Consider the following 69136-nt stretch of genomic DNA (forward strand, 5'->3'; position numbering starts at 1 on the left):
ACAACAGAAGCACGAGGAGTTGCTGGCCAAAGAAATGGGGCGCTTGCAAATGGAATTCGACCAAAAGGACTGGAGCTGGGACCCAAGACAGAAAAAGGAGGACTGGGTGGCATCTGACCTGCCGTCTGAAGATGGGACCTGGGAAGGGTGGCCCTATGTGGGCCTAGTCATCCTGGTGATCTTTGGGTGCTGCAGGCACACCATGGAGAAGGAGCCCCACTACGACTCCAGCACGGACAGCTCCAGCGCCTCCACCACGGACGAGTACGACGACACCGACGTGGAGCCCGAAGCGTACGAACCCAGCCAGATGACGCTGGAGGCCTTCTACGACAGCCACGTCGAGCTGGAAACCAGCGACCTGAGCAGCATGTGCCATTTCGTAGAATCCTTCGTGAATGACTTGCTGGAGGAGTGCCGGAAAGCCCTTCCGTACCAGAACACCCTGCCTCTGATGGAGAACTGCATTGGGGTGGACAGCGCCTTCGAAGGATGGCACACGCAGAAACTTTCCAAGCCCTTTGCCGTCATCATCCCTCTCCTGCCGCCCAAGGGCCACTCTTTCCACATCGAAAGCAGCGACTTCGAGGGTGGCCCCAATAAACATGGCCACATCTTGGTGGAGATGGAGTGCATGTGTAAGAGACAGCGGCTGCTGGGAGATGTAGTGTGCTTCCTGCACCACCCTGAACAAGAGCTGAAGGAAGAGAAGCAAGGGGCTTTCCTCCTCCACGTCTTGTGCACCAGCTCCCACCTGGATGCAGAGAAAACCGTCCAGTGGTTCCAGAGTATGGTGGGCAAGGCCTGGGGCAATCTCCATCACAAGTACAACCTTGAACTCACGCCCCAGATGTCCAGCACAACATGTCGGCTGAAACTGGCCTTTCCGTCTGGGCGGTCCATTTTGGTCGACATCATCCTTGGGGTCCAGCAAGGAGACTCTTTGGTCTTTCTGGTCAGCCACTGCGGTGAGAGCGACGACGCAAAGGGCACGATTTGGCTGAAGGCCTTTGCGATCCAGGAGCTGCTCTTCTTCAAATGGGTCAGCCAGCGGGCCCCTGAGAGGAGCTGCCACCTGAAATGCCTCCAAATCCTCATTTATTTCAAGGAGTCCAGCCCATCCAGTAAGAACCCCGTCCTCACGAACTACCATTACAAGACTTGCCTGATGCACCTCTTGCTCCTTCGGCCCCTTTCTGACTGGGGACCCGAGAACATTGCGACGAGGCTCCAGGACATCCTCTTGTACCTGCACACCGCCCTGCGCAAGAAATACCTTGCACACTTCTTGATCGGCAACATCTCCTTGCCGATCCAGATCCCCATGCCCCAAGTCCTCCGGAGCGCCGAGCCCCTCAATCTTTTCGAACACTTGGCGGTGGACCCCAAACTTCATGCTGAGGCCGTGAAGGAGTCCGTGGAAGTCGTGGAATTAGCGAGGGCTCTGTTTTCGGACCACAAAAAGTAGCGCAGGTCGACACTTTCCCGAGTGTTTCATCCAAGAACCGCACATCCAAATGGGCTGGGAAGGTGGCAGGCACTGGTGCCAGCAATGAAACGAAACTGGGTTAGATGGTTTCATTGAAAATGGAACAGTGATCCAGGTTTGGGTGTTTTTGTAGGTCTCCCACACTTCAGAACGATCTGGGGAAAGGCAGACAAGGGGCTTCAGACCAAAATCGGTGTGCATTCCTTGCACCAGTGATGCTTCTGTATTTTTATACTCTCCGGTTACAAACAAATTTGCTCTATTAGACTTGAAATAAAGGCTCCAGCAAGCTGTGTTTTGACATTCTTCTCAATGTGGTTTTATGCACGAAGCTGCCAGGGACGTCTAACTTTTCCATTTGCTTCCATAGGACTTGAAATTCTAGAAAAACCCATAACCTGACCGCAGGGATTTCATGGCTATAAGATATGCTTGAAGTTTGTGCTGGTGTCGTTTCAGTGTAGTTTCAATGGTTGAATCAGTAGGAATCTAGGAAGCTGATCTAGAATGAGTCAGGCTCCTTATCCGTCTAGTTTAAAACATAGTGGGTTTCAGGCAGAACTCTTTCCTAGCCATATCTGGAGACACTGAGGACCGAACCTGGGCCTTTCACATAAGAGGCTGCCATGTATAGAGTCAGATCGCTCATCCATTTACACTCATCCCTCCATATTTGATATTTGCACCTTTGATTATTCATGGATTTGATTAATATGTCCTCTCTAGGAATATCTAGGTCCTCCGGTGCAACTCTATGGTCAACTTCAACTAAAAGTTGAACTGAAGGACCTAGAGATTCCTAGAGAGAATACGCTGCTAGGCCTTTGTAGCTCCTTCAATGCATTTCTATGGTCAGTGTCTGTCGGACGTTGGCCACAAAGTTGCCCTAGAGCACCTAGAGATCCCTAGAGAGAATACCCTACTAGGCCTTTGTAGCTTCTCCAGCGCAGTTCAATGATCAATGTCTGTCGGACGTTGACCATAGAGTTGCCCTGGAGGACCTAGAGATTCCTAGAGAGGTCTCCTCTCAGGTAAAAACACAGTGTTTTTCCACATTCACTGTGGGGGCCTTGTGCCTCTAACCCTAGCCAATATGGAGGGACAACAAGCGTATTGTCAACTATAGTCCAAAACAACTGCAGAAATCATCCAGTCTGAGGCCGCCTTAACTGCCCTGGGAACTGTAGTTTTGTGAGGCATTTAGCCTTCTCTCTCTGAGAGCTCTCTAGTGCCATCATAAAACTACAAACCCCAGGATTCCACAGTACGCAACCATGGCAGTTAAAGCGGTGCCAGACCATGTAAAGCACTGTGCAAATCCTACAGTGCTCTATAAATAAATGTTAATAATAATAATAATAATAATAATAATAATAATAATAATAAGTGCATTCTATATTTTTGTAGATGCAGCAGCCATAGATATCTATGGTCCTCTCTACTCTTTTCATAGCTCTATATTTCCAGACTCTATTTAAGCTCTTTTTTCCGGGTGAACAAAAAATGTTCCTCTCTATACTTTTTATAGCTCTATATTCTCAGGTTCTGCTTAAGTCCCTCCCAAAAGGGGCGGGGCGAACGCGCGAGCTTCAGTCTAAGTCCGTTGCCTGCGCGTTGACGTCACGGCGTGCGCGCAACGCGCATGCGCACTGCCAGCGCGGGTCGATTCAAAGTAGAGAGAGGAAATAGCGGCAGTAGGGAGGCCATTAAAGACGGTCGTCGCCAGAGAAGCGTCAGCGTCCGCGACGAATCCGCTTGGTCCCCCGTATGTGGGAGAGGTGAGCTGCGAAGGGAGCGGTCGGCAGGGAAAGAAGGACTAGAGGTCCGAAAGCGCCTTTGTTTCTGCATGAGCCGCGCTTTGACTGACGGGCGGAGGGCGGGAGGTAGCGGAGGAGACTCCTGATTGGTCGAGACGGGGACGGCTCAGCCAATAGAAAGCTTTGAAGGATGCGATCGTGGAACTTTCGCGGATTGGAAGAGGAAGGAAGGTAGCTGGCCGCTGATTGGCCAGGAGTAGCTCCCTCCGCTGTCATTCAAATCTCCGCCCCGCCCTTTCCATGCAAAGCTCTCCATCAGTTATTTCCAATGCATTTTATTTTTAAACACAAGAGATGATCAAACAATAAACAAATAAGAATTATAATAATTGTAACAATAATTTATTATTGTTATTAATTATTAATATACTTTATTATAATATATAATTAATATTATACATTATTATGTAACATATATATATATCAATTATTATAATTATTAATTACTATTATTATACATTAGTGTATATAATAATATTATATTATTATAATATCAATTATTTCCAATTATAAATATTATCCATTATTATCATACATTAGTATATATCATAATATATAATATTATATTTTTACACTCTTTTCAATTTTTATAAAAATTGTCATTTATTATCATTATACATTATTATTTATAATATATATATAATATTATATTATTATAATTTTATCAATATTTTACATTATTTTTATAATAATATTATATAATTATAATATTTAATTATTTTACACTATTATTTATAATATATATAATATTATATTATTATAACATTATCAGTAATTATACATTATTATTTGTAGTATGTATATATATTATAATATTTTCAATGATGATAAATTTTATATATAATGCACAAAGTTATTTAAAAATATAGCCATCAGGGTATGCAAATGAGGTGTATACGAAACATGAATGTGTTTTGTGTTTATAAATTATTATAAATAATAGTATAATATAAATATATAATATCCCTTTTTTTGCTTTGACGAACCTCCTCTGAGTCTAGCTCTTCGCTCTGGCGCCAGTTAATTGCATAGCACTGAGCCGTGGCAGTTTAAAGAGTTGCCAAACCAGATTGCATCTGCAGTGCGGATGCAGCCCTGGGTTGCTTTTTCAACCAGCTGGAATATCGGTCTCACAAGCTGTTTCCCTTTCAGCAGCGATGAGCTCCTCGACGCCGCAGTCCGCTGGCCAGAAAGGAAGCACTTCCTCGGACAACGTCTTTGTGTCCCCTGGCCCCAGGCGGCAGCCTCTGAATGCCTCTGGTACCCCCGTCTTGGAGGGCTGCAATGACGATGAGCGGGAGAGGAAGCAACGGCGGCGCTCCAGGATTGTCGACTTGCAGTATAACGCCGATTCGCCTCTGGCCATACAGTCGCCCTCCAGCAAGTAAGAGCGGCTTTTGCAAAAACCACATTTGTGTATGTGTCTGTTCAATCGTTACCCATGCTACGGTGATGCACAACGTACCATGCTCTGCTCTTGTTAACACAGTGACAACATAGGGCCTGAACAAACAGGCCAAAATAAAGCTGCTTCGGGTCACTTGGGATGTGTGCCGTTTAAATGACACACACCTCTCAAGAGACAAGAAGCTGCACCAAAGCTGCGCTCAGGTCCTTAGGACTGGAGCATGGCTTTGGCGTGGCTTCCATCCTCTTAGGACCCATGCATCATTTAAATAGCATACCTCCAAAGTGACCCAAAGCAGCTTTATTTGGCGTCTGTTTGGGCCCATAGTTTATAAACATGAATGCCTGTGCTTTGGTTGAAAGGCAATCTGTCAAAGAAAGGGGGGGGGAGTCATTTTCTGCTTTCTAATTTTGGTTTCTGTGTGTCTGCCATTCTTCTGTTTGGATTTTCTAGGCAAACGGAGACGTCATTCCCAGCAATCCCACAACTCTCCAATGCTCAGATTGCAGATCATTATTCCACATGCATTAAACTTTCGTCAGAAAATGTAAGTCTGCCTCCTGTTCATTGAGAATTTGTTGTTTAGTGGTGCTGAATCTATGGTTTAAAACACACTGCAGAAACAATCCAGTTTGAGGCTGCTTTAACGGCCCTGGTTCAGGTGTGTTTTGAACCTATGATTATTTTAGTGCTGAATCCAATCTTGACTTTGTACTAGGATTGCATTTGTGAATAGCATTGCTATTCATACATGCATAATTGCTGTTCTCTCTTCCAGAAAATCACCACCAAGAATGCTTTTGGCTTGTACCTCATCGATTACATGACAGAAATACTCAAGCAAAAGGAGTCTGAAGTCACCAACTTTAAAGTTAGCATCCATTCTGATGGTGTTTTCTATGACACATAGAAGATGCTCCACCAGTTAATAAGGACTTTTCCCTCTATTTGTGCTGATTCCCCTTTTAATAGGTTTTTGTGCTAAATTACTCCTCTCTGTCTGGTAAAGTACAGAGTTTCTGAACTGAAAACTACAGGGATAAAAGAATCCTGTAGTCCAAAGTCCCCTCTCTTAGCCAAAGTCTCCCATCCTGGGTCCTACTCTTTAACTGCTTTCTTTCCCTTTCCTCTTACAGGTGGCAGCCGGTACCCTTGATGCCAGTGCAAAGATCTATGCAGTGAGGGTTGATGCTGTCCATGCTGATGTATACAGAGTTCTGGGCAGGTTGGGTAAAGATGATGCGGCAGCAGGGCCTGGAGATGGCCAGGATGCAGGTATGCTTTTTGATGCAGTTAATGGTGTAGGATTTGGAATGGAATGTGTGTGGGTTGCTCACATGTGTAAAGCACATGTGTTGAATGCACAGGGACCCAGATTTATTCCCCAGTCTCTACTTGGATGCATCTACACTATAGAATTCATGCATTTTGGCACCACTTTAAGTGTTGTAACTCCATCCTATGTAATCCTGGGATTTGTAGTTTTACAAAGTCTTTAGCCTTCTCTGCCTGGCTTCAGCGCAAGTCCACGAAAAGTGTGTTTGGCCCAGCTTTGGACTGTGGCTTTTTGTTTAGGTGGAGCGGATGTGAATCCTGAAAATTCCAAGAAGCAGCCAAGTAAAAGGAAGCATCTGTACAAAACCATTGAACAGAATCTGAACAACATCAATGCCTCTGAGGCAGATCGGAGGAGCGAGGTAAGAAAACCTCCTCTGACGGTTATTCTCCATCCTCCTTAGAATAGTTCTTTGACTTAACTGCCTGGTGTAATGGCACCTTCTGACAAAAGTGACATTTGGGCAATGCAGAGACATGAGTCAGACTCTTGTTAGTAACTTGCATGTGTTTAAGCATCACACAAAGGAGGTGCTATTCTGTAGCCCTTTGCGCACTGTCCAGTCCTGTCCGCTGGAGGCTCTGCTGCCAGTTGGGGAGGGAAGACGGAGAAGGCAGTGCAGTGAAGATGCAGCTGGTCTGGGCCACAAAGGGAAGGGATGAGAGAATGCACTTCATCTCTGAATACTCTCCCATTTCCACCCCCCTCCGAGTTGATCCAATCCTCAAATTGCCGCCTCGCCCCTTTCTCTCCCCACAAAAATAGCTGTGTTTCCTTAAAAGACACTGTGGTATATGGCAGGTATGTCTTTCACATTGATGTTTAAACCTGGTCTTTTCTCCTGATTCATGTTCAGATCGATCCCATCTTCCAGCAAACGGTGGCCTCCTTCGATGAGTGCAGTACAGCCGGGGTTTTCCTGGCCACGCTTCATACACAGAGCGATCTCAGTGAAGTCCTGTTTGATTCCATGGTCACGCCTCTGGCTTCATCTGTGACTTCTGAGTTATCAAGTTCACATGTCCAAGTGGCAGGCTTGAAATGTAAGCGCTAAAAACCATTAGCTTTATGTTCTGTTCCCATTGTATTTGACTTGGAGTATTGGGAAGAGTACTCTTTTACGTGTTCTCTCTCACCTTCCTGAGTCCAGATTATTAACCCTCCAACTATTGAGCAAGAAGCAGCTTCTTATTCTTATTATTACCTTTACTTATAGCCTGCCTTTCCCCCAGTTCAGGGCACAAGGCAGCTTATGGCATTTTAAAATATAGGGGAAAAATTCACAATGTATTAAAAATAATTAAATAAAGCCAGTTTAAAACAGTAGAACACAACGACACACCAAAAATAACAAAACTTTGTGATTATATTAATACAAATTAACAGTTTTAAAAATAGCATACGTGAATAAATATTATGTACGTGTATTTCTTAGCGTTTGTTATAGATGTAATTGTAACAAAATATGAAATGTGCATGTAGCAATAACGACATGTGTGTAATATTTGTTCATTTCTTGTGGCTCAAACATCTGAAGTATATCGTAGGCGGCTCTTACATTAAGCAAGTTTGTCCATCCCTCGCGTGTTGCGTTGTTTTTGTTTGTCCACAGGTTTTTAGCTGTATCTGATTTTAACTTTCTTGTAAGCCATCTTGAGACCCATGTCAGGAGAAAGGATATAAGTAAAGTAATGTCTTTTGCAAGGATCAGAAATATTCAGACCATTTGGTAGTCCCTTTGTTGAGGAGCATGGTAGGAGACATGCTTTGTCTTGTATCAGAAACTTTCCTGAGACATTGTCAGAACCTATAGCAGGGTCTGCCGTAATATATGGGTGGTTTGCGAGGGGGGATTGGTTTTACTGGGAAGGATCGATATGAGGTAGTTTAATAAAGAGCTGAGGCATTGTACCATCATGCTTGGTTAATCTGCTTGGTAGTGGAGTCTGCTACTGAAGAATGTTGGAGGAATGCGGAGGAGGACTTTTACTGTCAGGTTGTAGGACTGTGCTGCTTGAGAAAGGCATGTAGGAGGGCAGGAGGGAAATAGAAGAGACCATTAGCATTAGCCGTGGGGATAAAGTTTGCAGGCCAAACAGCAGGAGTGGAGTTTACAGATTTTGTGTTTTTAGTATATTGTAGTGAGTGGGACCTGGTAGGTTTGACCTAAACGCACTACTGATGGCTTCTGTTTCTGATGTCTGCAATAAAAGTATTTTGTTTTCACTTGACTAAGACTGATTGACTGTGCATTGGGATAAGAGTTTGTTGGTTCTGACAGACATCTTCCATTGTCATCCTTTCTAGCTATACTTCTGCAGTGTGCTGAAAAGCGCCCCATTTGCCCTTCGCTGGCTGGCTTTCGGTTTTCTGAGTGGGACAGTACTACCCATAATGAGGTAGGTCGACCTGGCTGTCACTTTGCTTCAAGGGAGTTAAGTAAACCCTATCCCATGGTGAGGATCAGAAGTTCCCACTCATTTAGCCACTCTCTATTGATAGGGCTTTTTTCAATGTTTGTCTACACTCTTAACAACATCTAAGTGTGGACTGAGATGCTGCATTCTGTGTTAAACTGTGCATTGTGTCAATATTTTCTTTTTCCTGAACTTCCAACCAATTGTTATTATTGAGTGACCAAATTCTAATATAATACAGATACAGGAATAAGTAATATAATAGTATAATGACTAGGAAAAGACTTTTTAGCCAGTTTGTTTCCACTACTTACATATGCCTCCTCCCCACACACACAATTTTCCAAATCAGGTATCTGCTGTATAGCTTAGCTTGGAATGCCTTAAAAACTTTTATCTTCACCATGTCATTAGAAATTGCTCTACCCACCTACCTAGAATATACTTGGTTGGACATAATGGAGCTTACTTACTTTCAAGCAGACACATCCAGGCTTGCACATTTAGTCAGCCTGTGTCACCTACAAATGCCAGCTTTATATCCCAGGTAGACTCAGAGCTGCGTGACTTTATATTCTGGCCCCCTTGTTTCTTATCAGATCTTGTTAGTAAGAGAAGTTTACTGAGTCCTTAAGTGTACAGGCAGAGGCAATTACAACCTCACCATTATGTACAAACAGTGTACATCATTGTGTACACATCCTTATGCACTCATTGGGCACACATAACGGTGTGTACAACATCTGTTGCTCCCGGTTTTGAAATCTGTTCTACCGTCTTCTGGATTTGGGTGGGGAGGGTGAGCTTTATGGGGCCATGCGCTTCCCTGACTGGTGTGTTTTTGGTCCCCTTCCCCTTTGCACATTGTAAAGAGTGTCCTTTAACCTTTTGCTCCTTTTTCAGTCAGTCTCCGCTCTGCTGGATAAATTTAAGAAGAGCGACCAGGCGTTTGACATCAACGCAGAGGCTGACAGTGACCCTGGGGACCCTCTGGCGGACGATGATTTTGATGCTGACAACATGGACGCGACAGTTGCAAAGGATCTTGGGGAATTTCCAGAAAAGGTGGAGGCCTGCAGAATAGCACCAGGGAGCTCAAGGTATGTTCAGGTGAAGGTGAAGGAGGGTCCCAAGGGTCAAAGTCTGAGTACCACTGCTCTACCTCTTTTAGGTTTAATGGTCAGTTTCTGGCTCTTCCCCTTCAGTTGTTTATATGCAGACCTTTTGGAATCTTTAGTCGGAATTCACATTTTCTGCTGCAGAAGTAGTCATGAATCAAGTGTGTTGCCCTTGCCCTTGTTCACACATGCGGTTAATTTTAGGAAGGATGATCACACCCATTAATTCTGTCATTCTTGTATGCATTTGTGTTTCTGCCAGAAAAGATGTGGTTCCCCTGGGACAAGGCGATGTTGGCTCCATGTGCCTTCAGCTGTCAATGAACCCCAGCGAATACTCTTATTTCAGCCCTCGGGCAATGTCCATGTGGGCAGGCCCAGAGCACTGGCGCTTCAAGCCTCGCCAGAAAGGTATGGTTTTGGAAAGGGGATGTGAAGTAGTTCCAAAGGCCTTCGCTTGGGCCATGATGCTTTTCTGGTTGTTATCGAAGCATGCCTTTCCATGACAAATACAGGTCCAAGCTTTATCTTGATCATAGAATCAGGTTTGGTAGATCAAAATTAGGGCTAAATGTAGTGCTGTTGTTCATCATCATCATCATCATCATCATCATCATCATCATCATCATCTCCAAAGTATCAGGCCAGAAAAACACCTGTGATAAAATTGTGTGAGAAAAATAAAACATACAAAGGGTGTGAAAACCTGTATTCCTATGAGTAACAACTTCAGTCTTTTCTGTGAATCTGTTAATTCGACTTCACATTTCTTTACCCTGTCCATAGTATGTAAGTTTAATTGCTTATATTATGGCTTATATCTGATCAAACCAGCTTGAGACAGGTCAGATTGCCACCTACAGACAACAGTTTATCTTGTTCATAAGCATTTAACCTGTTCTTCCAAAAACTTGTTTAATATAAATGAAAAGCACAACTTTAGGACGTATCCTATTATTTTCTATAGTTCTTAAAACTTACTGCCAAAGATTACATAGTTCAGAACATAGCAGAAAGGTAACAAATCCACACCAAACATTTGGCGTCTCTAGCATCTGCGCTTTCCTTACTAATAATTCATTTAGAAATCTGAATGTAGTGTTGATTTATAAATGGAGTCATCTGCCCAAAGACATCTGCTCAGTCGTTCTGCCTTGTGATCTTCTGTCCGTTCCGCGCAGGTGATGCCAACTCTGAAAAAGTAAGCAAAAGAAAGCCTCCCAAAAAAACCTTTGAGATCGTTTTTGACGAAGAGGTTAACTTTGAGCCTTACTTCCGCAAAACAAGGGTAGGTATTTAAGTCTTGATAGTGTTATAGTGGCGATTTCTGCAAGATGTCGTGGTGGCTCCCAGTTTGAAAGAGCTTTCTCAAGAGTCTGATAAGGTTTCCTCAACCTGGCATCCTTCTAATATGTTGGGTTGCATCTATACTGAAGAATTAATGCGGTTTGACACCGCTTTAACTGCCATGGCTCAATGCTATGGAATTCCTAGGTTTGCAGTTTTGTGGCAAAACTCCCTTTGAACAAAGCTTGCCAAAGAATCCCAAGATAAGTTTGCCTTAGCTTCGCCATAAGTCAGAATTGACTTGAATGCACACAACAACAAGAATCAACGCAAAGTCAGGCAATGGGATTTATTTGTGGGGTGGCTCACCATTCAGCAATTGAGTCAGTAGACCTATTCCAGGTGAGAATAACCAACACGATTCCAGCCTCTGTGTGTACTTGTCAAACGTGGTCCTGCTGCAGATTACTTGTAACATGAACCTTCAAGATGGAGGCTAGTTGGAAGAGGATTGAAATGCTTGGTTTCTCAATGTGCTGTTGGTTTTCTCTAACAGGCAGCTACGACTCTGTCTAAAGCCACCCTTGAAAACCAAAACAAGAAAAGCAACACCCTCCCTGCAGATTTCCATTACGACCCAGAGAACCTCACTCGCCTCTTCCTCAAACCAAACCACAGGGTGAGCTATGTCTCTTCATTCAGGTGCTCAGCCTGGTTTGCTTTGTTTCTTGTATTGCTTGGTCCGTTCACCAGTTTGCTATTCTGGGCAGAAGACTTCACTGAGAGATACTCTGGGGTTGTTGTTGTTGTTGTTGTTCTTTTCTATCCATAATTAATTTCTCCTATTCTTTTATTTCTATAGCTGTGGAAGATGGCACAGCAGAGTAACTCGCCCAGTCGTGACGATGAGGTGGGAGAGTATGATTACAATAACCCCAATGATACCTCTAATTTCTGTCCCGCATTGCAGGTGAGTTGTAGAGAGTGGTAATAATAATAATAATTTGTTTGTTTATTTATTTATTTTTAGCCTGCCTCTCCCTACGGATTGAGGCGGGTTACAATAAAAAGATAAAACTACATAACACAATGTATGTGTTGCTATGAATGTGCATCCTTCCTTGTCTCTGCTTTATGGTGAGAGCTGTAATAGTTGACTTTGCTGCGATCGCAGTCTTTTCACTGGTTAATCAAAGTTTGGTGGGCTTGACTAGCAATGACATGAGTAGCTATTCTGTCTCACTGTGCTATGATCTGTAGAAATTTAAAGGGCCTTGCTGACTTTCAAGAAACACAAACATGTTTGACTGAATAATCGCATTAATTATATCAGGCCTTTCCCCCACGGTGGCTTGTAGAATAAAAGAAATACAGTCAGCCCTCCATATCCATGGATTCTTTATGCACAGATTCAACTATCTATGGCTTGAAAATGTTTTTTAAAAATACAAATTCCAAAAAGCAAACTTTGATTTTGCCGTTTTACACGAAGGACACCATTTTACTGTGACGTTGTATTTAATAGGCCTTGAGCATCCACGGATCTTGGTATCCACAGGGGGTCCTGGAACCAAACCCCAGCATTTTAAGTGTTTGGTTTTTAAGGAATATTTTTTATTTTGTTCAAAGAAATTATTATCTGTGTATTGTTCTGAATGCTTTAATCCATTCTGCAATTGCCTTGTGGGTCCTGCCAGGCTGAGAGGTGGTATATTGACTGATGTAGCAATTCATGCAGAGCTGAAGTCCTTGAAACTAGATTCTTACGTTCTTTTAGGGGGTAGTTTAAAAGTTTTAAGGAACACAGTCCCATAAACCAAAAGTTCTTGGCTTCTTAAAAAAAACCATGCATTCAATACATCTCCATTACAGCTGTCAAAGCTGCCTTCTTTTGGGGTGGAGACCACCTTCTGATGGCAGGAGACATGAGTCATAAATACTTTAGATCTCTGTCTGTGGAAGACCATGTTTCCCATTTGAATATACCTACTTTTGGCTTTCTTTCCACTTTCTTTCCAGAATGATAACAGTGATGATGATGATCCTGTAGACTTTGTGGGCCAAAGTGGGATGTTTGAAATGACTGCCCATCCTGCAGGAGCAGCAGGCCAAGGTGGAGAACTCAATGGAGACCTCAGTGGGCTCAACATCACTACCTACGGTGAATTAAACCTGGTGGCTGAGCCACAGAAGGCAAGTTGTGGGGAGGAGTTGTTCTTGTTTTGTGCTTTCAAGTGGATTCCTACTTATGGCGACCCTCTCCTAGTTTTTTCTTGGCAAGATTTATTAGAAGAGGCTTCACCATTGCCTTCTTTTGAGGCTGAGGGAGTGTGACTCGGTCAGTGTCACCCAGTGGGTTTCCATGGCTGTACTGGGATTTGAACCCTGGACCTCCAGTGTTCTGGTTCCAACACTCAAACCACTGCACCATGCTGGCTCTGGGTTGAGGTATACACAACTTCGCACTTGTGTTGACAGGTACTTAACTGCAAAGTGGCACCCCTTCTAAAGGTTGTTGTGATTTACATTAGAAGTTGGGGCTGAGCAGAAAATGTAACCCATCATTCCTCCACAAATACTGAAGGTGGCATGGGAACCAGGTCTACAGGATTAAAGCTGTGCTCTTTTTGTTCTGAGAGGGAAATGCCAAGTTAATGTAATTCGCCAGTCATGCAGGCTATTGCTCTGAGTAGCTCATTCCCCCTTCAACCATTGTGCAAAGTAAGTGAGCAAAGTGTTGCCTGTGAATGTGATTGTTGGGCAAATTTTGCCTCCACACCAAGCAGATAGTCTCTGAAATGAGTGAAGACGTGCAAAACTACACCAAGTAGCATGTTCCTTTAGTACTAAGGGATGGGATGCAAGTGCCTGGGTGCCATGAGGGCAGGATTCAAGAGTTTGTTTATCTTTTGTTGCTGTATTGTTGTTCTCCTGCTAAACTGTCCAAGTAATAGTTTGAAATGTTAGCTCTGTTCTTTTAATTCTATGCCTTGATTTTTCCAGGTGAACAAGATCGATATTCAGTATGCAAAGATTGCCAAAAGGATGGACATGAAGAGGCTAAAACAGACCATGTGGGGTCTCCTGACTCATATTGCAAAGGATCAAACCGAAGAAGAGGTATATCCCTACTCCTAGTTATCTTTGAGATCTCTGTTCTGAGAGAATGCAAGTTCTCTTCCACAGTGTCCTATGCCTCAGCTGGTTTTGTAGGAATTTGATTTCGAATAGGGTTTTTTGTGTGTCATCATGTCCACTAAAGGACTTTTAAGCTCTAGTTTAAAAGTAGTTCATTCAAACACCATTCTGTACTTTGGTACTTTCCTATAGTAACTGGTAGGCACCCAACTCTTGGGCACAAGATCTTTACTGGTAGTAATTGCTTATATGTTTAAAATGTGATGGCTTTTAGTGGGTGTAGCCTTTTACGTTTTGTTATGTGTCTAGTTTAATATGTTCTTAATACTGTTTAAATTATTTTATGGTATTAACATCTGGAATAGTTTTAAATTATTTGGTCTGTACATTTCCCTGAAATCCCACAATAGAGTCGGTGGTTAATGAATGAATGCAATGCTTTGGAAATTCAAGGCTCCAAAAGTACTAGTGTTTATTACTTTGAAATCCTTAGCCCAGCCCTGTAAGATAGGTGTTGCTACACTTAAAATCACCAGAAACCAACACACAGCGGGTGCTGCGCCACAGGCTTTCAGGTTGGCAACTAGCTAACTTTAAAAATTTTCCATCTTCCCTACATAGAATGAAGCTCTAAAGAAAGGCACTAACTGTTCGGTGGTATCAGGACAGAAGGTCTTCAGTAGCATCACAAAGGATCTACTTCACAGGTACTTCAGAGTTTCAAGACTCTTCAGTAGGATGCCAGGCTGTAAGGGTGGGATGCCAATGGCAGAATTTCGAATCCTTTTTATTGTTTTGAGCAGAGGATGAATTCAAACAAGGCACAGGCTGGCTTGGGATGTGCCTGTTCCATCCCTTCTGACTCTTTTCCAGATGAAGCATCTATGAGCAGTTCTCTTCCCAATAACTGATTAAAGGTGGTTGTTGTTTTTGTGTGCCTTCAAATCGTTTCTGATTCATGGTAACCCTGTAATCCTATCATGGGGGTTTCTTGGCAAATTTCTTCATTACCAGGTCCATAATTAACACTGGCTTTGTCTTCCACCAGCACACTTGTAGTGTAAAATAATCTTTAAAGGCTGGAATCATGTTGGCGTAAACTGCATTGCAACCTATGAATAAACTGAGTTTATAAACCGAGTTTGTTCAATGCAAGCTATGGATTTTATTTCAGAACAGCAAGGACTACTACTTTGTCTGAGTTGTTCCTCCTTGTCTGTCTCTTGCAGGTTGCCTCCCACAATGGCAAAGAACCTGTCTGTGCCCTTGGCGTTTGCTTCCCTTTTGCACTTGGCTAATGAAAAGGTATGTACAGTAATCCTAAATTCACCAGGAGTTCAGAGGACAAGTAGGACGAGTGCGTTCTTCTCAGTCTATCTATTCCTGTCATAAAGATCTTGACTTTGGTAAACTACCTGGTGATGTCTTCTACGTACACACACTTTTATGTTGAGACCAAACTTGTATATAAACAGTTTTGAAGATGGCTATGTTTTGCTGATTTCCCGCCGCCTCCTTTGTTTCCAGAACTTGAAGCTGGAGGGATTGGAAGACTTGTCTGACGTTTTAGTGATGCAAGGAGTTTAATGTGTCCCAGCTGGGCAAAAAATCTGGGACCCTCGAGGAGGAAATTGATGCACCCCAAAAGAGATGCATAGATGGATGGCCTTCTTCACATCGTACGCCCATCTGTAACTCTCTCTGCTTAAAGATGCCTGCAGCATCAGTTCCTGGGACTGTCAAAACAGTGCATGATTCATTGATGATAAAGAACTGTGGACAATTAGGAGCAGTGTGCCTGTTTCATTGTGCCTTTAACTGTCTTCTGAATCCTTCAGCTTTCCTCTCCTGACGTGACTATCCAGCTGCTGTGCAAGTCCTCTAAAATGTGTTTGTCTTCTTGACAGCAAAAGACTGCAATGTATATTCAACCTAGATGAACTTCCTGTACATAAAAGACCTGTTTCTCTCATGCTTTGCTTTTACAGTCTTTTCTCACACCACACTGAAATTGTCTTCAATGATTTTATATATTTGTACAAACCTCTTTTTTAAAAGAAATAAATGACCACAGTATGGGATCTGCACTCTACCTTGCTTTGGACTTCTCTTCCCCTTCCTCCTCCCCCTAAAAGCCTCTGATGGAACAACCAGGTCCCCCAAACATTTCAGAGGGGCTGGTTTTGTTCAATAACTGCTGCATGTAAAACGTGTTGGATTTGCAAAGGAGTGAGTTGTTTGCCAGATGAGGCGGGAAGGCTTTCCTGCATTGGGAAGTGGAGCTGGGATGTTTCCCAATTGTTTAACACAAACTCAGTCTCCTGTAGTCTTTTGCTGATTAAAAATAGCCAGCTTTATTGAGTGCCAAAAATCTCTGTTAACAAGTGAATGGGACTAATATTAGTGTGTGAAGTTTATCTCATTAGGATCTTAACTGAAGTTGTATTTTTGTCCCTTGTAGTTTGCCACCACTCTGATCAGCTTCCTTGAAATGTTACAAGGAGAGCATTTCCTCCTCTGTTTCATGATGCTTATCTCATCTAATGTTGCCCCGCTGAGCCTTTTGGCCAAAGAACTCCATTGATAGAGGGGCTTTCCCTGCTTTTATCTCATCTGCGCTTGTCTGTTTAAATCAACGTTTCCTGTTGTACCTCTTGACCTCAGAGAGTCCTCCTCCGACAGAATGAACAATGTGAGCTATTGTGACTATAGTTATGTCTCCAATAATTGCCCGAATGAGAACGTGCTTCAAGATACCGTCATTGCTTTTTGTGCTTTGTAATCCTTCATCTCTGCATCTGATGTTCCAGGCGAGGTCTGTGTTAACCTTGATCTATGTTGAAACAGGAAAAGGAATACAAATAAACCAAAAGGGAGGACAGTTCGGTTAAGGAAATTTTCCATTTGTCCCGGCACCTGCCTGCATTTTAGTACAATAGTCAGGAGGACGGAGGGTGTGAGTATGATGTAAGGCTCATGTGAGCATCCTGCCCCAAGGAAAAAATTCCATGCTTCTTTGAGCTTTCTTTTTTAATGGTTTGCTCATCATTGCTGTCTGTTGAACTTGGCACTCCAGCGGCTGAACTTTCTTAAGGCCCCGAGTGACTCATCCTGCTCCAGTTTAATCGGTTTTATTCCACTGACTTCTAAGAATACTCATCTATTGCAAATGCTGAATTATCCAAGGAAGGAACATTTGAACAAACACACAAAATCAAGCCTTCACAGTTGGAGGAGGAATTGTATAGACCTCTAGATGTGGCTGAACATTTTCTTTTGGACTAAAATTGGCTGAGTTTTATCTATATGGCACCTAAGGTTTTTTTTCCAGTGTAGCAGAACAGAAATGTCTTGAGATTTTCAATATTCTCTGGCTACGAAAGACGGAGGCATCCTGGATCCCACCAGAAGTTACTTGACTGCTGCTAACGGAGTTTAATTTTACTGTTTCGGTCCCTATATGTTGAAGAGGGGAGCAGCCTCTGCCTGCATTGAGATCCTTCCAAACCAGTGGAATAGTGACAGAAACACAGTGTGGGGTAGTGGTTTGAGTGTTGGACTCTGGAGACAAGGATTCAATTCCCAGCTCAGCCATGAAACCCATGCTCTCAGCCTCACGGGAAGGCAATGGCAAGCCTCCTCTGAACAAATCTTGCCAAGAAAACCCCAGGATAGGCTTGCCTTAGAGTCACCATAAATTGGAAACAACATGAAGGCACACAACAACATAACCAACATGGATATGGGGTGTGTTTTGTTTTTTTGGCTTGTGACTCCCAGAATCTTCCATTGCCCCGGCTTTTCAGATCTGGCTCCAAGATCTTTTGTTAGTTCTGTCCAGACCTATGTGGTGAATGTGTGTAGTTACTAAAGAGACCTTAGTTGATTTCATTTGGGTTTTATTTTGCCATCCTATAGCCCACGCTTTCTCTACTCGAGTGTTATCTAGGTGTCATAAAATGTTAACTGCCTTCTGCTCTACAGGTGCAGTCATCTGTAAAGATTACAAAAGTTTATGACAATATACACACCCTCTTGCTCAACTGTTTTGCTGCCAAAAAAAGTGTGCCCCTTCAAAGTCTAACTGGGTATGAGATCAATGGGCATACAATTGTGGCACCTGCATTATGGAATGACATCTCTTTGTAGACGCTATTGCTATTACCACAGGTGTCATTTCAACTCTCATCACCCAGATGAAAGGAAAGCGAGGAGATCCTTCCCAGTCACAGTCAACTCATCCATTTCCCAGCAAAGGAGACCCCTTTGTTTTCCCTTTCTCCTCCTTCAAACCAACCTTTTCTCCACCTTTTCAGTTCCTCCGCACTCCCGTCAAGAGTGCAAATATTTCCAAGTGTTTTTGCAGGGTCAGTTTTGTCACCGAAGAGGTTGGATGTCCTTTGCATTGTCCGACTGATCTTCCATTCCCTCTCTTTCGGCCGACCCAGAGACGTGAAGGATTTTCTTTACCTTTGTCCGACACAACGGGCAACAGCCGCTGGTTTTCAAGATCTTCAAGGAGCAGCAGGCGCAGAAGTTGGCATGGGAGCAAGGCAGCATCATGGTGTTGGCCTTGTGCCCAAAGCACACGGCGCATTCATCACCGGTTGGGCCTTCAAGGAGGCTGTGGGAGTCATGCCGGTTTGACTCTGGAAAAGAAAGAGCGTTTTGTGTAGAAGGTGCAGGAGCGAGACACATCCAACACAGTCGGCCCTCCGTATCCGCTTGAAAATATTCCAAAAATTTAAAAATTCTAATAAGCAAACCTTGATTTGCCCATTTTATATGAGAGACATCATTCTACTATGCCGTTGCATGTAATGTGAAGAGCGTGCAAGGATTTGGGTATCCATAAGGGTTCCTGGAAGCAAACCCCAGCAAATACCAAGGACCCATTGTATTTTACATATGAAAACTAGGACACATCTGGACAAGCAGCATCACAGTGTGGTCAAGATGATAAAGGTTATTAATGAGGAAGAACAGACAAGCTAGGAGAGGATGCAGCAGATTGCTTTTGCCTGAGCTGACTGAGAAGGGAAAGATTCATCCTCCAAGCAATTGAAAGAAGCTTAGGATAAAGAGAGAAAGTGGGAGAAGGACAGAGAAACTGGGATGTTTTAAAATCAGTTGGAAACAAAAAGGGACAATAGAGAATTAATTGGACTCTCCCTGCCGAATCTGGACAGTTGGAGGGTATGGAGTACAGAGAGAAAGCAAAAGAGTTCATGCCAGCTTTTTTGCAGGATGGCCTCCTAGGTTAAGAGGAAATTATCGGAGGCAGATAAAAGAAAAGATCTTTGCAGGGACTTACCAATCTGGTCATCGTGGGCCAACAGCAGTGGGCTGTGGACGTTATTATTTGTGGGTAGGTTTGAGGGATCTAAAGTGGAGAGAAAAGAGAGTTCAGGATGCCACACATCAACATTTGTGCTTCTCTATCCACTCCGGTAATGCAAACTCCTATCCCGATGATACTATTTTGCACACTAGCATAGCCTTGTCTGTGGCTGGTTGTATGCAAGTCCCATGTCAATGGGTCTGTTCTATGTTTTAGGCTGCCTCTGCACTGCAGAATTAATGCAGTTTGGCACTGCTTCGATTGCCAGGGCACCATGTTATGGAATTCTGCCTCATTAGCCACTACTGCTTCCTCTGGGAAGGCATTGCTTAGTAGTATTAGTATTAGTATTATTAATTAGTATTATTTTAGAGATATTTTAATCATGCAGTGTTGTTGTTTTAAACTGTACGCCACTTGGCAGGTTTTTATTCTCCCCCCCCCCCCCCCCGTTTTATTTGAACTTTGCTATATAAAGCGCTGTGCAAACTTGACAGCGCTCTATAAATAAATGTTAATAATGATAATAATGGGAATGTCATCCAGTGCCTCTAACAGATTAAACTGTTAGTACACTAACTGATTAACCCATTGGATGCCTGAGTTGCTTACTTACCCAGCAGCTGGACCTCTTTGGTCCTGCCATAAATGTCCATCACGGCCCAAAGCGGAGACGTCACCAAGACACCGTCTAAGAGCAAGATGTCCTCTGGCTCCCCATTGATGCTGCAGAAAACGCAGCCTTGGTTGTCCACCCAATAACTGACGATGGTGCCTTCCTCGCAGTATTCGTCTGGCAAGACGCAGGCTCGAGTCTTTCCTTGGTTGACCAGGTTTGGGCAAGCGAACGGAGGCAGCTCCCTGGGCTCCCAGAGGGAAGGGTCTTCCCAAGTAAAGCCCACCCTCAAGCCGCCGTGCCATTTTCCATCTTCCTTGGAGATCTTCAGGGTCACCTTCTCATAAGGCTCCACGGGTCGGTTGGAAAAGACAAGGCCGTTGCAGAAAGTGGCTACTCGGCTGGCGATAGAGTGCGACTCGTCCATCACAATCTGGGACCCTTTGACATAAGGATGGAAGAAGAGCGGAGCAGAGGTCCGGCGGCCCGAAACATCAGAGTCTGTGAGGGACAGGACTACCATGACCAATGGAAATGGAAAAAGAGGAGGTTTGGTTCCACATATATTCCCCTCCCACATACCCTCAAGTGAGTTCTTCATTGAGATCAGTACTGTTATATCTAGTGCTGGTGTAGTGCATCTACACTACAGAATTAATGCAGTCTGACACCGCTTTAAATGCCATGGCTCAGTGCTGTGGAATATTGAGATTTGTAGTTTTGCAAGAGCCTTACTGTGTGAGAAAAGAAAGCTGAAACGGAGCAGGTTCTCATTCCCAAGGGTCATAAAAGCATGCCTTTTACCAAATGGGTTTTGCCAGCTCAACAAAAGGCACACTTTTATGACCGTCTCTGTTAGGTCTGAGAACAGAAGTGCTATGAGAGGCAAGGAGAAAGCCACTTCTCTCCGCTGTGTCTCGGATTTCTTTTGTCACGCAATGAGGCTTGGTACTACAACAAACAACAAATCCCAGGATTCCTCGCTATGGAGCCATGATGGCTAGTGGTGCCATACTGCATTAACTTTGCAGTGTGGCGGCAGCTTTCGTTCCAACTCTGCTAAGCGACCCAGAGTATCAAACATATTCTGAGGAAAGAGTTCAGTACCTTGCATAGCTCCTTATACCAATAAGCGGTATAGAAATGTACATGCTATTGCTATTGTAAGTTCCAAGAAAAGCCCAGTGCAGATTCACAATTGGTACTGAGAGCTACTAGTTGCCACTGCGAAGAACCCCAAAATAAGGACTAGAACCTTGTTTTATACAGAAAGAAAGCTATAGTTCTCGGCTTGGTCAAGATGAGACTATGGCCCTCTGGTTCCTGCAAAACTCAAGTTTAACACTAGACATAGCTATCTGAAGCATTTTTGCCTTCCGAGTCTATAAGCAGGTATTGGTCAGGTTTGCTTTGTCTGCTTTACGCTTTAGATAACATCTCTTGAATTCCAAGAAGACAAAACCGAAACCAATCAGTTAGCAGCCCTAAACAGTTGCACAATAGAGGAAAGCTAAATGGCTAAGATTTCCCTTCCTTTCTGTTTTTTGAGCCATGGATGTTTGCATTTTCTGCTGCAAGAGTTGGAAAAAGGAAACTCCATGTTCTTCCCACTTTTCCAGCTGTTTTAAAAATGCCCCAATTTCTCTCCCCTCTTCCCACTTTCCTCCTTTGGCCTCAGCATACTTCAATTGCTGCAAACTGGGTTCAAAAGCAACTTGCCCTCCATTTACTCAGCAGAGGAATAGGAGGAGATTTCTTTTTCCAATGGAATAAAATCAGGGCATTTGTGACGCCCTGAAATAGTATTTTCTGCTCCCCCAACTCAGTTACAGGTTGAGTGCAGGATGTATCCAAAATACCTCAGACCAGAAGTGTTTTTGGATTTTGGATTCTGGAATACATGTATTTAGGTATATGTCCATAATGAGATATCTTGGAAATCGGATCCATGTTTAAACACAAAACGCACTGAAGTTTCAGATCCACCTTATACCCTTATGTAGCATTTTAAATATTGTTATGCACGAAACTGGTTATGTACATGAACCATCAGAAAGCAAAGGTGTCACTATCTCAGCCATACATTTACAAAGCGTTGGCTTTTGGAGTGTTTCATAATTCCAGACTCAACCTGAATTGTGTATATTGATCCAAAACGCTTCTGGTCCCAAGTATTTTGGCATAAGAGAGACTCAACCTGCAACTGCATTGGGGGAACAGCAACTACTCTTTTAGAGCTTTATAAATAGCGAAGAGTATGTGCAAAATACAAACAAATCCCCCCTTTAGAGAATTCTATCTGAATGTGGGCTATCAATTCCAATTTGTCTTAGTTCCAAGATGTCTTGTCGGCATGCATGCGAAGAACATGTCTTGAGGTTTTTCAACTCTTTCAAATGATTAAATATTAACTCTGTTTATATATACTCTCATGGAAGTGTTTGTCCTTAGGGATCGGCTGTGTGTCCAAGGCGCCAAAAGGACACATGGCTGAGATGGGAAAGCATCTCCCTTTCACTTTTGTTTTCTTTTTACCAAAGCTTGTCCCTAGAAAGAGACAACCAGAGTTTTGGAAACATGGCTTTGGAATATGAGTTTAATTCTATATGTCTTTTAACTGAGCTACAGTATTAACTTTTATAGGGTTTTGTTATGTACGCTAGATTGCATTTTTAAAAATCTTTGTAAACCACCTCGAATATTGGAAGGAAACGTAGGATAACAATATAGGCTGGAGTGCAGTATGGGTCTTAGTGGGTTTGCATGCGCAGGAAAAATAATAGAGGGGTGGTTTTTGCAATGTCTGTATTCTCTCAGGGCTCCCACGGCATTAAACTGCATGAGTATCCATTGGACAATGGTGGCCAGTGGATTGACTGACGCACAACAGTCCCAACGTGCAATGGAATCGGTGTGCATTGGAGCATTCCTGGTATGCATACAGCCACCAATGAAGAAGAGCTGAATTGCAACAGGGATGCCCAGGGTGCATCAGAAGTGTCCAAGTGCATCCAAAATATCCAGTGTGCATCAAAATCCGGTGTGCAGCAGAAGTGCCCAATGAGTATGACAAATGCCCAGTGTGCATCGCAATGTTGCCCATCATCCCTACACGACACCATTGTAGTGGCACATTCCCCTTTAACCACCCCGGCTGTATCCTATGGGATGCTGGAATTGGCGGCTTGTGGGTGGCATTTAGAAGGAATCTTCAGCCACAGGATTCCAGTGACTCATTGAATTACAAATCCCAGGATTCCACAGGTGGTTACCATGGCGGTTAAAGTGGAATATAGTACAATAATTGTTCACTGTGAATGGGCCCTTGCAGCCAGAAATCCCACATGTTGCTGTGCGCAGGCAAAGAGTGCTGCAGGAAATGCACTCTGTGCATGCTCAGTGCATCCCCTGTGCTGCAGGAAATGCATTCTGTGCATGCCCAGAGGCACACTTATTCTTGGTATTTCACTTCAAGGGAGCCAGTCCCCCCCCCCCCCCCCCGGTCCAAACCCAATCCTTATCTATAGCCTTTTTGGCAAATATTTTGAGGGTGCAGCAACTCCCTGTTTACAAAACAGAAGCAACCATTTGGAGCACCATCTTCTCTGATGGTGGTTCCCAAACTTTGGTACAGCAGATGTCTTGGGCTTCATCTCCCAGAATTCCTGACTCCTGGCCTAGGTGCCTAGGTCTTCTGGGAGATGCAGTTCAAAACATCTGGAGTACCAAAGTTTGAGAACCACTGTCCTGTAAGTTCATCTTAGACTTGATCCTCACCTGATCTTAGCCTTCATAACAAGAGCTGGGAAAGATCACCTCCTTTGGGACTCCAGCTCTCACAATGCCCAGCCTTGACTGTGGATTGTGGGTGTTATAGTCCAAAAGATCCACTCTCCCCAGCTTCCACCCCAATACCTCTGGGCCCTTTGCTCCAGAACCGCTTTGCCTTGGCAATGCCCCCCATCCATGCCTCTTTGCTTACCATCTGCTGGACTAAGGCAAGCCCCCATTGTCTGTTCCCGGCTGATCCTTCTCAAATCTTGGCCCAATATAATTCTGATTCTTCTCAGCCTGGGTTGGGAAGGAGCGCATACCACTCTGTGGCAAGGACCTGTTGCTAAGCCACAGAGGAAGGGAGGGAGGAAGGAAGCTCTTTTTTATATGCCGCCGCTGCAAAGCTTCATGAGTTAAAAATTAATCATCGGCACTACAGCGCAGTGTGCTTTCAGACCATCACGAGATGCCGCTTCTCTTGTGTATTTGGGGGATTTCCATGATATAGTGGAACAGGAGCCAAAGCCACACTCTGCGCCTGGAGCTGGGGCTGAGCCTTGGCTTCCGGCCCAATTTAACTGGACATTTTTTCTCTTTCTCTTTCTGGCTACTCCTTCGCACAGTGTTTTTCCCACCCTCTTCTTCACCCTGTTCTTGGCATCATTGTTGTTGTTGTCGTGAGCTGAAATCCTGCATCAGATACAGAGCACAACATCATGGCTATGTGCGCCAGGGTTTGAATCCCTGCTTGGCTATGGAAAGCCAATGGGTGCCTTTGCGCAAGTCACACTCTCTCAGGCTCAGAGGGAGGCAATGGCACATTCCCCCTTGGAACCGTGTAGGAATGTCTTTCCATAACATCCGAACTGAGGACAACTACAACTTCTTGACCAAATGCTCTATCTATCTATCTATCTATCTATCTATCTATCTATCTATCTATCTATCTATCTTCCTTCCTTCCTTCCTTCCTTCCTTCTTCTTTCTTTCTTTCTTTCTTTCTTTCTTTCTCCTCTATCAGGTTCAACACCTTCGCTTAATAAAGAAGCCAGTGGAGCTTTGAAGGCTTGCAATATGTATATTGCGCACTTTGCATGCAACATGGCCATTTTATACTTATTATTTCTCCTGTACAATTCTTAACCCTTTTGTCTGGAGAAGAAGCCAGTGGGAGCTTTGAAAGCTTGCAATCATGTATTTTCTGTGTTTTGGTTGTTCCAATAAATGTATCCACTGCTTTGTGGATCTTGGATGATCCTGCACAAAGAGATTTTGTGGTTGTCGTTGTGTGCCTTCAAGTTGTTTCCGACTTACAGCAACCCTAAGGTGGACCATAATGGGGTTTTCTTGGCAAGTTTCATCAGAGAGGGTTTGCCATTGCCATCCTCTGAAGCTGAGAGAGTGCGACTCACTCTCCATGGCTGAGTTAGGATTCGAATCCTGGTCTCCAGATCCATGGTCCAAGGCTCCAACTAGTTGGAAATTGGGATGTTATTCAGTCTCTAGTCAGCAGAGGGAGACACAGCCCCAAACAAACCGGCTGTGCCATGTTTTCACTCCAACTTTCCAAAAGGAAGGAGATACATACAATCTGCACTGGAGGAAGAAAAGATGAAGCCAGAACATATTCTGGAGCTGAGTGTATCAGAGGTTGGGAAAGTTACTTTTTTGAATGTCAATCCTCAGCAGACTCTAATTGTTGTTGCCAAATGCTGTTGTTACTGTTGTGTACCTTGAAGTCATTATCTTGGTGGTTTTCTTGGCAAGTTTCTACATAGCGGGGTTGTCATTGCCATCCTCTGACGGTGAGAGAGTGTGACTTTCCCAAGGACTGAGCGAGGATTCGGACCTTGGTCTCTAGAGTCGGAGCCCAATGCTCAAACCACTGCCACATTGGCTCTATTGCTAAATACTCTTGCTTTACTTGACTCTGATGTGCTTACTTTATTCTAATTCTTACAAACTGGGCTTGGAAACAAAACAAAGAGCAAGAGGAAAGGGAAGGAAGAAACAAACCCAAACCCTGACAGAAGATGGCTTTGTTCTTCCTCCGTCTCTGTCTTTATAGAGAAACCAGTGTGTATTATTAGCAGGTTGTGAGTGTGAAATTTCCTGCTTGTGGTCTTGGCCGGCGCAGTGCGAGACCCAAATGTGTTCTCCAGTTTATCACCCGGACTTTCGGGTTTAAAAAGGCTTGCGACCGCTTCCTCCAGAGATAGCAGCGACGGTTACCGAGGTGGGAAAAAGCAAGAATATTGCACACAAAAAGATGAAAATACCTTAATAGGAAAGGAAAGGGGCCATGGTCCACTAGGACTTCGTTCCCACTTACGAACAAATCGGCGTGTGATCCAAATCGATGGATCAATTCAACATCAGAGTGTGGTTCACACTACATTTGCCACATCCGCATTTTCTTGCTGTAAATTAAAACAACCCACTTGTGGATCTCATTGACGAATGAATCGATTCAAAATGGACCCACTCCAGCCGTCCGAAGGTCAAATGTAAATCGATTCCGATCCGCATCTGGTTCACACTTGCGCGGAATCGATTTATCCAAAAAGATGTGGGGGAAAATCAGTGTCAAAAAGATGTGAGGTTAAAGGGGTCGAGCGCATGCCCCCCCTCTCCAAATCGCTTCATCAATTTGGTTCAAGTGGGAACCAGGGTCATTTGAACCAGTTCAAACCATTGTGCGATCTGGTTTAAAAGGTAGTGGGAATCAGGCCTAGGAAGCCCTTTTCCCTCCCATGTAAATTGGCATGGCTGGGATGTCATGCAAGAACGTTAATGCGTTTGTGCAGGGAAGATCTGTTTCCTCCATCATAGAACCACAGAGTCGGAAGGAACGGCAAAGGCCTTTGGTCCAGTGATTCCCAAACTTTGGTTTTCCAGATGTTTTGGACATCAGCTCCCAGCATTCCTCACTCTTGGCCAAGTTTATGGGAACTGAAGTCCAAAACACCTGGAGGACAAAAGTTTGGGGACCGCTGTGTCCAACCTCCTGCTATACAACAACTATACTACTACTACTGCTAATAATAATAACAACAATAATAGTAATAATATACATTTTTACCCACCTCTCCCTAAGGCTCAAGGCAGAGCAAAACACAGATTAAATGTAATATATAACTGGCCATTAAAGTTAATGGTCATCTAAACCCCTGGAATTAAAACTTTCGCAACTTCCCAAAAGTAAAAAGGTGTGGTTTTCATCCCTTTTAATTTCATGTTATTTCAGGTTTGCAGAAAAGTCGCGTGATAATAAACCTCCGGGTTTTTTTTTTACTTTAATAATAATAATAATATTTATTTATATTCCGCTTAATCACTCGGAATCCAAGCCAGTGCGATAAGGTCCATAGAAACATAAGTTAAAGTGAAAGTATATACAGTCAGTCTTCCGTATCCACGGATTCAAGCACCTGCGGTTTGAAAATATTTAAAAACTATATACATTCCAATAAAATAAAATAAAATAAAAACCCGACCATGGAAAACCATTGAGTGACTTTAGGCACATTCTCTCAGCCTCAGAGGAAAAGTAAAGCAAACTTCCTCGGTACAAAACCTGCCAAGAAAACCCTGCGATAGGTTTGCCTTTGGGTTGCCATAAGCTGGAAATGACTTGAAGATGCACAAGAAGAAGAAGAAGCCACTTTGGTGGTCCTATGCTGGCACAAAGGCAGGCTAATATAATATAATATAATATCATATCATATAATATAATATAAAGCCAGGAAATGGGAGGAAGATAGATCCACTTGCTCCATTTCTACCCGTCGCACGGCTCTTAAAAGCCCAGGAAGCGCCAGAAGAGAAGTTGGCAACCTCTGCAGCTTTTCAACAGCCAAATTTGCTCTCCTGTAAATATTTGGTCTCCCTTGCTTGAATTTTGAGTAAGGCTTTGAAATATGTGTGTCTTCACAAAGAAATTTCTCTTTCACTCTGACTAGTGCTCTGTTTGAGTCAAAAAACACTCCTCTCCGGTGAAAGAAAAGCGTGTGTCTTTTTGGTCTCAAAAGAGGCCGGTTCCCCACCGAAACCCTTTGTGAGTCATACGGATGGATGGTCCCATTTCGGTTGCAAACGTCAAGGGGCCCAGGGTTTTACTACAGTTTTACTAAGAAGGTGAAGAAGGGTTGCTGCATGCCTGCTCTACTTCATAGAAGAAAATCTGGTCCTCTAGGGTTGCCAACTTTACATCCAGACTCCGCTCCAGTGCCTTTCAGCAAAGATGTAAGAGGCAAAGCTGCACAATGCATAGGAAGCAAAGCACAAGGGAAGTGTTATGTCAGCTAGATTTCTGGGTTGGACAGATATTAAAAGCAGAGGAACACTTTGGCCGACATAAAATAACTTCATTATCGTCCCATCCTTTGCAGTGGTTTCCTAAACTGCGTTTCTAATAGTTCGACTGTAATGCAAAATAATGCATGACTTTAATGTAAGTAATGTAACGCAAAGAGAGAGTGTGTGGTTTGGGTGTTGCACTAGGACTCTGGAGACCTGGGTTCGAATCCTGGCTCAGCAATGGAAACCCACTGGGTGACATAGGATGGCAATGGCAAACCCACTCTGAAGAAACCTGCCAAGAAAACCCCAGGGCCTTAGGGTTGCCATAAGTCGAAACGATTTGAAGCCACACAACAACAGCAACAACAACAATAAATGCAAAGTTATTGCAATGCTAGAAATTTGGGGATGAAAGGAAAAATTCATCCAGAGAGCAAAATGCCTTTCCGCATAGCTGCCACTTTCCAAGGAAGACTGGAATCTCTTCTTAATGAGTAGCTGGGAGTCAGTTTCATAGTTAGTTAATACTAATACTAATTAGTTAATACATGGCTAGTTAATACTAATAGCAGCGTGAACTGCTAACATTGGTCCCATTCTTCTTTTCTTCTTAACGCTGCAGCTTCCTTGAACTGCCATTTAGGATCACTCATTTCTGGCCCGCTTATGCCAGCTTTCACAGAAGAGAACATTTGCTTGTTTGACGTTTCTGCCGGCTTTATTTGAGTCACAAAAGGGGACTTTTTTGTTCAGCCGTTGCAAAAGCATGAGAATTAAGGGGATTCTTGGGTATCAAAAGAACAGCCGTCTCTTGATATTATAACACAATTCTCAGTTAATACACACACCCAACAGGCCAGACCTCCCTTTTCCTCAGGGTCTATAGCTAGGAACGTAAAAGATATTTGCTAGTTTCCCCATCTTCAATGGGAAAGTCCAATGCTCCAAGATTTCAGATTCTCTTTGCAAAGATTTCACCAAGTTGCACAAAACACAACTCTTTTTTTTTTGTCCCAAATGTTGTTCTTGTGCAAAAATAAATAAATAAACCCCGGTGCATTTTGTGCAAAAATCCCATCATGAAATTTTGCTCCTAGTTGCAAAAGTTTGCCGAAAAGTGTGTAAAATGCTGTTTTGTGTGCTCCATTATCCAAGGTACGTTTGCAATATGATCCCTAGGGCCTCTTCCTTGCATATATTAAAAGTAATTGAATATTATTATTATTATTATTATTATTATTATTATTATTATTATTATTATTATTATTAAAAAGCATGAAGAGGGTCATAGATAATACTAAATGCCCTACATCCGTTAATCTTTCTTCCCTATTTGCTATGAATCACCCAAATAAACCTGTCGATCCCTTCGGGAAAAGGCGAGATATAAATAAATTATTATTAAATTATTATTATTATTAAATTGATTTGTAAAGATAAAATAAAATAAAATGGCTTTTTGGCAATATCCCTGTATAATTTGGGCACATCCGGGCTGCTGCCAAAGTCCCAAAAGGGAGGAATCCCTCCAAATCTGGTTGAGTATATTGCCCAGCATTCCTGTCTAGGGATGATGGGAGAAGCAGTCCATCAATATCATCTGGAAGATGTCAGTTTATTCACTTCTTTCATACTATTCCAACCAGGTCAAACAAATGGCCATTTTAGATGGCTAGCGCAGATACTCAATGGGACTTGTGTAACATGCAAAGAGCTTCGTATCTTTTGGGCTGTGTTTGCATTGTAGAAATAACGCAGTTTGATGCCGCTTTAACTGCCATGGCTCCATGCTATGAAATCCAGGGATTTGAAATCCCAGAATCCTATAGCATGGAACCATGGCTTTTAAAGCGCATCCAAACTGCATCATTTCTGCAGTGCAGACGCAGCCCTTCTTGGACGGTGCAAGATGGAAAGCAGCCCCTAATATTACTGTCAGCCAATTCTGCCCGTTTCAGAACTGGAGTTTTCATTTTGATATTGGAAAGTCCCCCGGAGTCATTTGGTTGGACGCCTCAAAAACCACAGATAGAATCGCTCCAGAAAGTTGAAGCTGTTCTGGAAATGAAAAGTTACCAAAATGAATCACATCCTGACCCCTTTGACTTGGGTTCGAGAAAAAAAAGGCAACTCAACCACAGGCTGCTTTCCACAGAATCTCTTGCAAATCTTAACAGTAAATTTGAACCAAGCTTTCAGGATGCTCCGCTGTAGTTGGGGCAACTTTAATCTGCAATGAAATAGGGCTTTCCTAGCTATTAAAACCCAAACAAGCTGCGGTTTTAACAGCGGCTCAGAAAAATATGCAGGAGATCTTAACAGATGAGGATCTTTATCAATATGCTAGAGAAAAGCATCAGAGGCTGATAAGTGTAGATCGACCTCGGTCGAAGGTACAGGAGCAGCGTGAACTGATTTCCCTGATCAGTTGGCAACGTGATAGAGAGCTTATAAAGCAAATGATGGTGTGCATTGCCATTCATTCTCCTGCTCTCTGAAAACCTGGAAATGACTATGTTGAGGAATGGCAAACTGCGCAGCTTACAAGGTGGATTTCGGGGAGACAGAGCCCATATTCTCCAGCATTTCACATATGAAAAGCAGAAGACGTCTGGCCAAGCAACATCAAAACATGGTCAAGACAGTAAAAGTAAATAATGAGGAACAATGGAAAAGTTAGGAGAAGGTGCAGCAGTTTACTCTTTCCTGAGCCAACTGGGAACAGCAAGATTTCTCCCCTTCTGAGTTAATTGAGCGCAAACTACTTTTGCACTTTGGACGCAGTTTGCAGCAACCAAAGTAAGCTGGGAACAAAGGGAGGAATAGGAGGAGGAGAGAGAAGCCAGGACTTTTTCTAGCAGTTGGAAAACAATTCAGCAACCGAGGATTAATCGGGTCTGTTGCTGCCAAATCTGGACACTTGGAGGATATGCAACTCTGACTGGCGGCAGCAGCTCTTCAGGGTGTTTTGGGCAGGATTTCTTCCTAGCCTTGTTTAGAAATTGCTAGTATTGCTTGGGTGGGTTTTCTGCCCAAACGCTAACCTAGACTAGCTTAGCTTCTGAAACCAGACCAGATCGGGTGGCCAGGTGGGACCACCTGCTTCTGGAGACCCAAGGGATGAGACTGAGACGGTGCAGAATGGCCTCTTCTTTCAAAAAAACAATTCCTGCAAATGTGCCGCAGAGATGAAAGAGAAACCAGGTCAGAAGAAATACAAATGGGGCTTTCCCTAGATCTCATGCATGTCCATGTTAAGAAACAGAAGAGAAGGGTATCATTTGGCTCAGCCGGGAGCGCACCTGGAGAGGGGCAGGAGAGGCCCAGCGCCCATCTTGGCATGTGTCTAACAGACACTTTTGTGGCTGAAATCAGGACTTGTTGTTCCATTTCAGTATGACAGACAGAAATATCTGAATGACTAAGGCTCCGTCTGCACTAAACTCAAATGAAATTGAGGAGGGAGAAAAATCTACTCTTGCTTTAGCCCAGGAGGGGAGCCAATGATGGTATTATTCACCCTTGTTCTCTGAACTTCCAGAGGGATAGCATTCTAGAACCAGTGTGTTAGAAAGAGTCCTTGCCATCACTGCTTCCATCTAGATTTGCAGTGGCCAAATTTATATTCTCCTCTTTGTTGTCGCCCGTCACGTCCCTGTACCTAAACAGGGATAGGAATTGGGTTGTTGTTCTTGTGACATGCCTTCAAGTTGTTTCGAACTGATGGTGACCCTAAGGCAAACCTATCATAGGGTTTCCTTGGAAAGGCCATTGCCATTGCCATCCTCTGGGGCTGAGAGAGTGTCAAAATGCCCAAGGTCACCCAATGAGTTTCCATGGTCCAGCTAGGATTTGAACCCTGGTCTCCCAGTGTCCTAGTCCAACATCCAAACCGTTACACCTTGTAGATTCTCAAATATTGTTGAACTGCAACCCCCAGATTTAAAGAAAGTAAAGGTTTCTCCTTTGCAAGGTTGTCAAGTCGTGTCTGACTGCAGGGAGATTTGCCCAGTTTGCCCAAACATACATTGGGATGCCAGTGTGGTGTAGTGGTCTGAGCATCGGACTATTACTATGGAGGCCAGAGTTCGAATCCTTGGTTGACTGTGGAAATGAGCAAGTCACACTCTCTCAGCCTCAGAGGAAGGCAAAGGCAAACCCCCTCTGAACAAATCTTGCCAAGAAACTTCTATAATAGGATTTCCATAAGTTGGAAACGAAGGCACACTGCAATAGTAGGGATGAAAAACAAGCAGCGTGAAAGATCCCTGATCTCATTTCACCACATAGTTTCATGATTTCAAAAGTATTGTCTCTTCGCTCAGGGGCTAATAGGATGCGGAGGTGGGAGATTTAGGGGGAAACAGCTTGGAAGAAGGTTTTTCACATTCTCTTTCCCCCAGCGTTACTTTCCTGATCTCCAGGCCCCCGGCACATATTTTAAGTATTAACAGAGCTTGGAAAATGTCCTTTTTTGGCTTACGGCTCCTAGATTGCCCCAGCCGGCATGGCCAGCATTCTGGGGGATATAGACCAAAAAAGGAACTTTTTCCTTGGTTTTTAGAAATATGTTGTGAAATTGGGTGCATCAGGAATCTCTCACAACTGCAGCTCTTTTCCTGAACTTGCAGACTTTGAAGAAAGTCAGTGCACCTCAGGTATCGGACATTTTCTGTCCTGAAATAAGATTACCTTCCTCTCCAGGGCATGCAAAAGTTCCTTTTTTCTGGACCAGAATATCCCAGTCAGCCTTTCCACTGGTTTCCATCACATCGTGTGGCAGGGAATCCCACGCAATCCAATGTGAGTTGGTTTTTTTGGGGAGAAACAAGTGGGAGTTTATCACATGGGAACAACTGGAAATAGGTTAATAGATCTGCGTCTTCTTGGATATATTGATTCTGCGCAAGTGTGAACCAGATGCGGATCGGAATTGATTTAAATTTGCCCTTCGGCCGGCTGGAGCGGGTCCGTTTTGAACTGATTCATTTGTGAATGTGAACCAAAGGGGGTTATTTTACAAGGAAAAAATGCGATTGGGGCAAATGTAGTGGGAACTATGCTCCGCTGTCGAATCGACCCATCAATTCGGATCGCAAACCGATTTATTTGTAAGTGGGAAGGAGGCCCAACTTTGGTTAGTTTTATTATTATTATTATTATTATTTCCTCTCCAGAGCATGGAAAAGGAAGCCTTGAGTGATTCTGGGAAGGTTTGCCTCCAAATAAAAAAGAATGCCCAGCTTTCCTTGCTATGCGCTTCACAAAATACTGAGCCCGGCTGGGAGGAATGTGGGAGTTATAGTCCCTAAAAGCGGCTTTCCCATGCTCCCTGTGCCCTCTCTGTGTCCAATTTCTCTTGACAGTGCTCTCCAGGGCCAGCTCTCTCGCTTGGACTGGGCTCAGCATTGCCACCCCCGGCTCCTTTTTCCTTTTGCTCTGGAATCTGTGTCCTGGACAGTCTGTTCGCTTGTCCTCCGGCTCTTACTCATCCTGCTTGCAAGCCGAGCGTAATGCTGCACGGATTTCATCCAGCCCGCGTGAGCCGCATTTGGTGATGTAAGCTGATATTTTAATTCTCTTACAAGGAATGGTGTTTAGAGGAATGACTTAAGTGGATTACTCATCTTCTGTAATAACTTGGCCACGCTCCCGTTTCTATTCCTAGACATGACGCTCAAGGCTTTGATTCTTCTCCCGCTTCTCCCTCCCTCCTTCCCTCCCTTCCTCTCTCCACTTCAGGCCTTCTTCCTTTTTTCCTATTATTGTTTTTTTAACACATGTGTGTTTTTCAATGCTCAAGCCCTCCTTGGCTTGCCGCATCCTGGGAAACGTAGGCTGCGTCTACACTGCAGAGCTAATGCGGTTTGACACTGCTTTAACTGCTATGGAATTCTGCAGTGTGTAGTTTGGAGAGGTATTTCACCTCCTCTGTCAGTGCCGTAACAAACTACAAATCCCAAGTTTCCATTGGATGGGACCATGGTGGTTAAAGCAATGTCAAACTTCATTAATTCTGTTATAGGAAAGAAAGCCAAAGGTGGCCAAATGACACATAGAAAATGGTACCCAAGGATAGGGCTGGTCCTGACCCACAGAGATCAGTGATTCTAAAAGAGAAAGTCCCCATTTCTTTCCTGAAATGCTGAAAAAGACCCCTCTGCCTTTTGGTCTGACAAAAAGCATTTGGTTACCATTACTGGAAAGGAAGAAAGATGCTGCATCGACAGCGCTATCTCACATATTTCGCACGTAGACCTGGCATCCCAGTGATAAGATGTAGATTTATGATAAAAGAAAAGGAGCTTCAAGATGATTCAAAATGCAAAATGCTAAAGCTCACCTCTCGGTTTGAGTTGCCTTTCTGTGACGATCCCGTGTTGTCGCCGTGCGCCTTCGAGTCCTTCCGAAATCTGAAATAATCCAAAATCCAAAAATAGTCCACCTGAGACAGTGGCACCCCTTTTGCTTTTGCAAAGTTGGTTTATTGTGCAGCTTGCAGTATGAAATACAAAGATATATTTTAAAAATAAATAACAATATGATGTCTAAAAATTAATTACCTTCAAAATAAATAAATTAAAATATGATGTCTAAAAATGAATTACCTTCAAACATAAACAAATAAAAACATGATGCCTAAAAATGACCTTCGAGAATAAATAAGTAAAAATAGGTGTCTAAAAAACAACTACCTTCAAAAACAATTAAATAAAAATGTGATGTCTAAAAATTACCTTCAGGCTACAGAGATGTATAGGAAAGATGCATGAATTTGGTGCCGAGACTTGAGTCCCTTCTCCAAGCAAGTGCAAATCTTCCAGAACCTGAGCTCCAAAACTCTTCTTCCCCAAAGCATCCCTGAGAAAAGAGACTCAACCTGGCCAGCTGCAGCTGAAGAACTCCACTTCCCAGCACCCTCCAGGGCCAAGTGGGCGGGGAAAAGAGGCATTCCCTTTGAGTGATGGCTCTTTCAGCCAATCTCCCAAGCGCACCGGGGGCACTGGCCAATCAGCGCCCAGCAGAAGGCAGAGTCTTGCGAAGCAGCTCAGAGCCTGGCTCAGTCGGTGCTTGGCAGGAGTTGGGAGCGCATGGGAGCTGCAGTGGCAGAGGGCAGGATCCGGGATCCGGACGATGGGTGAGCCAACTGGGATGGAATGGGAGGGCATTGGTGGCCATCCGTGAGCTGTGCGCCTTTACGCACAGGAGAAGTTGGGCACTTGGGCTCCATGAGGACTGGCACCTTGGTCTTGGCACAACTTCATGGACTTAGTGGAAGTGTATAAAAGAATGGGGAGGGGAGGGACTTTGGGTTTTATGTTGGATGTCATTTTGGATTTTGTTCCTCCTGTTTGTGGCCAGCCCTGAGCTGTGTGCCCCTTTACGCACAGGAGAAGTTGGCCATCTGGGCTCAATGAGGACTGGCACCTTGGTCTTGGCACAACTTCACGGACTTAGTGGAAGTGGATACAAGGGGGGAGGGAGGGATGTTATTCCGGACTTTATTTTGGATGTCGTTTTGGATTTTGTCCAGGCTGTTTGTGGCCAACCCTGAGCCCTGCGCCTTTACGCACAGGAGGAACTGGGCATCCAGGCTCAATGGGAACTGGCAACTTGGTCTTGGCACAACTTCATATGGAGTTGAGAGTGGTGTAATCCGGATTGAAGAGTATACAAAGCTGTCTAGGGGAGGGAAATGGTTTTGGATTGTGTTCCTGCTGTTTGTGACCATCCTTGAGCCATGTGCCTTTACGCACAGAAGAAGTGGGGCATCCAGGATCAATGAGGACTAGCAGCTTGGTCTTGGCATAGTATTGAGATCTTGGGTGGGGGGGAGTGTATATAAGGAAGTCTTTCCTGTTGTTGTTGTTGTTGTTGTTGTTATGTGCCTTTCAAGTCGTTTCCAACTTATGGAGACCCTAAAGCAAACCTGTCCCAGATTTGTTCAGAAGAGGTTTGCCAGTGGCATCCTCTTAGGCTGAGAGAGTATGACTTGCCCAGGGTCACCCATGGCTGAGAGGGGCTCCAGAGGAGGAATATGATTTTGGCTTTTGTTCCTCCTGTTTGTGGCCAAGATCAGTGAGGACTAGGGACTTGGAGGTGTTTTGGGCACATCTTAATACAGAGCATTGGCTGGAAGTGCATCAAAAGGGTGTGTAGAGGGGAAATGGTTTTGGATTTGTTGTTGTTTTGGCGTTTTGTTTTCCCTGTTCTCTTCCTTCTTTGGGGCAATTTGTTGGCTTTTAACACTGAAACTCTAGCCTAGAGACAATATAGCAGGAGGTGCATTGAGAAAGATACATCCAGCAAGTAACAAAGTCCAATACTGTACAGTATGTTAAAAAAGGAAAAGTGAAGATTGGAAAGGCATTCTCAAAAGTTTCAGGAGTCATATTTGTGTGTGTGTGTGTTTGACATGTTTGTGGGAGACAGGCAAACAGTTACACACACACACACACAAACATACATATATATATACACACACATACTGTATAGTGTACATATATATCCTGGTTGGTGTTTTTAATTTCTTCATTGACTCAAAGCAAGAAGAATTGAAACATCGTGATTTTCTTTTTCCTTTTTTACATGGGAGAAAGGACCAAAAAAAGCCACCAGTGGGTTTTAATGCAAATTTGGTATCTTTGTGTGTGTTTTTTTCCCCTCTCTTTCCTTTTTCCTCTTTGATTCCAGTCCCTTGTTTTTGTGCGTAGCTCAGCAGAAAGTATTATTGTTGACAACAGATGATGAGTGGCTGCCATTGAAGGTGTCCAAGGGTGCGTCTGCACTGTGGAAATGATTGATGCAGTTTAGCACCACTTTAGTGCCGCAGCTCCATCCTTTATGGACTGCTAGGATGTGTAGTTTTTACAAGGTCTGCTCTGCCAAAGAGTGCTGGGGCCTCTCCAAACTACAGATCCCAGGATCCTGGAGGATGAGGCCAAGACAGTTAATATAGCCAAACTATTCTTTCTATGACTTTGTTGTTGTTGTGTGCTACCAATTCAATTTTGACACGTGGCGACCCTAAGGCAAACCTATCCATAGGGTTTCATTGGCAAGGTTTCTTCCCACGTTGCCATCCTCTGAGGCTGAGAGAGTGTGACTTGCCGAATATCACCCAAACAAGTCACTGAGTTTGCATTTCTGAGCAGGTGGAGGAAAGAACGGAGGGCGCCTGTGTGTGCAAGAAAACCAGGGCAACTCATTTAAAAAGCAAAATTTGCCTTGGTTTTATTTCTAAAAGCAAAACAAGACTCCCCCCCCCTTCCACACTTTTGCTGTCCAGAACATTGTGTCTTTTAGTGCCATTCCTGTGATCAGACCTCTTTTGAATGCTGCCAGAAAGTGGCTTTGCCAGAAGTTTTCTCCTGTCTTTGTTTTTTCTTTCCCCCAGGACTTGAAAAAAGAAAGAAAGAAAGAAAGAAAGAAAGAAAGAAATTCCTTCCCACTTTATTTTTAAATTAAAAAGTCTAGTGAGTTTGATTTTCTCCTCCTGTTTCTCCAGTTCTCCTCTCTCTCTTTCTCTCTCTCTCTCTCTCTCTTTAGTGAATTTCAGCACTCTTTTCTGATTTTGTCATCCTCCTTCCTGTTGTGGTTTTTCAAGAAATGAAATAATAATCTCTTTGCTGGCTGTTCTCAGCTAAGCTGTTGTGTCAGCCCTTCGCCAGAACAGCTCTTTCCGAACAACAAACTCCCTCTTACATAGAAGTGTAGCTGGGTTGTGTTTTTTGTTTTTTTTTTTTTTAAAAAAAAAGCATGATCTTCCCCAAGAAATATTTTCCCCCCCCCCCCCCCCAAATTTTCCTTCAACCCCCAAATATCTAGCATTGCAGAGAGCGAGACATGGGACACCTAAAACCCTGGAATTCCCTGCCTTTGTGCCTTCCTTGGTCACTTTGTGTGCATCTTGTGCACTTTGAAGTTGTTTCCGACTTATGGCCACCCTATCATGGGGTTTTCTTGGGAAGATTTGTCCAGAGGAGGTGTGCCATGGCCTTCCCCTGAGGCTGAGAGAGTGTGACTTGCCCAGGGTCACCCAGGGAGTTTCATGGCCCAGCAGGAATCAAACTCTGGTCTCCAGAGTCATAGTCCAATGACAAGCTGGCTCTCTTTTGCCTACCTTCTCCTTAAACTCTTGTTTCCAAATTCTCATCTGAAGTTTTAAGTCACTGCAGTGCTGTAAACCTCTTCTTTGGGGGCAACGTCCCCATGATTTGCCCTATAACCAGATCCCCTCTGGGTCCCAGAAAAGAGTCACTGGTTGTTCCCCTGCACCGTCCCACATGCCTCTTTCTGCTCCCAAATCCCCCAAAGATGTGATGCCGAATAAAATGTGTTTTTGTGGTTGTGTAGCTACACATAGCTCTGCTTCCATTGTAGGCTCTCATTTCCTGAAAGTGGCTTGCTCCACATTCTTTGAAGATGCTAACAGCTTTTTGCTGCTTCCTCATGACTCAAGGAATATTTTAGGAGGCTGTTGACCTTTCTCACTCTTTCTCTTTCCACACACACAGCAAAGAACCATTTTTATGAATAGCTTATCTGCCCGGATAAATGGGCCACGTGGTGTCCGTGTTGTGTTGTTCTCTTGTGCTTTCTTTCTCAGCTCCTATCAGCAGGTGTGGGAAGGAGTATTAAGTGCGGGAAATGCTCAATGGTGTGTATGTGTGTGTATGTGCGCACATGGCTGTGTAATACAACCTCATGCTGTCATTTTTGGCCAAGTTGCAGCTGAGCAGGAGCCAGGGAATTCTGAAAGGCCAGCAGGGCCCTGGTCTTCTCATTGAGAATGGGCTTCGGTGGAGATTGGGAAGCAGAGGCGGATGTTGTTTAAAGGAAATTGTATTGATTTTATTCAACAGTTTCTAATAAATGGGTCCTAGAGAAACCCAAACTCTCCCTAGAAGCCAAGATGACTCAGTTGGTCTCCTAGCACTTTAGTAAAACCATTAGACCACATTGGCTCTCACTGCAAAATAATGTACAGTGTACAACAATGTTGGCTTCTCAAAGGAAGCCATAGGTTCCCATCATATGTTCCCATCATAACTCAATGTATAGTAATGTTGGCTTCTCATAGCAAGCCATAGGTTCCCATAATAGGTTCCCATCATATCCCAATGTATAAAAATGTTGACTTACTCATTGGAAGCCATAAGTTTCCACAATAGGTTCTGAACATATTTCAGTGTATAATAATGTTGGCTTCACATAGGAAGCCATAGGTTCCCATAATAGATTCCCATCATATCCCACTGTTGGCTTCCCATTGGAAGCCATAGGTTCCCACAATAAGTTGCCATCATATCCTAGTGTATAATAATATTGGCTTCCCATTGGAAACCATAGGTTTACACAATAGGTTCCCATCATGTCCTACTGTATAATAATGTTGGATTCCCATAGAAAGCCATAAGTTCCCATTACAGGTTCCCATCATATCTCAGTGTATAATAATGTTGGCTTCCCATAAGAATGGAGGCTTCACAGCTGTGGACACTCAGGACCAAACTATGCCTTTTGTTGTGGATCCATGGTTGGATCTCATGATGTTTGTAAAACAAATATGTGAACTAGAGACTCTGGTTGAAAATTGGGGATGCTGAGGAACAAATAGGCTTCCTAGGAAACTGCCTCCAGAGGTAGATTGGTGCGCCAGTCTCCATAATTTCCCATCTGGCACATGAGCCAACGTTGTGGTACCATTTCCATGGAATATGACGGATTCATTGCTTCACTTCCTTGTAATTAATGCATTCTTTGTAAAACGAAACCTGGTTGAAAAGTTGGTAGGCGGCCAGCTGAAGTGGCTTTGTGTATGTGTGTGTGTTTGTGTGTGTGATGTGAATGTTTTTCTAGAGCATGGCCGATATAAGGAGCATGATGCGCTTGCAGCCCCCTCCGATCCACGTCGCTTAAGTTACAGAACAAACACCATATGACCTCATCCTTTTTTATGCCGCATCTGATTTCTATGATTCACCCAGAAGTTTGGAAACTCATCTGTGGGACTTCTCTTGAACTGTGTGCATGTGTTTTTGTCTCAAAGGGCTTACTGGCACTGATGATTTTATTTCCCCATTTCATGCCCTGACGTGTTTGCAGGCTTCATGGGGCTTTCTTTTATTTTTCACAAATGGCTTTCTGGGGAAGGAGAGTGGCCTTTTTCCCGCTCTAAAGCAGCCCAGATAAAGAGGTCTGAAGTTGCCGTTCTGTGCTGTCCTCTCCGATAGCATAAGAAGTGCCTTGCGGGATCGGATGGATGGGATTTGTTGTTTCGACCAAAGTCAGATATCGGAGCCTTGAAAAGCCAGAATACTCCAGGATGTTGGGAACCTTAGTCCCAAAAGTCTGGCTGCCTCTGAGCCAGAGCTTGACATAGCTAGATTTTGGACTACAGTTCCCAACATCCTGGACGATTCTGGCATGAACAGGAGAGAAATACTGTCTTTCTCATGGCGGAGAGTAATGAAGAAACCTTGCATCCATGGTCACCTTAAGTCAGAAATGACTTGAAGGCACACAACGACAACAACGACAACAACAACAACAACAACAACAACAACAACAATGCTTCCACTGTAGTCCCTAAATCTTAGACTCAGTTTTTTGCTTTTCTAGACTGGGTTTGATAACAGTGTTTTCAGTGTATTCTCTGAAAGCGGGACTCACAATCGCATCTCTAGTGGTGCTTATGGTTGCTTGAATGTGAGACTTTGTTTCCCAGCCTCTAAAATTGTTGTTGTTTTGTGCCGTCAAGTTGTTTCTGACCTATGGCAACCCTACCATGGGATTTTTCTTGGCAGGATTTGTTCAGAGGGGGTTTGTCATTGCTTTCCCCTGAGGCTGAGAGAGTGTGACTTGCCCAAAATCTCCCAGTGGGTTTCATGGCTGAGCTGGGATTCGAACCCTAGTCTCCAGAGTTGCAGTCCCAACACGCAAACCACTGTGGAGTTTATCACACAGGGGCTGATTTCGGCATTAAAGAGAGATTAAAGTGCATTTAAAGCATCCCGCAAATAAAGCCAAAATGGCGAGTCATTGCGCGATTGATTATCACACACAATTGTTCAAATAAAGTGATATCGGAAATCCTGAAAGTAAAAAGATGGGCGTTAATGCTTCTTTGTGACCACCTTAAAGGTGGGTTCTGTGCGACATCGAAGACTCAAATTTCCCAGTTCCCAAAATGGGTTTGCCAGTGATGCTCCCTCTGGTCTGCTTGAACCTGGGACTCTGTTTCCTCATCTCTAAAATGGGTTCGATAGTATTCCCCGAATCTTGGTTTCCTCTTCTCTAAAACAGGCTTGATTGTTGTGTTTTCAGTACACAACTTTTTACAAGGGAGCGAAGGAACAGGGCAGTGGGAAGCAGTAGGTCGACCGCAGGGTTTCTTTGGAAAGGTTTAAAACCCGTTGCAGATGGAAGGACAAATAATTGGGTTGAGGTCAGCACATTCCGCACTCTTTGCTGGAGTTGCAGAAGGAAGAACAAGGCAAAGGGCTCCCCCTCCGCCATCCATGTGTCAGTTCCCCAACTGCGCCTGGAAAACAATTGCTTTCATTGAGGCCAGCAAACTGCCACAGAGAGTCCCACAAGCAGCTGTTTTGAACGATGGGGGCTGCAATGGGGCCGGCGGATGGATTTAAAAACCCTCCTTTGTAAGAACAGGTGCTTCAAGGGCTCTGCTGGAGATCTGACATGATCCCAACTGCATGGGATATAGGGCTGGGGTTTCTGGTTTAAGCCCCTCTATAACAACAGCAGGGAGGTTTGGAAGGCAGGTTGTCTCTTTCTTTTCTCACCCCGAAATGTGGCACTTTGCTAATTCAGATGAAACAGCGCACTCCATAAAACAGATGTTGGCAGTTTTGGGGAGGGAAGTTGGATCCAATTTTCTGCCTCGGGGGGCTGCAAAGAGGACTAAGACAGTCAGAAAATAGGAAAATGCAGCTGGATGTCCACTACTTGTTTGGAAAAGCTTTCTTTTTTAATGTTGTGCAATTGGGGAGGGAAACAGATGCTCAGGGGCCTATTAAAAAGGCAACTTGCTTCTGTTGTAGATTTCCAGAAGATGTGTGTGTTTCTGCGGCCACAAAACAGCTTTGACTGCCACACATGGCCCAGTTGTTGTTGTTGTTGTTGTTGTTGTTGTTGTTGTTGTGTACCTTCATGTCATCTCAGAATTATGGTGAAATGTTTTGGATTTTGGGCAAGCCCCATAGGCCTAATGAGATATTTTAGAGCTGGAGCCCAAATCTAAACACACAATTCATTACGTTTCATATACCCCTTACACACATAGCCTGCAGGTGGTTTTATACACAATATTTTTAATAGGTTTGTGCATGAAACTAAGAAGTTTGTGCACGAAACAAAATTTGTGTATATCAAACCATGAGAATGCATCTCAGCCACCCATGAAAATTGTGTTTTGGGAGCATTTTGGATAAGGGAGACTCAAGCAATACAACCAAATAGTTGGAACGCTATTAATAAATAATCGTTTTGGACCATTGGAAAGAGAGGTAACAGATTGTCCCAGATCTTCTTTATCAATATTATCCAGCACCATTGGGCACTTTCCCCTTCTCCCTTCTGTTGTTGTTGTGTGCCTTCAAGTTGTTTCTGACTTATGGCGACACTAAGGCAAACCTATTACTGGGTTTTCTTGCCAAGGTTTGTCCAGAGGAGGTTTGCCATGGCCATCCCCTGAGGCTGAGAAAGTGTGACTTGCCCAGGGTCAACCTGTGGGTTTCATGGCGGAGCTGGGCATTGAACCTTCTCCCCTGACAAAAGAAAACCAAGCCACCCAGGATACTGGGAGTTGCAGTCCAAGCAATAACTTTCTGGAATGAAGGCAAACGTGGGATGAGTCAGTCTGTGCATCTCTTCTTTCCCACATAACCACTCTCTCTCCAGTTCTGTTTCCAATTTAATACATTTGGGATGTGCAGCTCCCCTTCCTCTCCCCCCCAAATTCTCAAAGCATCACCTATTAAGTGGAAGAAGGGTCTATCTTTCCTCCTTGAATTCTTCCATAAGCCTTGGGAAAAAGGGCAAGGAGTGTCTTTCTCTCCTCTTTTCCTCCTCTCTCCCTCTCCAAACCCTCCTCTTTTGTTTCCCAAAGTTGTCATCATGTCCAGTAATCCTCTCAGAAGCTGGACTTGTTTTGGCTGCCGTGTGAGCCATGATCTCATGCGCGGAGAACATTAAACCGGGAACTTTCCCCCCACCTCCCTGCCTTCCTCGACTTATTATTATTTTTCGAATTCTCTCTCTCCAGCCCGGCTGCCTCTTTTGTACAGTTGTGCGAGCGTTTTGTATAAATCCACTGACCCTGCAGTGTTTATGGGGAGGAGAAAGGGATGACATACATGCTTATGTTAGCGAACATGAGCTGGAAGTAGATGTGGGGGCAGAGATGGCTGGGAACAGTTCAACCCTTGGCTTGCTTGCTTTTTTGCTGGGGAGAGCAAAGAGGCTGACTGTTTTTCCTTCTAGTCATGGAGCAAAAGCCATCCAGCTTTTGGGCCAATCCACCTGGCTTCTCCGTCGCTTTTTTGCCCGGCGTGCATTAAACATAATAAAAAAGTTGATTTAAAGAGTCTGTTGCCCAAGTTGGTGCAAAAATGAAGCTGCATTTGTGAGTGTTTAGTTACCTGTTTTTGCCGTTTTTGCAAACTGTAACAAATGTGGAATTGATCCCATGGAGGCGAAAGAGGTGGCAGGTCGAACGGTGTATGAACTGCATGTTTATCCCACCCTCTCCGTCGTTTCGCAGATGGAAACCAAGCAACGTCGTAGCCAAGCAACATCAGAATGGGGCCAAGATGGTATAATTTATAAAGGATGAAGAACAGACAAACTAGGAGGCGATGCAGCAGTTTGCTTTTGCCTGAGCCTAATGGGAAGGGGAAGATTTTGCCCCCTTTTCTCTTCTCGCCCAGCTGTTATCCAAAAGGATTTTCTAGCACCTTGGAGACTAATCCAGAGAAAGGAGTTGGCAGCCTAAGCTTTTGTAGACTTAAGTCTACTTCTACATCTTCAGTCTACGAACACTCATGCCGCCAACTTCTTTCCTTCTCTCAGATCTACAAAACAGTGATGCCTTTATTGGCACAACCAACCAAATGCACAAAATGCCTTCCGAAGCGCCATTCACCTTTTAACACCTTTGCTTGATGAAGAAGCCAGTGGAGCTTCCAAAGCTTGCATCATGTAATTTGTGCATTTTGGTTGGTCTAATACAGGTATTTCTGTTTTGTGGATTTTGGATATTATTATACTTTGCTATATGGCCAACGCAGCTACCCCGGATATGTTTTAGTCTCAAAGGTGCTCCAAGATCCCTTGTCATACTGATATTGCAGAGTAACTGGGATGCTGTGGAATTCTGGGATTTGTAGTTTTGTGAGATATTTAGAGGTCATAGAGGTCTGGTGCCACAACAAACTACAAATCCCAAGATCCCATTGGATAGAGCCATGGCAGTTTGAGCAGTGTCAAACTGCATTCTTTCTGCAGTGCAGATGCAACCGTAGTGAATCTGCTTCTTTAGATGCAGTTGATGAATATTGCTGAGTATTTGTGCAAGTGGTGCTATTTCAGTTTGATTTGACAACTGGTATTTGATAACCGACATTCAGTGGTGCATTTGGCTGTTGTTGTGCAACAGTATTTGACTAACAGCATTCAGTGAGATTTAGTTCTTGACAGTTGACAGTTATCGGCTGAGACTTTCATATCTGCCACCTGCCAACTAAAATGAAGCTAAAGCAAACTTGTACTTGGGAGGTAAAAACTGACATTCAGTCTAAGTTTCATGTTCATTTCTCTTTCAAAATGGGCCTGGCGCATAAGGAAATTTTGGTGAATTTCAGGTTCCTGGAGCATATTCATTTCAGTAGCCCTGATTCGTTTGCAATGGTGCACCAGGCCCCCCTTTGCTCACCTCTTATGCAAACTCCCTGGGAGCAACGTACAGAGCGATTATACAAAACTACAAATCAAATTACAGAGTTATTAGGACTGCCACTTCAGGATCTAGGAAAGCTTCCAGACCAAAACTTGAAACCTAGAGATGGTCCCAGGTGAGACCTGTAAGAGTTTTGCATTAACCACCAACCACAGTCCCTTGTAGTTTGGGATTCAAGTGCACACACAAAGAAGGAGAGAGAGAGAGAGAGAAATAATTCCTGTGTGGAAATTAAGAAATCTTGCATGACGGGATAATACCAGATTAGGGTGAAATGAGCAGATTATTCCTTTGCATTTACTTAAGGAAATGGAACGAGTAATGTTTATGAAGATAGATGCAAAGAGAGTAGAAGGTGAGCCCTGGCACCCCAACAACTGGGAAGGAAGGCAAAAAACAATTTAGTAAATGCAAAGAAATCCCACCTCCACAATCTTTGAAAGATGCAACAATATATGAATTATTCCTTGCAAACTGTAGCAAGCCGCTGCTTTCTTAGCGGAAGTGGAGATTTGCACCCAGTCCTTTCCTCTCCTGCAGGTAAGCCCCCAAAACTGCAGAATCTGTATCCTTGTCTCCTGTCTGGAAATGACCCATATAAACTGGAGACTTAGGGCCAAACCCAGAAATCTGGCAACCCTAAAGGCCAGGGGTAGTGTCCCAGGTCCAATGGGCGTTATCCCCCAGTTGTGTACCTATAGGTCAAAGCAGGTGGGATATTATTCCTTGGTTTCCAGGATCAAGCTTTCTGAGTGCCATTGCTACTTGCAAGCTGGGCTTCACTCTGGTTTTGACGTTGTCCCAGACCTCTGTCAAGTCCGCAAGAGAGGAGACACACACTTCCAAAGGCAGAAAGGGAACATTTCACCTGGGGACTGTCTTCGGAGGGTTTGATTGAAGGAGCTGGTTGAGCAACGTCTAGGAGGGAAGGATGTGGTTCTGGGGATGAGATTCACACCGTTCAGGAAACCACCTTGAAACCGAAAGGGGAAATGGGGCAGCTTGGCCCATTTTGCCCGTGCAAAAATAACGTCTGCAAACAGGAAACGGTGAGCCGAAGACGTCAATGGAGGAGGCATCTCTTCTAGGAAAGCCAGCCTTGCTGCTGATGTGGTTGCGTTCTCTCCTTCTAAAGGCCTGGCAGAAATGTCTTGCTCTGAATGGTGTGCATTTTTCTCGTCACACTTATGAGCAAAGGAGTAGGGCATGGGCATAGATGAAACATGGCACAGACATCGACTGTACCTCAGGAGGCTGGTCTTGGCAGTGCCAGTGGGTCAGGAGGGTTGAAGAAGAGCATTGGCTATCGTAGCATCAGGACCAGCAGAAATGTTGTTGCATCAAAGGCTAGATCTCAAAGGTACCTTCAGATGGTTTTTTGTGGTTTTTTCAGGCTATGTGATTGTGTTTTGGAATAGTTTATCTCTGACATTTCACCAGGAACTGTGGCTGGCATTGTCAGAGAATGCTGACATGGAAGTGAATGGGGTATATAATCACTTCCATGCCACCATTCTCTGAAGATGCCAGCCACAGATGCTGAGGAAACGTCAGGAATAAACTCTTCTGGAACATGGCCACAGAGTCCGAAAAACCCACAGAAATCTATGGATGCCAGCCATGAAAGCCTTCGACTTCACAATGAGGGCATTGCTTTCCCCATATAAGAATTCTGCCCTCCCCATGGAATATTCCTTCAGTCCTGAGATTGAGAGGATGGAGGACCCATAGCAGTACCACATGTGAAAAGGACCTTCGGGTTATTGTTGCTCATAAGTTGAACATGGGCCAGCAGTGTGGTCCTATCTCCAAGACATAGGATACCTCATTATGTATGTGCATATGTATGAGTGTGTGTGTGTATAATACAGCTATTTCAGAATCAAAAATCAAAATCCAAAAGACCTCATGTCCCAAGCATATCAGATAAAGCAAACTTAACTTGTTGTGTACATTTTGGTACACATTTTCTCCCATTTTGGTACCTTCTTTTCTCCAGGCTAAACATACCCTGGCTTTCCAGTGAATTCAACGCTCAAAGCACTGTGCCACGTTGGCTCTGGTGCCACCCTGTGCCAAGTCTGTATTCCTCAATAACTTTCCTTTCTCTTCCATCCGTCTTAAATGCAGCACCCAGCTTTAAAGGCAAGCGGAAAAAGAGGATTGTTCCCATGGCTGAGGAAGAGCCCCAGCAATCCTTGGAGATGGAATCCGGAGAAGAAGCGGCGGAGGGAAGTCCTGATGCCAAGGAGCAACAGAGTATTCCAGAGAAGCTGGAAGATGTGGTGAGTGAAGGAATGGCCACAGGTGATGGCAAACACATGATGGAAAGAAAGAAAGAGTGGGATCTTAAGCTATAGGTCAGGGGTGTAGGGGGGCATTTTTCGCCCTGGACCACCTCCGGTGGGTCACACCAACACTTCTGGTTTCACCCAAGGTGATGTCAAGCCACTTCTGGTCTCATTTTCAGCCAATTTTGTTGGTCTTTGAGGGTATCTGGGGTTCTTAGGGTGGTTGTAGGGTCTAAACTGTGTATCCATTTTGAGCATTTTGATGATGGGGGAAAGAAATCAAGCAAGAATTTTAAAAATGGGAAGTCTGGGGACTGTTGTTTTTGTGTGCCTTCAAGTCGTTTCCAACTTATGGCGACCCTAAAGCAACCCTATCATGGGGTTTTCTTGGCTAGGTTCATTCAGAGGAGGTTTCCATTGTCCTCCTCTGAGGCTGAGAGAGTGTGACTTGCCCAAAGTCACCCCAATGGGTTTATATGGCCGAGTCGGGATACAGACTCTGGTGACCGGAGTCCTAGTCCGATGTTCAAATCCCCCCAAAATCCAATATCCAAAACACTTCTGTCTCAAGCATAAGGAAGAGTCATTCTGTATTTTTGTTTGGACTTTTAGAAAATAGCAGCAGTGCCACTCGTCTCGAGATACTTGGGGAAACATGGTCAGCCCTAGTGTTATAGATGGGAAAACATTGGCCCAGGAGGTGTTGCGTGGAAGCGGAGAAAGGCTGGCACTAGGACCCCTAGGAGGTCCATCACAAATCTGCCCCACAGGATAATCCCACAAAGCACGCCTGGAATTTGGGTTTTTGGAGTGGCCGGTTTCCTGACTTGCAAAGGATGCATTTTTCTATTTCTGCCCCCACAAACATTATACTCCTCCCTGCCTTTCATCCCAATTCTGCTGCCGTGGAAGAGAATATGGAAATGAATCCAAACAAGAGCCGAAGCCAGGCCATCCCTCATTTGTTGGAGGCCACTGGGGTGGAATATTGGCCCCGTGAATTCATGAAGAGCAGGCTAAAGTTGCCCCAGTAGTCCTGGCTTCATTCAAATTGCAGTTTGCAAATTAAAATTCGGGGAGGCATGTTCCCTTTCCTTGCTTGCTCCTTTTGCTTTCTTGGCATAACCTGGCTCAGTATTAGAGCTGCAGGGATGCAATCTGTGGCTGAACCTAACCAAAAGCTCCTAAACATGATTCATCTTCTGGTTTGTTCTCCTATGATTATCAGCTTGAGAACAATTTGGAAACTTTAATCTGAATATTGGTTGAGGATCCTGGTTTCTTCCAAACCTGTTCACCATGATCTTGTGACTTGTTTAAGACATGGTTCTTGTTTTGAGAAGCTGGAAAACCAACTTTGGAACAAGCCAGGATCTTAAGCAAACCATGGCTTGAGATTCTGGCTTGTTCCAAGGTTGGCAACCATTGTTCTCCTGTTGGAGGCGATGGGAGGTGATGCTTTAATGAGAAAATACCTTGTTTAATGGTGGCTTGCGTGGACGGTGGTATAAAAGGGTGTGCAGGGTTGGTGAAATACTTATCCACTGTTCAGTTTGTTAAGATGAGAGATGACCATCCAAATTGCCAGCTGTGTCGGGAAAACCTTGCACCGTTGGAGGTTTGTGATGTCACTCTTGTTGTAAAACCTGTCTTAGTAGCAAGTAGTGGACTTATTATTATGATTATTATTGTCTATGGGGGAAGAGTGAAGTCAGAAATGGAGGACAACTGTCAAAATTTCCAAAGCAGGGGTATCAGCACCAGAAAAAAGAAACCGAAAATGCAAGCACTGTGTTGTTGAGAAGAAAAAACCTGTCTGAACTTCTGAAATGAGGTCACGGTTGTTGAGAAATCACTCTCACTCCTGAGAAACAGGTTACGGGGGGAAGTCCTTTTTCTCTTTCACCCTGCCCCTATTAACCCCAAGAATTGGCGCTCCCTGAACGGTGCAGAATTTGGATTGCTTTGGAACAAAGCTGAACAGGGCTGAAATGGCTTGAACCCACCTTGAGCCCCAGCCTGGGAGAAAGGGGACATATAGATAAAGTCAATACCGTAAAATCGGTCTGAGATTCTGAACCCTGTCTCTGACATGGAGGCTGTTGTTGCTATTGTGTGCCTTCAAGTGATTTCTCATGGGGTTTTCTTGGAAAGATTTGCTCAAAGATTTGCCATTGCCTTCTCTGAGGCTGAGAGAGTGTGACTTGCCCACTTGTGCAAACCATACGTTTCATAGAATCGTAGAATTGGAAGAGACCACAAGGGCCATTGCTTTAGGTTCGCCATGAGTCAGAAACGACTTGAAGGCACACAACAGTAAAGTCTAGCTGGGTTCGGATTTACATCCAGGTCTGAATTGCCTTACTGTCCATACTTTGGGGAAGAGAAAATGTCACCTTACATCTGTGCGACCCTTCTTGATTTTCCTAACCCCGGCTTCTTATCAGATTTTGGGTTTCCTATGGGTCACCTTCACTGAGCGGAACACATGCCCATCCTCTTGAGAGGCATAATACCTTGAAAGCATGCACGCTCACCAGCTTTGGCCGCCTTTGCCGGTTCGGATTTAGCCGCGTTGTTGCACAAGAGAGGGAAATAAATATATAAACGAACAAATATAACCCAGCCCCAGAAATAGCTCCGCAGCTAATATAACACAGCTATCATAAGTGGAGGGGGGGAAGAAGAAGAACAAGAACAGAAAGGAGCAAGATACGCTGCTGGGAGCAAAACAGCTGCCTTGACCAAAAATAGCAACAAGTTTTATAACGCCGGAAAATTTAGAACAAACAAACGTGAAATGATAGATTTTTTCAAAGAAATGAAAGCCGAGAGGGAACACGAGGGAAAGAGGGAGCGAGGGAGGGAGAGCGAGAATTGGTGCCGCTGTGTTTTCCTGGAAACAGCCTCTTGTGTTCTCACACATCTCCAGCTCTCTGACCAAGTTGGCCTCTCGCCCAGCCCTGAATATAATGCACTCGGCATCTCTCTCCCGCCTCTCTCTCTCTAAGCTGAACAAGCTGGTTACTCTTCGGAGCTAATAAATGGCTTCCAACCACAAAAACAGCGCTTGACGGGGCTGAACAGCCGCTCTTTCGCGGCTTGGATGGGCAAGTGGGGAGGAAGGGGAAAAGGCATGCCCCCCATAGCTCCAGATCCAGGCAGAGGGGCATCCTTTCTGTGCAAAGGACCATTTTGGTCCTTTTTTTAACTGTTTGAAACTCAGGCCAGGTGACCCACAAACCCAGCGATTCAAGCCAAGAGTGGTGGCTTGAGCGTTGGACTGGAGACCAGGGTTCGAATCACTACTCAGCCACCTTGAGGAAGTCACACTTTCTCAGCCTCAGGGGACGGCAAGGGCAAACCTCCTCTGAACAAATTTTGAACAAACAAACCTCCTCTGTGTTTTTTTGTGGGTTTTTCGGGCTCTGTGGCCATGTTCTAGAAGAGTTTATTCCTGACGCTTCGCCAGCATCTGTGGCTGGCATCTGCAGAGGATGCTGGCATGGAAGATCTCTTTTGAGCACTTTTGTATGTTTTTTACTGTGTTGTTTTTTTTAAATTTGTAAGAGGTTTGGTGTCCCAATTTTCAGAGGAAAGCAGGGTATTGGTAACAACAACAACAGCAGCAACAACAACAATTCTTTACCAAGAAACCCCATTAAAGGGACTCCTTAGGGTTTGCCGTAAGTCAGAAATGACATGAAGGCACACAACAACCGTCACCGTCAAAGAACTGAAAAGAACCCATGGTTCTAGGCACCATATAAATATTTCCATAGATTAAGGGATGCTTGCAGACTCTATGTACCTGTTCTCCTTTTCGCTGGAGAGGACAGGCATTGAGCCCAGAACACCTTCAATGTGCAAAGCAGGTGTTTTGTCCCGGAGCCACCATCTTTCCCCAAGAGACGAAAGCGTCCAGATGTTCTTCGGAGGCTGAAAGGAAAGAACTTGGCAGTGGATTTTGTGAAACTCCTGTTGCAGTTGTGGCTTTTCTTTTGGGGAAGGAGACGCACCCCTTTTTAATTCCCCATCTCCTGCTAATTGACTCTGGGATTGCAGCGCATGAGGTTCAAACCTCTAGTTCTTGCAGCTGTTCCAAACCAAAACAAGTCCCCATCTGTTTTGCATTTCTCCAAGAGTTAATGATTTTAGTCCCAGAAGGAGCAGATTTTTTTTTTGGTAATATTTCATTGGAACATTGGCTTGGAAGCGTCTATGCGGGGCACAGAGGCCAGAAATAGATTAGGAAGACCTTGGCCTTGCATTTCTAGTTGTGATCCTTCTTAAAATGGGGTGCCCAGAACTTGAATGCAGCGCTTCACGCTTGATCAGGAAAGACTGTAATGGGACTAGTACTTCCCTTGCCTTGCAAACAATGGTTTAGATTAATGTCGCTTAAAACCTGTTTACTTTCTTGGGTGTAGCATCAACGTCTGGTCAGCAATAATCCCAAATTCCTTTTCGCAAGTATTTAGAGACAGGGCTCCGCTGACGGAGTGAGACAGCTGGCTCCGGGGATAAATTCCAGGGAAAAGAGCAGCAAATAGTTACTAGCTTGTTGTGAGGATTGTGGCTTGTGTGTTCCCCTCCTCTTTGCATCTTGCACCCTAATACTCTGAGAGACATTTTGGGGGATCAGACGCATTCACAGAGGTCAAGATTATCGATAGCTATTAATCACAATGGGTATAAATTATAATTTCTGTGTGCCAGGTGCTTGGGAACAGAAAGATGTTGTTAGTCGGCATGTGCTTCTTGTGGGCTTGGTGCAAGCATCCAACAAGGAGAACACCAAATAATCTTTTTGCTCTGATGACGCACAGCTCTCCTTTCATTCTTATCTGTTCCTTGTTACAATCAGGGTTTTAAAAAGCGATGTTTGGCATCGCTTTGAGCCTCCCTTATCTGGAATTCCAAAATCCGAGATACTCCAAAAGCCAAATCCGTTTTTTCTTGGGCAGCTGAAATAGTGACACCTTTGCTTTCTGATGATCCAGTGTACACAGACTTTGTTTCATGCACAAAATTATCCCAAAATACTGTGTATAAAATTGCCATCGGGTTATGAGTATGAAACATAAATGAATTTCGTGTTTAGACCATTGCCAAGATGTCTCATTATGTACGTATTCCAAATTCTCAAAAAATCCAAAATATGGAACACTTCTGGTCCCAAGCGCTTTAGAAAAGGGAGGCACGCCCTGTACCTGGAAAGCGGACTCAGGGAAGGATAAGATGGGCTCTTTTTGGACTCCTCTTTCCCATTGCTGTGGGACCGAGGACTGGATTTCTCCCAGGCTATGATTCCAAGACTGGGTCTCTGGGGCTTCTACACATTCTCCTTCATTTCCTCCATGCAGTTGGTGATTGCTTTGGCTTCTGTGTCTTTTTCCCACCAGGAATCTCCCGCCTCGAAGCCAGACAGCACTTCTGAAACGGAGCAGAAGAGCCCTGCAGAGGAATCTGGAGACGATGAGATGCCCATCGGGGAGAAGGAAGAGGAGCAAACTTTCCTGGTCAACCTCTACAAGTTCATGAAGGATCGGCACACACCAATCGAGAGGGTGCCTCACCTGGGGTTCAAGCAGAGTACGTCCCTGGCGGCTTTTCTTACATATTTAGAACGTTGCTTGCCACCTTGTGTAACTGAAGTATCCGGTAGGGCAGAGGAGAGGGGTCAACCCAGGGCTTTGTACCTTAGCATCCAGCATCCTTGGCCCTATTCCCACTTACAGATAAATCGTTGTGTGATCCGAATCGCTGGATTGGTTTGACAGCAGAGCATGGTTCCTACTACATTTGCCCCAATCGCATTTTTTCCCTCCAAAATAATCCACTTGCGGTTCACATTCAGGCATGAATCGATTCAAAATGTGCCTGCTCCAGCTGGACGAAGGGCAAATTTAAATTGATTCCAATCTGCATCTGGTTCACACTTGCACAGATTCATTTTATCCAAAAAGAAGTGGAAAAAATCAGCGTAAAAAAGACATGGGTTAAATGCATGCCCCCCCCTTTTGGAATCGCCACAGAGATTCGGATTTAGTGGGAACCAGGGTCATTTGAACCGATTCAAACCGATTCACGATCCGGTTTAAAAGTTAGTGGGAATGAGGCCCTTTACCATCTGCTCTGCTGCCTAGAGCTTTTAAAAGATGATGCCCAAAAACACTGGAAGGACCCATTAAAAAGGAATTAAATTATTACAATATTAAAACAGATAGTTATTAAAAGAATTATTATTATTATTATTATTATTATTATTATTATTATTTATGTATACCCTGCCTCTCCAATGAGATCGAGGTGGCTTATCCCTGGAAAAGATATCCCTGGAAAAACCTGCAAGGTCTTGCAGGTTTCAAGAGCCAGAAGGGGCCAATCCACTGCAAATCAGGCTCTATGTAAACAGATAGTAGCAGATATGGAGTGAGTTTTTGGCTAGTCTAGACAAGCCCTTAGGAAATATACCTAACTAAGGAGCTGAACCAGGATCTGTCAAAATTTCCAGCTTCTTGGGTGGATGCCTAAAATCTAGGTCAGGCCTATACTCCAAAAAAAGAAGGAAATGTTTCATCATAGCTTTATAAACGATGCAGATGAAACCGTCTGGATAGTTTCTCTTATTTTGTGTCATCGGTTTTACCATTTTTTGCTAGCTTGCATTATTTATGAAAGCGCTTGGGAGGACAGGGTTTGTGGAAGTGCGCACAGCTCATAATACCTGCATTTCTACTTTCTTCATATTTTCTGACGCCAAAGCCTTGTAACGTTACTTCTCTTGATCCATTCATTCACGTCCTTTTTCTGTTCTTCTTATTTTACAGTTAACCTCTTTAAGATCTACAAAGTCGTGGAAAAGCTGGGAGCTTATGAACTGGTAAGAAAGCTGGAGGGGAATCTTGTTTCTTACTCGGAAAGAAGGTGGACACTGAGTAAGGATCTCCTGGAGTAGCAAGGGACTTCTAGCATGAGTCATAGCTCCATGCTATGTAATCCAAGAGTTTGTAGTTGTGGCACCAGATCTTTCTGACAGAGATGGCTAAACATCCCACCAAACTATATTGAACCATGGCAGTTAAAGCGGTGTCCAACTGCATTATTTCTCCATTGTGGATGCAGCCCAAGAAAGGGCCATAGTGCTCTTGTGTGAATATGAATGAAAAGGTCTGTTCCCAGCCCGGTTCACAATCTTAATGCCTATGGCATTTAGATGTTGCATGCTCAGGTTCAAATTGGTAGCAAAAGCTGTAAAGATTTTATCTCCTTGTAACTTCAATCGCTTCGAAAGACCGAGTGTCCAGAGTAGATGTTTTGCCCACAAGCTTCTGGGAAGTTTGCTCAACATCCGCATTGCAAAGATAAGCGTCGTCTGTGGTCTGCTTCCCTCTCTATAAATCCAGAAGGATATTTCGAGGGGGAGCAGGGCTATAGGGATAATGCAGCCTACTCTCAGGTGAGCCACAGAACCAAAGAGTTGGTGCCATTTCCCAAGTGAATTTGCACCTGGAGCTAGATCAAGCTCAATATATAACCATCTGTTCCCCAGGTTTCTTGGGACTCTGTGTGGCAAAGAGTTGCCTGTGTTTCTCACCCAGAGTTTGGAAGGGTTGTTATTTTGGAAGAGTGGAAGATTCTGGAAGCCATGCTCCAGCAAAATAACTCTTTGGAGCCCCATTCGCACCCCCAAACCCCAAGAATCATGGCTAAATGTAGGGATTCTCCGTTCCTCCTGAATTTCAACAGGGATAAATGCAAGGTCCATTTATGAAGGCAGGAAAAATGAAAAGCACACATATGTAAGGATCAGGAGATACTTCTTTACTATAAGAGCTGGAATAGACTGCCCTGGAGGGTGGTGGAGTCTCCTTCTTTGGGTGCTTTGCTGGTGTATTTCTGCATGGCAGAAGGGGTTAGACTGGATGATGGTTGGAGTGTCTTCTAACTCTGTGATTCTACACTACTATTTAAAAATGATCAACTTTGTGGTTCCTCCCAACTCTTAAGCTTCCATGATATCAATCATGCAAGCTGAAGTAACCTGGGGAATGATTTGGCTGGCCCTCATCATATCTTTGGCCTTCTCCAATTCTTAAAGCTTGGGATGCTGGACATTTATCTTCCCCAGCAGTGCCAGCAGGTCTTCCCTGACAGAATCATATGGCCAATGGGTCATCTGCTTTAAATGTTCCCCTTTATGCTGGCATTTCTGCTTGGCTCAGCAGATCCACCCCACATCATCCCTTTCCATCTGTGTCCTGCAAAGAGAAGGAGTGGAGGAACGTAGTGGTGCAAAAACCTGTCTGGAGCAGGGAAGGAGGAAGACCAGCTGGTCTGGGCAACAAGGGGACTCTTGGAGGCACAGAGATGGAGGATGAAAAATGCAGCACAGTCAGCAAATCCCAATAAAAAGCATTGCAGTTGGCAAACAATGAATGCTGCATCCACACTGCAGAAATAATCCAACTAAGGCATCATTTGGAGAGGCTCATAACAGACCATTTCTTTCCATTGCCTTCCTTCTTTCACACCATCCCTTGCATACCAGTAGGATTCTGTATGTAAAGCATGCTGTTGCACATCACATCTTCTTGCCACGTTGTCGATTCACCCTCTGCTCTTCATTGCAGGTCACTGGACGGCGTCTTTGGAAGAACGTCTATAACATGTTGGGAGGCAGCCCTGGGAGCACCAGTGCGGCTACTTGCACCCGGAGACACTATGAGAGGTATTGGGGTTTTTCCCTTTCTTTCTCCCTACTCCATCAAGAAAGGGAGAGTGACCTGAGAGTCTTCTTTGTTCAAGAAAGAACAAAGCAAAAATATACTCATAAATTACACTACACAGCACACAATTGCACTACACAGCTAGGTTTATGCGCTTCTGAGCCATAGGCTTATTCCTGACTCCGGGTTCTGCTTTTGCAGGCTGGTCCTCCCCTACGTCAGGCACTTGAAAGGCGAAGACGACAAACCTTTACCTCCTGTCAAGCCCCGGAAACAATACAAAATCTCCAAGGAGCCGAAAGGCGAAAGAGGGAATGGTGTTGTTGAGAAGAAAAGAGCCAAAAAAGAAAAGGTAAAGGACCAGGTAAGGCAAGCCTTCCCCCAGGATGCTTCTTTCTTGAAAAGTACTATGTTCCCTCTTGGTTTATATTGCAGAGGTGGAAGCTTTGAAATTTTTTTCCTTTTGGACTGTAGCTCCCAGAAAGATGCACCTTGGCAGCTTTTGGATTGTAGCTCCAAAAAGATGCCCATGTTTCCTCTTAGACGGTAACTCCCAGCTTGACCTGGCTGGGGCAATCTGGGAGCTATAGTCCAAAAAGAAATGTGGGCATCTTTTAGGAGCTACAATCCAAAAGCTTCCAAGATGCATCATTCTGGGAGCTTTGTGGGCATCTTTTTGCAGCTACAATCCAAAAGCTTACGCATGCATCTTTCCGGAAGCTATGTGGGCATTTTTCAGTAGTGGTTTAGTTGCATATTCCTGCATGACAGAAGGTTAGACTAGATCACCTTTGGTGTGCCATCCAAGTCTACAATTCTATGTTTTAAAAGTCCTGGGAATAGTGCCAATGTGCTGCAAAGCACTAGCCATTTGAACATCAGTGCTTTGCGGGCTCTGAGAGCCAGTGTGACATATTGGTTTGTGCATTGGACTAGGACTCTGGCAGCCAAGGTTCGAATCCCTGCTCAGCCATGAAATGTGACCCTGTGCAAGCCACAGTCTCTCAGACTCAGAGGATGGCAATGGCAAACCCATTCTGCAAACCCAGTGATAGGTTTGCCTTATGATTGCTGTAACTTGAAGGCACATGAGAGCAAACTTTGCAGACTAGAGTGCCCTCTGGTGGGTTATCTGGGAATAACTTTATTCGTTTATTATTGGTGATATCTTCTGTTTCTCGGTTCCTGCTCACTACCCTTTTCTCTATAAACTGCTATATTTCCTTTCTCCATAGTGTCGCTCAAAGCCTTTTCAAAGGCAAGGGGGAAGCATTTGCAAAGTTTGGTGCTTTATAGCCAATGGAGATTTTAATGGCAAGCTTATCAATAATATTAAGAGAAGGAGCAAAACGTTGAAAGAAATGAGTTTGGACACCCATTTGCCCGTCCTAACTTAGCAAGGCTTAGCAATTAAGGATGGAAGAAATATTTGTTTCAACTGTTTTAAAATGATAGTTTAGGGTTTGTTTGTTTTTAAAAACTGTTTTTAAACACGATTTGAAAAGAGTATTTTAATATGTTTTGAAAATGTTTTATCTTTAGACTGTTTTTATTTGTCCGTCGGCTCAAGAGCCCTTGTGGGCTGGGCAGCGTTATAGAAAGATCCGAAATAGATATATATTTGCAATGAGTCATTGTTATGTTGAAAAACAGGATTCCTGACACTCAGGGAAACCCTTCAAGACTGAATAGTAAACCAGTGAGACCTCTGTACAATTTTCTCCTACGCTTCGAACAACCCCATAATGTTGCGTGGGAATTATTCTGTGAAGTCAATTGGCTTATTCTCCTCCTGCTTTTCCAGTTTCTCACCCCAGTTTCCCTTTGTTTGTAGGTTCTGCAAGAGAAGCTGAAACCTGACATCGTTGTTGCTTCTGCCCCCAGCACTACCAACGAAACCGAGCAAAAGCAACCCACAGAACAAACCGAGGGGCACCTTTCTCTTTCAAATGGCCGGGAGATGCCTGATAATCAGCGCATGGACGCCTGCAACTGCAAGGCCCATGGCGGCTCAGAGGCCTCCAAGCGCCTCTTCTCCAGTTTCTACTTTAAAGGGAACCACGGGATCATGTCCCCCTTGGCCAAGAAGAAGCTCTTGGCCCAGGTGAGCAAGGACGAGGCCTTGTACTGCCACGAGAGACACCTCAGCACCTGCCCACAATATAAGAAGACCCAAATCCAAGAGAGACCTGGTCTGAACCCGGAGGCTGGTACTAAGACTCCATTAGTCAGTCACCATCTTCACAAAGAGGGGCAGAGTAATGGGGCGGAGAAGCTGGAGGGCTCTGGCAGCCCTCTTGGATCTTCTCAGGCCTCCAGAGAAAATGAAGGCATCGCAAAGGTCTGTCCAGGTTTCAGGACTAGCCAGGGGCCCCAGAAAGCCGATGGTGGGAGCTCAGGAGGCCATCCCTCGCCTGGTCTACCCACTTTTTGTGGTTCTTTCTACACATCTAGAAGTGACATCGTGAAACCCGTAAGCTGCCACCCAATTCGTGGACCATTAGAATACTATCCAGGTTTAAGGGACCTGACTGAGTCCCCCTCTTCCTTTCAGTCATCTGGAAAGAATGTCCTCTCCAGCCGCCTGTCTCAGAAAAGGCCAGAGGACCCAGAGGAGCAGCCAGAAGATCTCCGTAGGAAGCCTCTGCCCTCCTGGAGAGGAGACGCCACACAGTCCTCTGCCTTCCAGCCCAGCAGCTCTGGCAGTAAGAGGGGCTCTTCCTCATTCCTGCACATCAAACCCTCTTGGGTTCCCCCAATGGCCAACATGGCGAAGGTCAGTCCGCAGATCCCAAAGTCCGGAGGCCCATCCCTTTCTCCAAGCCCTCCGGACACTTTGCATCAGAAAAAGCGAGCCTTGGAAGAGGACTTCCTCCGACATGGGAAGAAGCTCAAAGCCGTCTCCCCTTTTGTCCCGGAATCCAACAATGGGACGGAGTGTGGCAGTCCCCCAAATGGCCAGCAGGGGGTAGCAAAGCCCAAAGCAGCAGTGCCGAATTCAGGTTTCCCAATCGCTCCAGTTCCTCAGGAGATGTACAAAGGAACGATGCTCAGGCTTCCGGTTGGTTTCAGCAACGGCGGGGAACACGCGAAGGGACAGTCCCCCTCTCTCATCCCGTCGCTGTCCATCAGCCCGTTTATTATCCCCGCTTTTCCAACCCCGATATTAACTGCGTCGGTTCAGCCTTCTGACCTCTGCCAGCCCCTGGGGGCCGGACTGGTCCACTACCCCACCTCTTACGACAGCGCCCTGCGCCACAGGCTGTACCCGGTTTCCACGTGGCACAGCCAGCCCACCTACGCCACGTCCCACATACCTGCCTACCACCGGAACACCAAGCTGTAGCTGGACTTCCGTGGGTCGCCACAGACTTGCATTGCTTGGTGAACTGCAGCTGTGCTGCATTTCAGTGTTTGGACTATCCCCCTCTTATTTGGACCCTTTTTATGTTACAGAAGCAGCAGGACGTCATAGTCAGGACCATGTAATCTTTCTTTTTTTTAAACCTCTTGAATTACAAACTGTATTTCTATCTGGTATGATATGTCAATAACTTGTGCAAATGATAATAACAATAACAATTACCCCCGAAGGGAACAAAGTTCATATAAACAGAGATTTATTATCTGTGATATTGCTGGATCCAATTTCATTCCAGGTGAAATCATATGTTCTGCATAACAAATGCCACCAGAATTGCAAAAGTGGCAAGTCCTCAAGGGATCTGTGTGCAGTTGTGGGGTTTCATTGGGGCAAAGCATGGTCTTAAGCCAATCCTATAATCCATGGCAGTTAAAATGGGGTCAAACTGCATTATTTCTGCATTGCAGATGTAGCCAAAGTCTGCTTGAAAATTGTACATTTTCAATGGTGTACATTTTTCGTTCTCTATGCATTTGTGTACTCATTATTCCCAGTGTGTGCACTTTTGTAAGGATTTCCTCTCCTTTAAATGAGTGGACAAAAGTGTGGCTTGTGGGCTGCATGCACCCTTCAGGGTTGTTTTTGTGGCCTCTGGGGGTCACAAAATCTGAGAGAAACTCTGAAGATCAGGGTTCAATTCCCCTCTATGGAATTGAATGTACCCCCTTCCCCATTGAAATGGAAGCTGAAAGCCTAACATGTTTGGGGATCTTTTAATTTAGGGTGAGAAAGGACACATAGTCTGAACCTAAGATGGCGAAGAGCACGGTGTGGTGGTTTGAGTGTTGGACTATGGAGACCAGGGTTCGAATCCTTGATTTGCCACAGAAACTTATGGGTAGCCTTGGGCACGTCACACTCTCTCAGCCTCAGAGCAATGCAGTCCTCCCCGAAATTTCACTATTCATTTCCCTTGCTTAACTTTTCCACTGACACAAGATGGCAGTGTCTGCACTTTGTATTTATATTTGAGAGCTGGTTAAAAAGACTGGTTAGTTTGCAGGGATTTCCACCCCTTGCTGCTGTTTTCAGAATATGCATGGAACTGAGGGATGCAAATCTTATCTCACCCTCACATATAGGAATAGATCATTTTAACTCTGCAAGGATGCACAACCTTAATGCACAAATTGCAAAGGCAAGGCATGGATGAAAGTGTTGTCTGTGGGACTCTGCTTCCACTGCTATCGGCACAACATATCCATTGCACAATGGGGACTTTTGGACCCCACTTGTGAAACAAGACACACATGTGTGCATGTCCCTAAGTGAATTCAATCTTATATGCAGTTGGTGGGCTGCATTCAATTTGGATTTTTGGGGTGGAACAGGGAGTTAAGTCATACTTCAGACAGGCTTCTTATGTAAAGTACCTTTATGTCTTTCCATCCCACATTTTTTTCTGAGATAGAAGAATGAGAAAACATTATCTTTTTGCTTTGAAATGTGCCAGATCTAAGCCCCTCTTTTAATTCCCCCCCTGAACAGATGTATTTCTTTTCAAACAGAGCTGGCGTAATCCCAGTTCCCAGCGTTCTTCATGTTTTTTATTGTCATCCCTGCAACAGAAGCATCTTTTTAATCTCCTCCAAGCAACACGGGAGAGTCATATTTCTATAAGGAGGCCTCAGGTGACTGTGAGAACGTTGGAGCTGCGCAGTTCTTATGCGCAGAATCCGTGTTGGACATGTCAGCTCTGTTTCCAGAGCAGAGGGATTATTATACTCATGGAAAAGGCAAGGAGGACATTGACATGCTGGAATGGCACCAGAGATGGGCAGCCAAGATTATCAAAGTGTGGCGTAGTGGCTTGAGTGTTGGACTATGGCTCTGGAGACCAGAGTTCGATTCCTGCTCAGCCTTGAAACCCACTGAGTGACCTTAGGGGAGTCACACACTCTCAACCTCAGGTAAAGGCAATGGCAACGTTGCCAACCTTTGGCTTAGGGTCATCATAAATCAGAAATGACCTGAGGGCACATAACAACAGAGTTCAAAAAAGTAACTTTTCCAAGCTCTGGTCAAAACTGTGGTACGGGCAGAGTTTGTCCTTTGTCCTTCCTATGGTTCTAGTCAGAGCTTAATCCTCTCATACTGGCTAGTATGGCAAGGAAATTGTCAAGAACAATGGGAGTTGTAGTTCAGGATACCTGGAGGACATATATTCTGGGGAAAGTCCATTTCCGGTTCTTCTTGTAACTCTGTGCCTTCCCTGTTTTGCAAAGATAACAGCAGTAAAGACAATCAATTCGGCACAGGCCAAAGTCCTTTGGCATTTGGAACAGGTGTCGCTTGCATCTGGCTTAATGATTTGCTGATTTATTCTGCAACGCTTCATGTACTCATTTGCTCCAAGGCTCCCTGTCGAGTTGGAACATGCTTTCTCCAGGTAGTTGTCCATTGGAAACAACCATCCTTTTCCCCCTTTCAGTTAAAATTTTATTCAGATGGATTAAATGTCAAGTGATTTGAATGCCCCCCCTTTAATGTGGATTAAATATCCATTGAAAATGATGCTCACCCCCCCTTTTTTGCTTTCAGTTGCTATCTTATTAATGTGGGTAGCATATTACTTGGTGGAAGATGAGACTCAGGGAGTGTAAGATTATTTGGTATGACCAGGGGATGGCTATGGCTGGGTACTGTGAGATCAGAGCTAAATAACAGTTCAGTTGTTCTGAACACAACATTATAAGCACTCTAGGTGTCAACTATTTTGGTCCCCACATTGTTGTGTAGCATAGTGCTTCTGATGTCGGGTGCATCTGCACTGCAGAGATAATGCAGTTTGATACCACAAACAGAAACATGAATTCATTTCCGGCAATCAGAATGCAAACATCCTCCTTGAACCCTATTCATGATTCATAGAAAATAAGCAAGTGACACACCAAGATGTGGGATTTGACTGGTTTATTTAAGTTCCAATAGATCAGGAATGGGCAATTCTGACAGGTCCAGGGACCACGGAGAAGGCACATGGGCTATCATGTCAGACTTTCATTTTGATCCACAGAAGGTTAGCATCATTTAAGGCAACTCTGCAATTGCAGCTCCAGAACCAGCTCAGCTACAGTCTCTGAGCAAACTCTGGAGGTTCACTGGGATAAAGTGAGCTTCATCTAGCATGGGAAACTGATAGGAAACGCATGTTCAAATCTTAGGTAAGGAGACCCTGCAGCCCATTGAAGCCATTTCAAGAGCAGAGGTTCACTCACTGTTCCAGCCCCAAAAATGGTTGGGCTGTGAATTCTGAAAATGTCAAAGGCCACAAAAACATCCCTAGGAGCCACATGTGGCCCCGAGGCATCCTTTGTGCCCACTCCTGCCATGGCAAAAAGGAAGGGGGTGATGTCTTTAAGATGGTTGGGTTTAACATAGCTTAGTGGGGTCATCAAGTTTGTACAACTTATATTCACACGCTTCTCGATCTAAGATTGCTTTGCATCCCGGACCAGCAGCCACACCACCGTACCTGAAACGTAAAAAGAAAACAGGTTTCAATCAGTATCCACCTACCTTGCAACAATATTTTAAGGAACTCTATTTTTCAATCTACTAAAGATCTTGTCACTAAAAGAAAATGCGGGGAGGGCTAGAATGACTTGGAAAGGCCTAAAAACAAGCATCAGGTTGAGTCTCCTTATCCAGAATTCCAAAATCCAAAATACTGTATTCCAGAATCCCAGATTGTCCACAGAGGTGGCTGAGACAGGGATACCTTTGCTTCCGGGTGGTTCAGTCGACACAAACATTGTTTCACACACAAAAATGTTTAAAATATAACTATAAATTGTATAAAATTAACTTATGTATATATGAAACATAAATGAAGCAAGGCACAGTTACAACACTCAAAGGTTTCCAAAGATGGTGAATACAAAGAAAGAGACAGGTGATTCTGCTGTGTTAAATGGCAATGCTAAGCAACAAGTGGAGAGACAAATGAATGGGAAACAGTGTGTGCAACCAGCTGCATCACACCTGAATGGACATCTGCATATGCAATGGCTCTGCAGTCACAGGTCTGCTTCTGTGACTTTACATTGGATACAGATGTTGCGCATGTGGCAGAAGTGTCCAACCATTTCTCTAGGGAACTCATACATGCACAAATAATTTGGCCAACCCCCCCCCCCCCAGAAGACTAGGACTGGGAAGGGCAGCTATGAAAGAACTAGGAAATAACCTGATGCTTAAAAACATACAACTGAGCACTATTGTCCAAGCCATTGTATTTCCCATCACTGTGTATGGATGCAAGAGCTGGGCAGTGAAGAAAGTGGATACAACATCAACTCATTTGAGACGTGGCCCTAGAGAAGAGTGCTGAGGGACACTCCAGACAGCCAAAAGGACAAACAAATGGGTCCTTGAACAGATCAAGCCGGAAATCTCCCTGGAAGCCGATACAACCAAATTGAGGCTGTCGTACTTTGGTCACGTCATGAGAAGGAACAACTCATTGGAAAAGACAATAATGCTGGGAAAGGTGGAGCAGAAAGAGAGGAAGGCCAACATGGCAGAGGGCTAGACTCCATCAGGGAGGCCATAGGTCTGGATTTACAGGACCTGAGCAGAGCAGTGGAGGAGAGGGAGCTTTGGAGATGCTCACCCATCATGAGTCAGAGTAGACTCAAAGGCAGTTAGCAACAATAAATTGGGGTAATACATTCTCTTGTGCATTTTGCTTACCTGGAACAGCAGTGCATTCCTTCTGTGCCACAGGAACATCTCATGCAATGAGAGGAATTCCAGATAGACCCAATGGGGTGCCTTATTCCATCAAAAACATCAGCACAGTCCTCTGGGATCACCCTCGTTCCTAAGGGATAAAATCCAGTTAGACTTCAGCTCCAGCAGAATTCTGGAAGCAGAGGTGACTATGGAAAACCTTCCACTGCAATGCAGGGACCGGGGAACGGCAAATGAAATTAACCTATACTTAGTTACAAGAGCCCCTAAAGGATGGCTCTCATGTGTAAGCCAACCAATATGACTGTGGTTGTAGACCCATTGCTGCTCCCTTCCCAGATAAAGAGACCCCAAAGACTAACTAATGTCTTGAAGAAGGGAGATGTTGTGTGTGACCTCCAGAGATAAGGAGAAAGGCAAAGGAAAGAAGAAGTGACTTCAAAGGATCACTGGTCACTTTATCCAAGCATTGACACCTCTTCATTTCCAACCATGAAAACATTACCATCCTCTTTCACAATTACTGTAACTCCTTTGTAGAAGCAGAATCCAGAGCAGACGCTGAGGGCGATGCAGATGGCAGCCAGGCAGAGGAGGGATTTCTGGAAAAGACAACATTGTGGGGCAGGAGTCAGACATACTTTCATACTTTGGATAGCATGAGATGATGAGACTCACAGGAAAAGCAGAAAGCAGTAAGGAAAGAGGAAGGCATAGTTTTGCTTACCATCTTGGCTTCCCTCTACGGACTTCTGAAAGACCCTGGTTGGCGAGAATAAACACCTCTGATCCCGGATGAGTCTGGGGTGGTTGCTACTGTCAGAGGATCCTTTCTCCCTAAATATATACCCGCAGGGAGGAAGTGCAAAACTATGGGAAGGACCTCCTGTGCCTTAATGTCGCACAGGGCAAAGTGTGCCAGAAAACTGTTTGATGTGAAGAAATCCTTTTCTTCCCAATTAGCCAATGTTTGTTTTGTTGAGAACTAAGAGAGGAATGGCCAAGTTTCTATCCAGCTCAAGGGCGTATGGCGATAAGAGTGGTGACCTGTTGGTGTGGTTCTCCTGCCTCTGCCTGAAGCCTCCCAACCTACAGTCAAGAGCCCAATATCATTGTTGTTTGTTGTCAAGTCAGCTTCAATGTACGGCAGCCTAAGCTATAGTCAAGGCCTGCAAACGTAGGACCTTATCATACTAGCCTCTTCTTGCTCAGCAATACTGGGACCGCATCTCAAGAAATGAGAAGAAGACTAGGAAGGGGATGGGCAGCTATGAGAGAACTAGAAAAGATCCCAAAAAGTAATGACAAAGAACTGAACACTAAAGTTAGAATCTTAAAGTTAAAAAAGTTAAAGTTAAAAAAGACAAATAAATGGGTTCTGGAAGAGATCAGACCAGAGCTCTCCTTGGAAGCCATGATGATGAAGTTGAGGCTGTTACACTTTGGCCTTATCATGAGAAGGCATGGATCATTGGAAATGGCAATAATGCTAGGAAAGATCGAGGGATGTAGAAAGAGAAGAAACTGTATGCAAAATGGATGGACTCAGTTAAGTATGAATTTACAAGACCTAAGCAGAGCAGTGGAGGACAGGGGTTCTTGGAGAGGTCCTATCCATAGGGTCGCCAGGAGTTAAGGACAACTCGAGGGCACAAAAGAGCTATACTCCCGCTTTGGTTATGGTCCTGTCTGCCCTGGCTAGATAAATCTGGGGGCAGCCCAAAGTATCCTCACCCCAGAGCTACCCCAACATCCCCACATTACCTTAGCCCTCGGTTCTCATGCCCAGCCACCGCTGTCACGAGTTGTTCACTTCTGAGATCAGAATGAAGTGCGCAATCTCAGTCGCATGGTTGGACACCTTGAGACCTCAGAGTGAAGGGACCCACGGCCCCAGTGCCAGCACCAGTGGTATGCAAAGATACCTAATAAAGGAAAATGGGTGAATCACATCCTTGTTTGTTTTGCCGTTTTGGATTAAAGAACAGGACAGCCTAATAATGTTTAAACTGAAGATATCATTTTTTTCTCCAGAATTTGTTGGTGTTTGTTTACTGCAGAGATAAAGGGAGCATTGGAAGAGTCGTATCATGTTCAGAGGTTAAAACTGATAAGGCTGGCAACTGATCCTGGGGTCTTTTGAGTCCCAACTGTAGCCTGGTATATCCTGCCCAGGAGTGTCAAAGTCAGCAAAACGCAGCATCTGAAGTGAAACAGTTCTTTCAGTGCTTCCTCATCCAACCAATTTGGGTGAATCTGATTTCACAATAAACAGGGCAAGGCCATGTTCTGTGCATTTGGGCAAGCAATCTAACCGTTTCCTGGAAAAGCTACCAGTTCTGTCTCATACATGCCCACATCTCTCTTACGCATCTCAGGCACCGTTGCTCTATAGACAGGAATGGAAAGAAAAATCATAATCCCGACCAGAGTCCTGTTGGTGACTTACATTTTTGTAAGTGGAAATATATCTGCGGGGATTAGAATTGGGTCGTTCTGGAAAGTCCATATCCAGTCAAGGGCTCCTGTTATATGACTACATAGGGAAGCCAGCCAAGTGACCCAGGCCAGGTTGCCATATTCCATTCCCTCATGTCTGGGCATTTGATTTACATATTGTGCAAATTATTATAATTATGCCTATTACTAATTTGCATTAAGAACATGAATCATTGTGCTTTTTCAGCCATTATATTTCAACCTCAGTACCACTATCAAGCCAAGTGCTCTTTTCCCTCTTCTTTCTCCCATGTCTGGTGTGCATCCTGGTATGCATCTTTGCAATTCACTAGCAAGGTTTCTGAATGCCTTTGCTATATAGCTAAGTGTAAGTAAAATTAATCAATGCCCACCATCACAGAGATTTCTGTTCAGGATTTCTGACAGCTGGGAAACCCCATAAGGAAAAATCACTTGTATGAACTTTCAAGTTGACTGTGATAGGCTTTTAATGTTGTGATGTGTTGTTTTGATGGCCTTCATATAGTTTTTACTGGATTTTAGTGGTTGTTACGTTGTTATGTTGTTGTTATGTACCTTCAGATGATTTCCAATTTAGGGTGACCCAAAGGCAACAAGATCAGAGGGATTTCTTGGCAAGATTTGTTCAGAGGAGGTTTGCATTTCTCCAAGGCTGAATGTATAAGGCTTGCCCAATGTAACCCAGTGGGTTTCCATGCCCAAGTGGGGATTCATAACCCATCTGCAGAATTTTATAGCATTGAGCCATGGCAGTTAAAATGGTATCAAACTGGATTATTTCTGCAGTGTGGAGGCAGCCTCAGAATCTCAGGGGCAAATGGGCTTCCTTCAGAGAAAAAGACCAGCATCGGAGGATGTGGCCTGAGCAGAGGATCTTGCCTTAAAGAGAACTAAAAGAAGCATGAATTCATTTCAGGCAACCAAAATGCAAACATCCTCCTTGAATCCCTGTTCATCATATATAGAAAATAAGCAAGGGGAACATCAAGTTGTGGGATTGACTGGTTTATTTAGGTTTCCATAGATCAGGAGTGGGCAACTGTGACAGGTCTGGGGACCACTGTGAGGGTACATGCGCTACTGTGTAAGACTTTCATTTTGATCCACAGAGGTTTAGTATAATTTTTATTGTATTTTATCCAAGACAGCCCTGCAATTGCATCTGCAGAACCAGCTCAGCAACAGTCTCTTCATTCCTTGCAAACTCTGGATGTTCACTGAGCTAAAGTGAGATCTTAGATAAGGGATATGGCCAACTATGGCAAATCTATGAGCCACTTGTATGTCCCATGGCCCTCAGGGGTCTACAAGGATTACAAAACAGAATCAAAATAAAATAAAACAAGAAAACCAAAGTGGCTGGAAGTCTACTTCTGGTTCTCAAAAAAGAAAGAAAGTAATTTTTGCTATTAAAGAGTCCAGGAGATCTTGCAGCCCATTGAAACCATTCCAGGAGCAGCAGTTCAGTCACTGTTTTGGTCCAAAAAAAGGTTGGGTTATGAATTCTGGACGTGTCAAGGGCCACAAAAACATGCCCGAGGGCCACATGTGACCCCAAGACAGCCTTTTGCCCATACTTGCTGTGATGGAAAGGAAGGGGATGTTGTTTTTAAGATGCTGAGGATAAACATGGCTTAGTGGGGTCATCATCTTCAAAGAACTTGTGTTCACACGTTTCTGGATCTACGATTCCTCTGCACCCTTGGAGAGTGGCAGTCCCACCGTACCTGAAACGCAAAGAGGAGAACAGATATTCAGTCAACATTTGCCCCGACTTGCAAAGCTCAGCAGTCCCTTGTCATCTGGAGGTTAGGAACAAATGCCTTTCAGGACCCTTACAAGGTAAAGATTCTTGACCAGCAAGTCAAAAGACTAAATTCTTACTCTATAATAAAGATCCCACTATACTTAGAAGAGCCACAACTTTTCCATTGGCCTTAGCCAAGACATGTGCCAACCCAACCACACAAGAGGACAGAATAGAAATATGAAGTAATCTCAAATGAAACGGAATGAACTATGTATTGCCATAAAGATTGTCACATATGTGTCACTCAAGAAGGTTCTAATTTTTAATCTGGTTTGAATGCCATCTCAAATGTGATGTTTTCATACACCATTTATTTATTATTTTTATACCACACCTATCCTTTTTTAGGATGACCTACGGTCATGTATAATAAATGTGAGTAACTGAATGACCATACTTGAATGCGCATCTGCACATGCGCAGCAATGCCTCTCCATCCACAACTCTTCTTCCGTGGCTTTAAATTAGATACAGATGTTGGTTATGTGGCAGAAGCATCCAACCTCTTCTAGAGGGAACTCACAGAAATCACCAACGAAAATGTGGGCAATAAATGCTCTTTCCCCTTTGGCTTACCTGGCACAGCATTCCATCCCGTCGGTGCCACAGGAGCATCTCATGCATTCAGCTGAGTTCCAGACAGACCCAATGGGGTGCCTGCTTTCATCAAAAACATCGA

At 44.3% G+C, this 69136-nt stretch overlaps 6 protein-coding genes across 12 annotated transcripts in view; 3 read left to right on the top strand and 3 right to left on the bottom strand.

The window, feature by feature from the left end:
• ITPRIPL1 (ITPRIP like 1) overlaps nucleotides 1-1761 on the top strand; it is a 2917-nt gene extending 1156 nt beyond the window's left edge. Inside the window, exon 2 of the mRNA XM_042477334.1 lies at nucleotides 1-1761. This exon is cut by the window's left edge and continues 112 nt beyond it. Coding sequence (XP_042333268.1) covers nucleotides 1-1468 — 1468 coding nt within the window. The 3' untranslated portion in view covers nucleotides 1469-1761.
• A 1395-nt stretch (nucleotides 1762-3156) lies between these two features.
• NCAPH (non-SMC condensin I complex subunit H) lies at nucleotides 3157-16102 on the top strand. Of its 2 annotated transcripts, none has more exons than XM_042477118.1 (18): nucleotides 3157-3267; nucleotides 4459-4690; nucleotides 5168-5261; nucleotides 5493-5585; nucleotides 5851-5989; nucleotides 6290-6411; nucleotides 6907-7093; nucleotides 8358-8449; nucleotides 9371-9567; nucleotides 9848-9996; nucleotides 10767-10873; nucleotides 11429-11551; nucleotides 11735-11842; nucleotides 12892-13065; nucleotides 13876-13992; nucleotides 14632-14717; nucleotides 15240-15315; nucleotides 15538-16102. In XM_042477118.1, exons 2-18 carry the CDS (start codon nucleotides 4464-4466, stop codon nucleotides 15595-15597), a joined length of 2151 nt encoding a protein of 716 aa, XP_042333052.1. In that variant the 5' UTR covers nucleotides 3157-3267; nucleotides 4459-4463; the 3' UTR covers nucleotides 15598-16102. The 2 variants fall into 2 exon arrangements, with proteins under 2 accessions (XP_042333052.1, XP_042333053.1); XM_042477119.1 differs by having other exon boundaries at nucleotides 3162-3267; nucleotides 4462-4690.
• On the bottom strand, nucleotides 10196-24083 carry NEURL3 (neuralized E3 ubiquitin protein ligase 3). Of its 3 annotated transcripts, none has more exons than XR_006104813.1 (5): nucleotides 23950-24083; nucleotides 19968-20468; nucleotides 19325-19393; nucleotides 18308-18659; nucleotides 10196-10241 (listed from the first exon to the last, which is right to left on the bottom strand). XR_006104813.1 is itself a non-coding variant. In XM_042477120.1 (4 exons), the coding sequence occupies exons 1-4, from the start codon at nucleotides 23975-23977 to the stop codon at nucleotides 18388-18390; spliced, it is 870 nt and encodes a 289-aa protein (XP_042333054.1). In that variant the 5' UTR covers nucleotides 23978-24083; the 3' UTR covers nucleotides 17813-18387. The 3 variants fall into 3 exon arrangements, 1 of the variants encoding a protein (XP_042333054.1); XR_006104812.1 differs by lacking the exon at nucleotides 10196-10241 and adding an exon at nucleotides 16091-16843; XM_042477120.1 differs by lacking the exon at nucleotides 10196-10241 and having other exon boundaries at nucleotides 17813-18659.
• Nucleotides 24084-35112: 11029 nt separating this feature from the next.
• On the top strand, nucleotides 35113-59680 carry ARID5A (AT-rich interaction domain 5A). 4 transcript variants are annotated; one of them, XM_042472704.1, is made up of 7 exons: nucleotides 35113-35181; nucleotides 47155-47309; nucleotides 52721-52910; nucleotides 54149-54201; nucleotides 55952-56049; nucleotides 56249-56411; nucleotides 57882-59680. In XM_042472704.1, exons 1-7 carry the CDS (start codon nucleotides 35178-35180, stop codon nucleotides 59391-59393), a joined length of 2175 nt encoding a protein of 724 aa, XP_042328638.1. In that variant the 5' UTR covers nucleotides 35113-35177; the 3' UTR covers nucleotides 59394-59680. The 4 variants fall into 4 exon arrangements, with proteins under 4 accessions (XP_042328638.1, XP_042328639.1, XP_042328636.1 ...); XM_042472705.1 differs by lacking the exon at nucleotides 35113-35181 and adding an exon at nucleotides 44313-45139 and having other exon boundaries at nucleotides 56249-56399; XM_042472702.1 differs by lacking the exon at nucleotides 35113-35181 and adding an exon at nucleotides 44322-45139.
• A 2689-nt stretch (nucleotides 59681-62369) lies between these two features.
• Nucleotides 62370-65054, bottom strand: LOC121933251 (small serum protein 2-like). The gene is made up of 4 exons (XM_042472708.1): nucleotides 64894-65054; nucleotides 64672-64768; nucleotides 64167-64296; nucleotides 62370-62946 (listed from the first exon to the last, which is right to left on the bottom strand). Exons 1-4 carry the CDS (start codon nucleotides 64894-64896, stop codon nucleotides 62844-62846), a joined length of 333 nt encoding a protein of 110 aa, XP_042328642.1. The 5' UTR covers nucleotides 64897-65054; the 3' UTR covers nucleotides 62370-62843.
• A 2582-nt stretch (nucleotides 65055-67636) lies between these two features.
• LOC121933250 (small serum protein 5-like) overlaps nucleotides 67637-69136 on the bottom strand; it is a 3121-nt gene continuing 1621 nt past the window's right edge. Inside the window, exons 3-4 of the mRNA XM_042472707.1 lie at nucleotides 69034-69136; nucleotides 67637-68374 (exon numbers count right to left, since the gene is read on the bottom strand). The exon at nucleotides 69034-69136 is cut by the window's right edge and continues 27 nt beyond it. Coding sequence (XP_042328641.1) covers nucleotides 68257-68374; nucleotides 69034-69136 — 221 coding nt within the window. The 3' untranslated portion in view covers nucleotides 67637-68256. The remainder of the gene's footprint in view (nucleotides 68375-69033) is intronic.

The sequence above is a fragment of the Sceloporus undulatus genome, chromosome 6 (assembly GCF_019175285.1).
Source record: "Sceloporus undulatus isolate JIND9_A2432 ecotype Alabama chromosome 6, SceUnd_v1.1, whole genome shotgun sequence".
NCBI lineage: Eukaryota > Metazoa > Chordata > Lepidosauria > Squamata > Phrynosomatidae > Sceloporus > Sceloporus undulatus.

Coding starts and splice junctions, on each gene's coding strand:
- NCAPH (XM_042477118.1), top strand. CDS start 4,464: ATGAGCTCCTCGACGCCGCAGTCCGCTGGCCAGAAAGGAAGCACTTCC. Junction 5,586..5,850: donor CTGAAGTCACCAACTTTAAA/GTTAGCATCCAT, acceptor TTCCTCTTACAG/GTGGCAGCCGGTACCCTTGA. Junction 11,843..12,891: donor ATTTCTGTCCCGCATTGCAG/GTGAGTTGTAGA, acceptor CTTTCTTTCCAG/AATGATAACAGTGATGATGA.
- NEURL3 (XM_042477120.1), bottom strand. CDS start 23,977: ATGGGGGCTTGCCTTAGTCCAGCAGATG. Junction 20,469..23,949: donor TTGCCTTAGTCCAGCAGATG/GTAAGCAAAGAG, acceptor TGTCCCTCACAG/ACTCTGATGTTTCGGGCCGC. Junction 19,394..19,967: donor CAAAGAGGTCCAGCTGCTGG/GTAAGTAAGCAA, acceptor TCTCCACTTTAG/ATCCCTCAAACCTACCCACA.
- ARID5A (XM_042472702.1), top strand. Junction 52,911..54,148: donor TCACCTGGGGTTCAAGCAGA/GTACGTCCCTGG, acceptor CTTATTTTACAG/TTAACCTCTTTAAGATCTAC. Junction 54,202..55,951: donor AGCTGGGAGCTTATGAACTG/GTAAGAAAGCTG, acceptor TCTTCATTGCAG/GTCACTGGACGGCGTCTTTG.
- LOC121933251 (XM_042472708.1), bottom strand. Junction 64,297..64,671: donor AGTAATTGTGAAAGAGGATG/GTAATGTTTTCA, acceptor TTTATCCCTTAG/GAACGAGGGTGATCCCAGAG. Junction 62,947..64,166: donor GGAATGCACTGCTGTTCCAG/GTAAGCAAAATG, acceptor TTTACGTTTCAG/GTACGGTGGTGTGGCTGCTG.